We start from the raw sequence: 72,089 nt of genomic DNA on the forward strand, positions 1-72,089 counted from the left end.
AACTAAGCATTTCCCCACAAATTGTGCTGTATCATTTGTATCTGACAAATAAAATTTGATTTGAGCTTGTGCAAACTAGTTACTTATTCAACATTAACAGCAAGACAATTTTTTCTACAACATATATATTAATATGCATCGCTAAAATTGTTCCATTATTAAAACAATTCAGTATTTCACCTTTAGCACCAGCACAGGTTGAAATGAGTTACATAATGTTGGGCCACCTTCATTTTCCAAGTACTTGGACATGACAGTTGCCTTCCTTAAACTGCAGTTACTGTATATTTTGCCTGGGCCAGCAAGGGTACCTGGCTGTAACTGACTGGCAAAGCTGGCACACTCCCATCTAATAAATGAGATTTACTACAATGAGCCGGGCAGAACCCCAGCTGCAATTTACCAAACTGTAAATGTGAAGGTGGCACAGCATGGTGTCATTTCTACCTGTGTTGGTAAGTTGAATAAGTTGAACTGGTTTGCATAAGCTTTGTCAATAAGTAGCCAGCCGGCTAAGACCGAACTTCAGCCTAGATGTTTATAAGGCTCTATGTTTGCCAGTGGTCCGGAGTGGTATACCCGCATTAGGGCAGTTCGACTCCAAACCGGAGAACAGTTCCGAATAATCATGGCGCAATTCAACCATGTCAAAACATTGTAGCTTATCCTGGGCTGTGCTGAAGCTATCGGTTTGCCAAAGCATCCGACTTACGTTCCCTCCCTTGCAATAAAACTCTGGAAAAGTGTTCTTTCCAATTACGTAATACTTTTAAAGACAGCCAATCTAATGAAATACCTTTTTAGACATCATAACTGCTAGTCGTCACCGCAGACTCTTCCACGCACCTCTGCCACTGAGTAAGCAGCTTAGACTAAACGTGCAGTAAGTGATGAGGATTTACATTTGGCAAACTCTGCCAGGATTTGCCCGTAATAATGTGAGCCCAAAAATGACATTTCTTTATATGTGCAAGTAAAAATTTAATTGTACTCTCGACACGTGAATATACTACTACTTTGTGTCATTAATATCGCTTATTTTAATAATAGCATGTGAAGTATTCATACCGCTAAATTACTGGGTAACTTATAGGTATTGCATTAAACCACAATGTACAGATCTGACGGCTATGAAAAAAACTTGTAAGAAGTAATTAAATAAATAAATCAAATGACCGCTATGCAATTTACAAAACAACCCCACGCCTTTGGGTCTGAGCCGCGTGCATCCCATCTTGTGCAGTAGGTGAAACAGCGTCTGACTCGGACTTTAAAAAAAAACACTTTCACAAAATTTTATTGCGTGCCTGATATTTCAAGCACAAAATGCTTATGTTTAGGTGTATTTATCAGAGAGACAAATTGACAGTTCTTGACTTTTGTAAACGATTGAGTTTAGCAGGAAATGCCCACTGTTAACAAATTAATAATAGGCAAGAGAAGCGCTCCCTCCCGTCATATCCGGTTTCATTGCCGTTCAAGATTACAACTTCCGGGGTATCCGCAGCCGCGGCTCTTGATTGGTGCAAGAGTGTCTAGTAGGTGAAGGCTGGGAAAGCAAAGCGTGGTCTGTGTTGATAGTGGATTTGTGTGTAGACGGTTTACTAATTTGATGTACAGTGGACAACTGAATACAATGAGCGACTCTGCTACTCAAAGTGATGTTTTCATGGAAATAAGAAAGAAACTACAGAGCTGTCTTTTAGTTTTAAGGTAACTTGCCTTTAAGTTATTTCTAAATATATTTAATATGTTCTTTGAAAGTTGTATACCCGTAGTGACTTAGCATCATTGTCATGTATTTTAAAAGTATGCACTGTGAGTTTTGGGTTTTCATTGGCGCAGTGGGTAATACTCCTCCGTGACGACGTTGGCGATCCATTCGTCTTTCTCGTGCTTTAGTTTATGTCTGGGAGCTGAACGTTTTGGAGAATCGGCAATTCCGCCCCGGACCTGCATTAATGCGGTCACCCTTTTGGTTTGGGCAGTTTTCAGTGCTTATAGAATACAGTATGTCTCAGCTCCATTCCACCTGTAGTTGGATAAATGAGTTTGAGAATAAATTTATATAAAAGTAAAAATTCAAATTCCCAACTGCATATTATTAATAAACTTTTTAAGTCTGTTAGTCAAGAGTCTGTTTCTTTTTCTCCTCATTACTTACTGTATTTTTTATTTGGTTAATTGAAATGGACCACTGCTGACACTTCAATTTCAAACTTTCAGCTTTAGCAAGACTTTCAGTGGGAATTTAAACAACACACACTCACTAAGCAAATTATTAGCAACACTTGAGCACCTGCATCGTCTAAATAGCCAATCATGTGGCAGCAACATAATGCATAAAATCCTGCCGATGCAAGTAAGAAGCTTCAGTTAATGCTTACATCAAACACCAAAATGGTGATTTCGACTGACTGTGGAATGATTGTTTGTGCCATGCGGGCTGGTTTGAATATTTCTGATATACTGCTGATCGCCTGGGATTTTCACAAACAATAGTCTCTTGAGTTTACTCAGGATATTACAAAAACAAAATACTTCCAGTTCTGTAGACCTAAATGTCTTCCTGATGAGAGAGGACAGAGGAGAATAGCTAGATTGGTTAGAGCCGACAGATAGGTTAAAATAACTCCTATAGTTACTCCATGTAACTGTGGGGAGCAGAAAAGCATCTTTGAAGTCTTGCTGAAATTGGACGTATAATAATATAAATGTTTGGAGTCAACCGTGAGTGAATTTTGTGTAAAACTGGGTTGGAACAATTAGATGACTCCCTGACTCCCTATCACATTTCTAAACCGATCCAACGCCTCATGAAGGTGGCGCTCAAATAAGGGGCGGTGATTTTGAACTGCAAAGATTAGAGTTGCCCTCGCTAACATGGTCTGATACAGAGCAAGCTTCTGATTACGATGAAGTCTCCTAAAAAAACATATTAGACATATAAATGTGTGTCACATGTACAGAGAGCACATTGCACATTTTAAAAATAAATATTAATTGATAAAAGTGAAAAACTTTTCTGTAGATGGAAGATTTATGGATTGTCCCCATTTTAGATTAACATGGGGCTACAGATTACAGATTGCGTAACACGTTGATCCTTGAGGTGGGTTCCATTACTGTAATCTAAGAACAGAAAGCTGAGGTTGCAGTAGGCACAGGTTTACGAAAACTGGACAGTTGAAGCCTGGTCTGAGGAATCTCAATTTGTGTTGTGTTCACATGTGGTAGGGTCAACATTTGGCTCCTTCAGTGTAAATCCATTCCCCCATCCTGCCTTTTATCAACAGTCTGGGCTGGTGGTGGTGGTGGTTGTTGTGTAATGGTATGGGGAATATTTTCTTTTCACACTTTAGGAATGTTGGTACCAAATTAACCTCCCTTGAATGCCATATCCTGTTTGAGTATTGTTGTTGACCAAGTGGATCCCTTCATGGCCACAATTTACTGATCTTCTAAAGGCTACTTCCGACAAGATAATGCACCATATGACAAATCAGAAATCATCTTAAACTGGCTTCATGAAAATGAGTTCAATATTCTTTGCTGGCCTTTCCAGTCACTGGATCTGAATTCAATAGAGCACCTAGTCCATAGGTTCTTAGACTCAGTCCTGGGTACCTCTTGTTGCTGCAGGTTTTTGTTCTAACCAAGTTCTGTTTTTTAATAGGACTCCTAAATTAATGAAGCAAGTTGTTTTCCAGTTTTTATGTTTTGAGGTCAATGCAGAATGTTATGAACTAGACACATCCCAAGCAGGAAACTCCCAGTAATAGTGAGTAATACTCAAAAAGCCCACTAGAGGGGGGAAGACCATCAAACCCCAGCCAGTTAAAGAGGGCAATGGAGAATCTTTATAAGTAGATTTTTTTTTTTTGTGGCATTCCTCATCAGATTCTTACAGTTGAAAAGATGAAAAGAACACCTGTATTCGTGTATGTGCTATTATCTTTGTCTACTTGTTGTTTCATTTGTTATTGTCCAATGCATATTGACATTTCATGTTACACTTTCTATGAAATGAGTTAAGAACCTTTCTAAACAATAGTGTAAAGCACAGCAAACAACCAAATCCACTGGCAGAACAATAACTTTGCATTCCTGAATCACCACAACTGACCAAGAATTTCAAAGTCAGAAATAACTTTAGTATCATGAATTCTGATCTGATGCAAGTAAGACAAGGACGCATGAATCTGAAAGCCTAAAATACCTCTAAAGAGTGGGCAGTGCTGACATCGATGTAGCTTTAAAAGGTGAGCAGAGTGGCATCTAGCTGTCTAGCTATGTCTTCTTCTTCGTGAGGCTGTGACATCTTGTCACTGTGTTTAAACACTATTGTTCTTTATGTCAATGTGGCATTTCACTTTATTAGTATTTTTTTCTATTAAGTCATTACCAGTTTCTGTTTGAATTAGTTTAGCAGCTGTGATGTGCTGTTTTGTACAAATAAAAGCGATCAGACAATGAAGGTGCATTTTAATGGTTGGTATTGTCAGATGCACCTGTTGGATATGCTAGGATGCATTATTAATGATGTTTCAGAGGTCATTGGGGGGTTTGGGGTCTTTCAAAATCAGACCTCCTCACTCCGGTGACCCAGCTGGACTTCCAAAGTGGCTTTCTCTATGGCTTCAGTAATGTAAAGTATGGCCCTCCTCTTTAATGCTTTGGTGATTCCCAAGCCTTTTAGGACTTTTATAGAGTGACTGCCCTGCAGAATCCTGACAGCCCACCTTGATTAGCACACAGTGAGCCTGCCAGTCTTGGCTACTACACTATATCCTGGTATTTAGTATGTTTCCTGTCGTGGGCCTCCTCCATGCATACTTCCAATGGTATAAATATAATCCACCTAAATTATATATGGATACAATCAATATATGAAGCAAATATTAAAAAAGGTGCATTGAGGAAACTATCCCATCATCAATGGCTATATGTAACATATTGAACACAGATCATGAGGGCAGCATTAAGAAAGGTCCACAGGCCTTGACTTTGATATCCCTAGAGCAGAGAAATGTCAATAACAGTTCATAATTATTGAAATACTTAATAATAACAACAATAATAATTGGCCGAATTTTACTAAAAAAAGACTTGATCAGTAATTTTTATATTGGCCAATCACAAAAAACGATAATTTCAGCTTTTTCTAAGCTTTACAGTAATTTAATTGCATTCCTCCTTTACTTGAGGTATTATGGTAATTGAACCAGTGCACATTTTTATTTTTCCGGTGAACTTCCTGTAGTGTAAACAAAGCAAGTCAAAGCTTGTTTTACAAGAGAACAGAGATAATTGGAATATTCACCTTTATGTTAAAGAAAGTGGAGTAGTAAATTGATAAGAAGGAATTGCAGAAGTCATCATGTGCAGTTAAACAAACAGCAAGAAAAGCTACTTTAATGAATTCAGCCATTTTTAATTTGTCTTTTAAGTTAAAACATTTTTAAATCTATTCATTTAAAAGTTTGATTTGATCTATCTAACATAAAGGTCTTTTTCTGTTTGCTGTATTAACCACTGATGATAAGAATAAATATCAAAATAACAGAAAAGTAAATGTGAACAAGTGTAATTATAATATAAACAATAAAGTGCAGCATCAACAAATAGTAAAACTTCTTTGTACCTGTTTATCTTGCTTCAAAAATTCATTAACACATGAAAGTAAAGAAAACAAAATGTGAACTGGGTGTCCAGTGTTGCCCTCTGAATCTTTCCACATTGTATCTTTCACAGGTCCCATAGTTAAATTCAGCAGTTTGGTAATGGACTTTTTATGAAGGCATTGGCAATATTCCAAATTTAGTAGTAGTAGTAGTACCATTCCACATCTAGCGATATTGTTACAATGGGGTTGAAGTATCTTGTTGAAATGAGAGTCAAGTCACATGATACTCCTTTTCATGGCTTTTATTGTGGTCACATTCTTTACCTGATAAAATATGTAGCTTTAATGTTTAGTGACTTAGGGCTCTTTTGTAAATGTTCTGTTATGAACAAGTGACCGAGTTTATGTGAGAGATCCCTTTATCTTGGCAAACTGACATACTGCAACAGTCAGCAGTGTTACAGTGCCATAACACATCTCCCTTAGATTATACTGGTAAAAGTGGCCACTGCCAAGGTTCTAGAGTTAGATTAATGTATGAAAAGTGTTACAAAACTTGGTGTTTGCCCCAGTGTGTTCACTTGAACTGACTATGATATGCCATGAACTTGAGTATAGTTTAATCGCCACACAAACAATTTAATTATTCTACATTCCTCAATTAATATTCATCATCTTATATCATAATTGACATTTTTATTCATTAATTTGTGTAATCTGTAAAAGAGTGAATACTAATTTGCCTTGATTTGTCCAGATTGAGCTATTTTAAATTACTATAAAAAGGTAGTCATCTTTTTCTTTCTCAAACTGTTGCTACTGTGACCCTAACACTAAATGGAAAATGAATGAGATAGAAAGATAATTTATTGTAAATTTTGTTGTTTTGCTAAAATGTTCAGGAAAACTGATAATATGAACTATGTGATCAATGGGCTATAGGTTTTGTGTACAGAACATGAAAACATTTTTTGATAAAATTTAGTATTGTCCACCAATAAAGACAAACAACCAGTCGTTATATGAAAGTTTCAAAATTCAAAGGAATATTGTGATCAACAATGAAAGTTAGGGAAAAAAAAAGATTTTGACACAGAGAGCACAGGGACACAAAAGAATAGCCTGAGACTGTCTCTTCTTTGTGTCCAAGGTGCACATATTTAGAGATTTGATCTGAAAATGAGTACCTTTTCATTTGTAAATCGGCAAGGTTCATTAATGAATTTCAGAGTTTTTGAAATTTACAATGATTATTTAAGCAATTGATGATTCAATATAATATGTTTAGTAATATGCTTCAATTTGCAGCATAAATACATTTCTCCTTATGTTTTGACTCTTCTTTTCATTGAAAATGTATGACTTTGTTGACACATTGCCTTAGAATGAGACATCATTTAATACCATGCAAGAGTCAGGAGTGCAGAATACCTCATGCTTTTGTTTTGTGAGCTGAATCAACTGCAGATCAGCACCAGTAAAACTAAAGAACTGGTAGTTGATTTAAGAAGATCGCAATCTCCAGCCACTCCCCTGTCTATTAAGGGTATGAAGGTGGAGATAGTTGAGGAGTACAAGTATCTAGGGGTGCATATGAGCAATAAGCTAGACTGGTCCAGGAACTCGCTGGCCATATACAAGAAGGGTCAAAGTAGGCAGTATTTCTTACGCAAGCTCAGATCTTTTAGTGTCAGCAGCACTATGTTGCAGATGCTCTATGACAGTGTGGTTGCCAGTGCCTTTTTCTTCGCTGTGGTATGCTGGGGGAGCAGCTTGAAAGTGGCAGACATCAGGAGACTAAATTAACTAATTCAGAAGGCTTCCTCTGTGGTAGGAGAGAAACTGGACAGCTTGGAAACTGTGGTAGAACAGAGAATGTTGTCTAGACTTTGGTCTGTTATTGAAAATGCTAATCGCCCACTTCATAGTGTTGTGGTTGGACTGAGGAGCGTTTTCAGCAGTAGACTGACTAGCATCAAGTGCTCCACTGAACGTCACAGAAACATCCTTCCTCCCCACAGCCATCAGACTCTATAACTCCTTTTCTGGTCACTCACCCATACTTTAAGCTACTGTATTACCCTTTTTCTTTATTGGATATCCTGGTACATTTTTCAAGTACTTGAAATGTGCAACATACTATCTGTTCTTGTGCAATAAATTGTCTTCTCTTCACATGAGAATAACCTTATTTGTTCTTAGAATGTGCAGTATTAACTTAAGGTGCAACACTATGCTCTCTAGTTTGATACGTACATTTATTATACTTTATGCATATTTACATGATTACTTTATACTTGCTCTTAGCGTTAACATGTCCCTTGTCTGTTGTTAAGTTGTAACATAAGTAATTTCCTTCGGGATTAATAAAGTTTTCTGATTCTGATATCTTCTAGTGAGAGAATCTTGTAACAAAAGGCCGACCCCAGTGTCTGGTGGTTCTTCAGTGTCAGGCTGGCTCTAGGGTCCTCATTATAACTTTCTAACAAGGATGAGTCAGCTCCAACAGGGAATTAACTAATCATTGACCTATAACCTTTTAGTGAATCTCCTCTGCTATGTTAATGACCCACATGCTCAGGAAAGTGGCTTGTTTGTTGAATGTTTTTTTTATTTATAGCCTGGTGTTTAATTGGCTGATGTTTCATCATGGGGCAGTTAGCAGCTTATTTCTGTGATATACTGTATTTTGCTACATATGAAGGCATTTATTCCTTATTTAATTTCTAACTTTCTTTTGAGGCAGTCCTGTCTATTGTGTTATCTCTATTAATGATTAAATAGAGATCTAAATTTCTAAATGACATTGGCAAAGGATACTTATAAGCAGCTTCATTCTGTCTTTGAATGGTCACTGTGTATAGCTTATGCTTCAGGCACATATTAGAAATCAAGGGAAAGCCAATGTGGCAGGCTTTTCACTTATTTCAAGGCAATCAAGAATTCAAAAACCAAACCTCTTCACATGACAATAAATTGTATTGCAAAAGAATTAACAATTCAGTGCATGATTTTTCAAATAATGAAGAGACATCACTGGCAAGAAATAATGTAACAAGCCATCACTTATGAAAACTGTAAAGAATTATCCAGTTTTAGATTGAATCATCTACTCAATGCCCCTTGGTAGTACAGAGGCACACAAATGTTGGAACTGCTATTTTTTTTTTTAGTTTTTCTTATTTAGAGTAGGGAATTATTCAAAAAGATTTGTAAAATTGTGGATGTATACTGATGTTCTTTCATTTTGAACAGCAGGATAATTTTTTCCTCCATAATTTTGCAGGGAAAAAATGGTGCCTGGTACTTGGCAATGGATTTGAACTTCCATCCATCCATTTTCCAACCCGCTGAATCCGAACACAGGGTCACGGGGGTCCGGTGGAGCCAATCCCAGCCAACACAGGGCACAAGGCAGGAACCAATCCCGGGCAGGGTGCCAACCCACCGCAGGACACACACAAACACACCCACACACCAAGCACACACTAGGGACAATTTAGAATTGCCAATCCACCTAACCTGCATGTCTTTGGAATTGGTTAATATTTTACTGTTTTTTTTTTTAGTTTGTATTATGTCCATTTGTAAGCTGTTTTAATTGTCCTTTAGCATTACAATTTCCTTCATAGAAGGGTTTGGCAAAATAAGCGAATACCTATATTTAAATTTGTGCTTCTTCAATTTAAGATTGAATTTCAATTCTATTCCATGATCCAAAATTGGATTAAGAAGGTCTGATAATATTATTTATTTAGTTTTGAAAAATCTTTCAAGTTTTGTCTTTAAGTTAATTTAATTCAGCAATTTACAGGTTAAAGTTAAAAGTTTACAGACTGCTTTATCAATGTGGGATAAACAGCTTATAAAAAATGAGTTTTTTTTATTTCACAAGTTTAAAATAAGAATATTCCTTTCAATTTATTCTTATAAACGACACTTGCACTTATGAGACAAGCATGTAAATACATATATAGTGTGGCTGAAAGATAGAGAACATAAAACCAAATCACAATACTGAAATATTTTTAAAAGTGTTACTGTAAATATACTGCCATTTTGCTCAGTTTATAACTTGTTTTGTAATTTACAGTATTAATAAAGAAACTTATGAAGTTATCAATTACTATTTATTTGGAAATACGTCAAACACTTTAGATTTATTATTTGTCAGTTCACCTATTGTTCAAAGTCTAATTTTGGAGTTAGCAGTATTTTCATCTGGTAATCTGGAATTCTTTTCAGGGTGTAGATTGCAGAGAGATGCCTTATAGACTTTAATTGTTTCAGCACATGCGGACCAATAAACGTGCAACTTTGGTGATTACCATTTATGCTCTAATTTGGGGCTTTTATATTTTAAGATGATGTGTATTCTCATTCACCTTGATTATATTTGTTTTGGTAGGGTTAATTTGATCAAAAGCCAGTTATAACTATTATTATTAGTTGTTTGACAACTGACAAGTATGTGTTTTATTGGCTTTCAAGTTTAGGCTTGAAATTAATATACTGCCAATACGTTATGAAATATTCTTGTTATTTAAATGTTTTGCAGTTTTTACTAAAATGTTACTGTGACATTAAGTTGAACTTTTCAGAATATGAAGAAATTACACAGCATAAATCAGGGAGAGAAAACCTTTGCTAAGTTAAGTGTCTGTTTTTTAAATCCGTTTAATTAGTGAAATCACCCAGTTAGACAGTATAATTAAAATTGTTATAAAATTTGAATAAAAATTTCTAAACTTAACCAAGTGCAGCCATATGTTCAAATTATTAAATCCAATAAACTTTAATACTGCATTTTCTGAGAAGTTACATTTAATGGACAAGTCAAACAAAACAAAATATCAAATGTCAAAAATACTGATTGCATCTCTCCTTTTTTTTTAACATGTATCCCCATTTTATGTCTACATTTGTGAAAACATAGATCAGTCTATCATTTCAGAATTCCTGAAAAATATCAGACTTTGTTCTTTTGTTATTATGAACTAGAACTGATTTATTTTCCAAAGAACAGAGGTGTTATAGACCATATTCTAGAATGTTTTGATGTGAGGAGACTGTTTTTATTTTAGCTGGTAATATGTAATAAATTATTTTGAAAGGCTCCTTTACTGGAGGATGCGAGTTAAATCTATGATTGTATAATAGTATCTGTATGTTTGCTGTAATTTTTATGCATAATTGATTTTGAATTAGTAGTGAAATGTGGTATTTGAGATGCCTCAAAGCTGGTTTTGAAATTATATTGCAGTTACTCTGTACCTCTCTCGTCAAGTTCATTAGTTCCTTCTGGCCATCTGGATCACAATTCACCCGGGATACGACAAATGAAAAAACTTCTCATGTATTAGTTTCCCAACATCTAGAATTTTGGAGTAAAATTTAGATCATAAAAGATTTCTAAAATCATTTGTCTCATATAAAAGGATTTCCTTCTTAAAAAAAAAAGTACAACCGTCTTTAATAATAGACTAATTAATTGTTTACTTTTGTTTTATATTGCAATATGGTCCTTCCGTTTTTATCATCTTTATAGTCTAAAATACTATTTTAGTACCTATAGTTATGAGAAATACCTAGTGATGCCTTTGGAATCTGGATTCCTCTATAAATAAAATGTAAGTTGATCTTCTGAAATTCATGAAATAGTTTTATTTAACAGAATTGTGTCATTTACATTGAATAATTTTAAATATTCAAAATGAAGTGTTCAGCTGCAATAAGCTTAACTAGATGCTTCCTATAGACAGATGATTGGGCCCCATGATTATCAAACATCTTGGGAACTGTGCTAAAAGTCACAACTAGGATTTGAATTGTACTACCTCAGAGTAGGAAATGAGAAGTAATTACAAAATATCCTACACCTGGGCCTAGCAATGAGTGGGAGGCCATCTCTAAGAATAAATTACATCATGATATTATGGCAGCCCTCGCCACAAATTAATACTCATGATAACATTTTGTAGTTTTCTGATACTATTGCTGAGGCTTTACCACAAACATAATAATAATAAGGATAATAATTACAACTAGCCAACCCACGCATAATTATGTATTGATGGGTGAAACTTCCTGAAAGACACAGTTGTCCAAATGGGGTGGGTTTGAGGATACGACTGTAGGTGAATGAAAAGATGGAACTCTGGAGAGGGCAACATACAATTGTAAGACCATGGGATACCCCTCGCAAACTGTTTTACACGCTGCATACAGCGATTCACATCCGTGATAAACAAACTGTTTTACACGCTGCATACAGCGATTCACAACTGCAACAAACATACTTCTCCTTAGATGGTCCTGCCGCGTCTACCCTCACTTTCAAAGTATACACACTGCCTGGTCATGTGCCCGCTCGCAAGAGCAGCTCACATAGACCCGCCTACCAACTCTAAGACCATGGTCATCTTTACAACCATACTCCTCATGGAACCAAAAGACGCTGGATTGCCAGTCGGCATTGTTTATGGTCGGAATTATGACAGTATGTGATCGTCTTCGAACCTCCAACTTTCATTCTTGATTAATGAAAACATTCTTGGCAAATGCTTTCGCTCTCGCGCGAATTGTTGGTGGACGGGGCTCTGTCGTGTGTGTGCCATGGAGATGAAAGTGAAATTGCTGTATGCAGCGTGTAAAACAGTTTGCGATGGTGGACGTGGTCGTGCTTTGTAACCGAAAAGAATAATGAAAAGTCATCGTGGCTCAGAGGTGCATGTGGACTGTAGCAGAGACGAACGCGAATGACGGCGTGTTTTGTGAATTGCTGAGTCCGTGTTGGTGGGCGTGGCTCTGTGAGTTGTCGTCGTATCCAATGGTCTTAGAGTTGGTGGGTGTTGCTCTGTCTTGCGTGCTCCATGGGTGTCTTACTTGCGTGCTCCATGGGTGTCTTACTTGCGTGCTCCATGGGTGTCTTGCTTGCGTGCTCTATGGGTGTCTTGCTTGCTCGCGGCTTAGTGAATCCTCTTTAATAAAATCCCTTTGTGCGTCCAGGTGTCCGTGTGTGTGTGTCTTCTTGTGAAGTGCGCATGCGCGGGGGACAGTGCGATGCGCGATATTACTGTCAGAGAAAGTTCCAGGTGTTTTACGGAAATACAAACCAGTATTACTGCGAGAGGAAATTAAAGGTACACAATACAGTGACGCATATTACAGCCACAGAAAATTAAAGACACACAATACACGGCGGCAGCCCACGAAGAACGGTCAGCTCAGCAAGTAAACATCAACAAAAGAAAGGCTGAAAGAAAGAAAAATACGACCAACAAAAAGAATGAGGTCAAAGTTCCTTGCCATTTAATATAGACTGTTCCTACTAATGTTTATGCACTATTGTTGTAGCGCCCGTTATTGTACCGGGCTAAATGACTAGTTATATATATAGATAATAGTCAAAGTAGAAGTAGGAAAACATGTAAGTTTTGATCATTTGCTAAATTGCACATAATTGTTACCACTTTGCAACATCATGAATAATATTGGAACAAAGACTGAAATGGAAACATCAAGACACTCACGGCATGAGAGTTAAGCCCGATAACAGACACTTTATAAAAAATAAATAATACATATTGCTGTTGTTCAGACATTATAAAATGAAAAAGGCAACTTCATATCCTTATTTTTTACTTTAGGGCTATCTGTTACATTGTTGAGCAGTGTGAGAGGTGTGCTGTTCCTGTGAGCTTTGCATTATTTCTTCTTCTAGGGAAAGTAACAATAATACTACATTTCTTCTGTTGTGCACTGATGGAGACCCATGGTTTTCAGAAATGCTTTTTATAGCATTTCTTAGTTTTATGGTCTTCAACAACTATTCTTCTGAGGACCTGTCAAATCTCTTACAGCAATATCATGTTGTGCTTCAACAGATCTCTGTTACAAAGAGCAGGAATCTAAAAGTGTGGGATTATTTTTAATTATTTAGGGTGTATCAGACTCGCACCTGAATGTTATGTCACTGATTGGAACACTTGACTTTGATTATTTGTTTTCTTTAGGTTTCTCTAACTATTTCCATCCATATCCTTTGTCGCAGTAGAGGCGTAGAGCCACCTGTAACACCCTCAGGTACCACTCTGAACACCAGGTGAAAGTACAATAATTATTTATTTTGTTACTGCACAGTGCACCAAGCACCCTCCACTCCACACTCATATAAACCACAATAACTACAAACAATACTTTTTCCTCCTCGCCCAGACACTTCGCCCTCCTACCTCCCAGCTCAGCTCAGTGTCTGGGCTTTCCCACAATCCTTTTATACACCCTGACCCGGTGGTGTTCCTGTCCAATCAGTCCACAGTTCCTTATCCCTTCTGGGTCTGGGTAAACAGTCCTTCTCTTCAACCCGGGAGCACGTTGTTCCTTCCTGTCACGTGACCGTGACATACTCCCGGGTTATAGGGCACATAAGAGTCCGCGAGCCCCCCTACAGCGACTCCCCAGGGCCCCCAAGGTATCCAGCAGGGCTGTGTATAAACGCTACATAGTCCATAAGGCCCTGCTGGAACTCGGGGCACGGTCATGCTGTCGGGAGAGCTCCTCCTGGCGGCCTGGGGGTGAGGGCCGGAGTAAAAAGCCAGCAATCCTCCACACCTTGAATATTTAAATATGTTCTAGAAGGCCTTTTTGTGCTTTTTGTCCATTTGTCAAAACTGTTTTCATCTGGTGGTATTGTCACTTTTTAGGTTCTGTTACTGCAGGAATTAAGAAAGAACCAATAATTGTGGCTCATAATATTCTTCTATGGCAGATGCCTTAAACACTTCAGTTGTTTCTGTTGACTCTCTATTTTATTGTTGTGGCCACAGATTCACTTTTAAGTTCTTAACTCTTCAGAGGATGCTTCTATTTTTATTGGCTGCTCATTGAACATTGTCTTTTAAGAGTCCATTTAGTTCAAAACCTCTGAGAGACTGATTTTTCATGAATAAGCTGTAATATGGCAAGGAAACATACTAGTAATTTAGCAACAAGCATTCAAGATTCTATTTCCAAATCAACACAAAAGACTTGTTCATACTGTTGCTTAGCGAGAATTAGCAGAAAACATCAAACTTTCCTGTCAGTTATCTGTCTGCAAGTCACTTTTACACTGTAAAATGGTTTAGAAATGTTTAGCATTATGGCAGCAGATGAGAAATTCTGCTCTTATGTAGAATAATGTTTAAATGTGTAGTTTGGATTGCCTTGTTTTAAGACTGTTGATTAGTCTTATTTTTATTTTTTTGATTCGTAGAAGTACATTTTACCCATTGAATCAAACTGTGATTGCTGCAGCTCTCCTTTATTGCCTGCAGGTTTGCATGTATGCTTATGACTCTAAACTGCACTGTACTGTGCTGTGAATACTTGAACTTTAACTGTTTGAGCATGTTCCTCACACTCAAAGGAACATACTCATACAGTAAATTGCTTTAACATTTAATGCCTTCTTGTGACTAATCATAATTTTGCCTTGTCAGAATATAACATATTTGAGACATATAAAATATACATTTGAAGGAAAAAATACTCTTTGTGGTAAAGAAATTGCTAAGATTTAACTATTGCAAGTATACAAATGGTTCACTACAGATTGAACTTGATCACACAAAATTGTTTTAGATTTATTAGCTTTTACAGTACCTCCAAAGGGTACAAATGGTCTATGAATGGTTAAAAGAACATGGCAGTGATTTAATCCATTTTCCATGGCCCTACATATAAATTACAAACATAAGAATCTCACATATGAGCTCAATAAGAGTGCCTCCGATGCAGTAGCAACATATAACAAAGTGTGTTTTTTATGTACATGATAAATTATTTTAAATTAAATATATTTGTGCTTTATTTGTGATTTAATGTTTTAGTGGCACTTTGGCAAAAGAGCCATCTGATGTGGAAATTTCAACAAGACCACCATCATGGTTGCAAATCAGAACTTCTGATTTCTGCTGTATCATAGAACTGCCAGCAGAGGTCAGCATTACACTTCCTCTATCTAGAGAGCTGCCGAAGATAGAGGAGGATGGATTGTACATGAGACTTCATGTTCAAAATAATGATAATGCAGGTAAACACTAAATTGCTTTTGTGAATTAAATCTAGCTGATAGTTTTAACAGAATACTTTGATTTTATTTGGTTCTGAACTTGTGCCTGAAGTTATGGGTAGAAAAAAAAAATTTTTTGTCAGTAATTGTATTTTGTGAAACAAATTTTCAGAGACAGCTATTTACAATATTATTTATTGATTTATATAAGTTACACTTCATGCAGTTGTCTTTTGTATGACATTCACAAATAAGAAACATTTTGGTTCAATGGTGGAATTGAAACTTTGATCAGTGAAAGTATAGCTAGCTTCAAGTGAACAGTATATTGAACAAACTTGTTGATTAAATGCCTAATGCAGTACAACAAACTGAAATTTGTTGTAAATGCTGTACATCTTGGATGTTTATAATTATTAACCCTTAAGAAATTGTTCATTAAGTAGTGGTTTTCTGAAACGGCTTTGTGGTCAAAAATAAAAAAAACTGCATATTGCTTTTGTGCAGTAATTTACTAATAACATTACTTTAATCCTAGCCTTAAAGACTGAAGAACAGTCGTAGACTACTAAGCACTGTTGTAAGTCGCTCTGGATAAGAGCGTCTGCTAAATGATGTAAATGTAAATGTAAAATGTAAATTACTTTCTGTTAAATAAAGAATTTACCAAATAAAACTTTTTTCTGCATTTTAGAAGTCCTTCCCAGTCTAATCATAAGTTTGAAAGCGCAGAAAAGTTATGTTCTTGCCTGCCAGTCCTGTGGGAATGTAATTGTATTTGAAAGGTAAGTGAAAAGTGTTTGAATAAATAAACCTCTGCGGTGGGTTGGCACCCTGCCCGGGATTGGTTCCCTGCCTTGTGCCCTGTGTTGGCTGGGATTGGCTCCAGCAGACCCCCGTGACCCTGTGTTCGGATTCAGCGGGTTGGAAAATGGATGGATGGATGGATAAATAAACCTGTCAAAGAGAAAAGGGAAAGTTTATCAGAATTAGAGACTGTTGGTATTATTGGCAAAAGACCACATGTTAAGAAAAACATTTGTACCGTTACAGGGCCCAAATGAAAATTATAATATTTGCCAGGTTTTTTACACTTTTTTATTAAATGTTAAGAATTTATAATTATCTACTTTTACAGTATGTTGCTGTTCTACTAGTCATTTGTAGTCCTTATACAGTATGAACACAGTAGAAAAACATTTTGAATAAAAGTTTGTACAGAATCGGGAAATCAACAGGCCCTGATGGATACCCCGTAGAATTTTATAAGAAATTCTCCACTCAGCTAGCTCCCCTCTTATTGTCAACATTTACAGAAGCTAAAGACAACCAAATACTACCTCAAACATTTCGTCAAGCATTAATCACTGTCTTTCCTAAACAAAATAAGGACTTGTTACAATGTGCATCATACAGACCAATTTCACTCCTGAATAATGATGTTAAGATACTCTCAAAAATTCTAGCTAGAAGGATGGAGAAAGTGCTGCCCTCGGTAATATCACAGGATCAAACTGGATTTATTAAAGGCCGACACCTATCTTCCAATCTCCGACGCTTGTTTAATGTTATATACAGTGGTGTGAAAAACTATTTGCCCCCTTCCTGATTTCTTATTCTTTTGCATGTTTGTCACACAAAATGTTTCTGATCATCAAACATATTTAACCATTAGTCAAATATAACACAAGTAAACACAAAATGCAGTTTTTAAATGATGGTGTTTATTATTTAGGGAGAAAAAAAATCCAAACCTACATGGCCCTGTGTGAAAAAGTAATTGCCCCCTTGTTAAAAAATAACCTAACTGTGGTGTATCACACCTGAGTTCAATTTCCGTAGCCACCCCCAGGCCTGATTACTGCCACACCTGTTTCAATCAAGAAATCACTTAAATAGGAGCTGCCTGACACAGAGAAGTAGACCAAAAGCACCTCAAAAGCTAGACATCATGCCAAGATCCAAAGAAATTCAGGAACAAATGAGAACAGAAGTAATTGAGATCTATCAGTCTGGTAAAGGTTATAAAGCCATTTCTAAAGCTTTGGGACTCCAGCGAACCACAGTGAGAGCCATTATCCACAAATGGCAAAAACATGGAACAGTGGTGAACCTTCCCAGGAGTGGCCGGCCGACCAAAATTACCCCAAGAGCGCAGAGACGACTCATCCGAGAGGTCACAAAAGACCCCAGGACAACGTCTAAAGAACTGCAGGCCTCACTTGCCTCAATTAAGGTCAGTGTTCACGACTCCACCATAAGAAAGAGACTGGGCAAAAACGGCCTGCATGGCAGATTTCCAAGACGCAAACCACTGTTAAGCAAAAAGAACATTAGGGCTCGTCTCAATTTTGCTAAGAAACATCTCAATGATTGCCAAGACTTTTGGGAAAATACCTTGTGGACTGATGAGTCAAAAGTTGAACTTTTTGGAAGGCAAATGTCCCGTTACATCTGGCGTAAAAGGAACACAGCATTTCAGAAAAAGAACATCATACCAACAGTAAAATATGGTGGTGGTAGTGTGATGGTCTGGGGTTGTTTTGCTGCTTCAGGACCTGGAAGGCTTGCTGTGATAGATGGAACCATGAATTCTACTGTCTACCAAAAAATCCTGATGGAGAATGTCCGGCCATCTGTTCGTCAACTCAAGCTGAAGCGATCTTGGGTGCTGCAACAGGACAATGACCCAAAACACACCAGCAAATCCACCTCTGAATGGCTGAAGAAAAACAAAATGAAGATTTTGGAGTGGCCTAGTCAAAGTCCTGACCTGAATCCAATTGAGATGCTATGCCATGAACTTAAAAAGGCGGTTCATGCTAGAAAACCCTCAAATAAAGCTAAATTACAACAATTTTGCAAAGATGAGTGAGCCAAAATTCCTCCAGAGCGCTGTAATAGACTCATTGCAAGTTATCGCAAACGCTTGATTGCAGTTATTGCTGCTAAGGGTGGCCCAACCAGTTATTAGGTTCAGGGGGCAATTACTTTTTCACACAGGGCCATGTAGGTTTGGATTTTTTTTTCTCCCTAAATAATAAAAACCACCATTTACAAACTGCATTTTGTGTTTACTTGTGTTATATTTGACTAATGGTTAAATGTGTTTGATGATCAGAAACATTTTGTGTGACAAACATGCAAAAGAATAAGAAATCAGGAAGGGGGCAAATAGTTTTTCACACCACTGTATTCACCAGCAAAATCAAACACCCCAGAGATATTACTATCATTAGACGCAGAAAAAGCATTTGATATAATTGAATGGAACTACCTTTTCACTGCATTGGAGAAATTTGGGTTTGGCCCGAATATTTGTGCATGGATCAAACTACTGTATACTAATCCAGAAGCTTCAGTTTGTATTAACAACATTTGCTCAGACTACTTTAAGCTAAAACATGGTACCAGACAAGGATGTCTCTTGTCACCACTGCTGTTTGCAATCGCCATTGAACCACTGGCGGTTCACTGTCGAAATTCTTATCAGATAAAGGGGATTATCAGAGAAGGACTGGAACAGAAAATTTCTCTATATGCAGATGATATGGTTTTATATATATCAGACCCAGAAAACACTGTGCCTGCAGTTCTAACAGCACTAACAGAATTTCAAAAGATATCCGGTCTTAGAATTAATCTGAATAAAAGTGTACTCTTTCCAGTGAATTCACAAGCATATAATATTAGATTGGACACCCTACCTTTTACCATAGCAGATCAGTTTAAATACCTAGGGGTAAATATCACAAGTAAACATAAAGCTCTTTATCAACAAAATTTTGCCGTCTGTATGGAAAAAATTAAGCAAGACTTGCATAGATGGTCAACCCTTCATCTCACTCTAGCCGGAAGAATTAACGTTGTTAAGATGAATATCCTTCCTAAACTTCTTTTTTTATTTCAAAACATTCCAATATATATCAATAAATCATTTTTTAAGCAATTAGATTCAACAATAACCTCATTCATTTGGAGCTCAAAACACCCATGTATCCAAAGAGCGACCCTACAAAGACCTCAGGCAGAAGGAGGCATGGCTTTACCTAATTTTCACTTTTATTACTGGGCAGCAAACATACAAGCCATAAAAACCTGAACACAAAAAAATGAATATACACAGGCTTGGCTCGCAATAGAAGTAAAATCCTGTAGTACTTCTTTATACTCCCTGCTCTGCGCTCCAATAAATGCAAGTTATCGCAAATATACTAATAACCCAATTGTGCTTTACTCACTCAGAATATGGAACCAACTTAGAAAGCATTTTAAGATGGAAAATCTTTTATCCGCGGCACCTCTGCAAGAGAACCACCTCTTTCAACCCTCACAAGCATATCCAGTTTTTAATACCTGGAAAAGTTTTGGGATTAAAATGCTCAGAGATCTTTATATAGACAACATTTTTGCATTTTTTGAACAATTATGTTCCAAATTCAACCTCCCAGCTACACAGTTCTTTCACTATCTTCAAATTAGAAATTTTGTTAAACAGAAACTTCCCGATTTTCCTCACCTCGTACCCTCCACCATGCTGGAAAAAATACTGCTCAGTTTCGAGGAATTAAACACCATTTCCGCATTATATAAAATCTTATTAGAGTCCCTACCTTTCAAAGACCCAAGAGGACATTGGGAAGAAGATCTCTTAATCAATATATCAGAAAAGGAGTGGAAGGTAGCAAAGTAGAGAATTCACTCGAGCTCCATATGCGCAAAGAATACAAGTATTCAACTAAAAATTATATATCGAGCTCATCTGTCTCGCTTAAAACTGTCCAAAATGTTTCCAGGGCAAGATCCAACCTGCGAACGCTGCAAACAAGCTCCTGCCTCACTGGGTCACATGTTTTGGGCCTGCACCAAACTAACATCATTTTGGACCAAAATTTTTAAGTGCCTTTCAGACAGCCTTGGTCACAATCCCTCCTAACCCACTAACAGCTGTGTTCGGTGTTCTTCCAGACGGACTTGAAGTGGAGAAGGACAAGCAAACGGTGATTGCATTCACTACACTTTTGGCACGCAGACTTATTTTGTTAAATTGGAAGAATCCTAACTCTCCTCTGATAAGTCAGTGGGAAACCGATGTTTTATATTATTTGAAATTGGAAAAAATCTAATTCTCAGTTAGAGGATCTGTACAGAATTTTTTCAAAACCTGGCAGGATCTAATCAATATTATTTTAGAATAAGAGAAATAACTATTACCGCATTTATTTTCCTTCTCCATTTTTTATTTACCTATATATATTTCTTCCTTTCTTTTGTTTATTGTTGCCTTATTAAAAAGCCCTAAGCAATTCTCCTTTGGCTAAGCTCTCCTTCTCAGGGGTGGGGTTTGATTTGTCTTCAATTTTTTTTTTTTGTTATAAATTGATCTATTTGTATGGAATGATTACAATAAAATTAATAAATAAAATTTAAAAAAAAAAAAGTTTGTACAGAATATGCAGTAGTATGAATATATGTTGTTGTTTTAACTTTTTATTTTTTTCCCCTAAAAGTAATCATGTACCACCAATAAATTCATTTTAAATTATTTTTGTCAAATGGAATAAAAAAATAAACCTTCTTCGCCAGCAGTTGCCCTTAAGATGTAAAGGCTTTCAGCTACTGGTTGAAATTTAGAGTTCCAAGCCTTTATGCAAATGATGAGATAAACTCTGCTAGATAAGTATGCAGTAAACCCCTTGCTCTTTTCAACAGTATTTAAGAAAAACTACTTATGGGGAGGTTCGCATCATGTAATTCCAATAATTATCTACACGTACATTACAACATAAAATTCAGAAAAGAAGCATTTTACTTGTACAGTAATCCCTCGCTACTTCGCGGTTCACTTTTCGCGGATTCACGAATTCGCGGGTTTTTAAATACAAGTGATTGCCCGCCTATCGCGGAAGTTACGTTCCAGACCCATCAGCAACAGGAGAAAATCCGCGATATAGAAAGACCATATAAATAAACATTTTTATAGTTTAAGCCTTAAAATACCTATCCCACATGCTTTAAACACATGTAAACTTATAAAACACACTTTGTTAACACATATGATATGTGGATGTCGGGCTAAGGATATGAGTAACATCTCACTATTATAAAACATTTTAACTTCATGCAAGACAAGACAGTGAGACAGGAAAATAGGTGATGTACAGGCTTTTAAATTATTGACACGCAGAGCGACAAGCAGCACAAAGCCAGCACAAAGTCCACTTCTCCTTAGCGTTCATTCAGCTCCCCACCCCCTTGACAATGCGAAGTGGCAGGAGCTACTGCGCCTCCGGGGAGGGGGGTTTGAGCGAACGTGCGTTCAGCCCTCACACACCCCCACTCCTCCTCCTCCTTCCGAACGCGCAGAGCGACAAGCAGGCATTTTGGCAGAAGCAGCACAAAGTCCATTTCTACTCAGCGTGAGTTCAGCTGCCCCCCTTCACAAAGCGAGTGCAGACACATGATGTCTGATCGCTGTGTGCAGTGTTGGTCTGGGGTGTTTAAGAATGTAGAAAGTGTTTAAGAGCATAGGAAGTGTTTATAAGAGTGTGAGAAAGGTTAACAAGAGAGTGAGAAAGGTTTATAAGAGTGTGGGAAGGGTTTATAAAGCCTTAAAATATGTATAAATAATAAAATAAATATAGGTCGCTACTTTGCGGATTTTCACCTATCGTGGGGGGCTCTGCAACGTAACCCTTGCGATAGGTGAGGGATGACTGTAACACATTTATGCAGTAGTCCAGTATATTACTAGAAGAGGTGTAAATGCACATTCACCCTATCAGAAATTGCCCCTTAAAAGTATGCTTGCTTCAATTGACTTCAATGAAAGATCTTACTTTACTTTAAGTGCTTTAACCTTAAAATAATTGTTTAATGAAGTACCAATATTTGTGAGCTATGTTGCTATCAAACCAACATTTATTTTATTTGTATTTATTTAGTCTATTAAAAGAAATGATTGACATTAAAGTTGCCATTTATTTTTGTAATACTACATTAGTTCTAATAAATTTAGATTTGTTTGCATTATCTTGAGGAAAAAATAGTTCATTTTCTTCCATCAGGCTGTTCTCTATGGAGAGAACTGGAACCTATCCAGAATGCATTAGGCACAAAGCAGAAACTAGATTTGAACATTATGCAAAACACAAATGAAATAATGTGCTTTGTCTTAAATATTTAGTGTCTGTATATGTGTATATATTATTGTATAATTTTTTTTGTATTATTTGTCTTTTTCTTCTTACAGCTAAAGCTATAAAGCTTTAAAAAAAAAAAAAGCAATAATACTGTTGTGATCTGGCCGGAGACTCCGCTACTGACAGGAATTTAGGATATCCTACTTACAGCAAAATCATTAATTTTGGGCCTGAACAGAATTCATACTTTAACAAATATACAGTAATTTACTTTAATGTAAAAATGTAATGTTTTACATGCAGGAAAAAAAGTATTTTAGATGTAATTGCACAATCGGAGAGGAGGCTGAAAGTGCACAACTCATATTTAATTCATGACTGTCCACTACCAGACAGCATACAGAAGCAATAAGGAAGATGAAAAGGATTTGTATGCACTTGGAAGGCCTTGTAATATTTTCTACTGATTTGGTGTCTGTGTTACAAAAATGTTATAATAATGGTATAGAAAGTCTAGAAAGCAGTGAATAGACTTATTCCAGATTTGTGGGCTATGAAGAAAAAGTGTAATAGCTGAATCTTTAAGTTTAAGCAAATTAAGAGGTGGTAAGAAGTGTTTAAAATTATAAAAGACTTTTAAAAAAAATATCAACAACTAGAACATGGGAGCACAGGTGGAAGGTAGTTAATGGTGAAATTTGCACAAACTTTAAAAACCTTTTCTTCACATAAACAATGAAAGAACTATAGTTATATGGTCAAGTCTCAAATTGAATGTGTTGTATGTAGTAATATTTCAGGAACTTTCAAATCTCAAAGGTTTTGTTATATTTATTGCTGAAAGCACTTGTCACTGATGCCAAACATCATGGTTTGGGGACCCTTCGTGTATTACAGAAGATTCCAATTAATCATCATTCAGGGAAACATCTCTAGTCCACAATATGCCTATAGGGCAATGAATCCTGCAGTCACTTTTTTTACAGAAACCACTGAAAACTAAGTTTTCCAGCATGTAAATGTGTGGCCACGTACTACTTCCATTACTAGGAAAGTTCTTCAAAACATCACAACTACCAGGTGGTTTGTTGGTTCCCCTGACATGAATCCTGGGTACTCCTGTGGGAAATCCCTGGAGGATGTCACTCAGCCAGAGATATTAATCAATCAGGAGTATCAAACGTGTTATTTACATCTCTCAGTACTTTATCCAGACTGTTAATGGTTCAGTGCCATGATGCATTCAAGCTTAACATTCATTCACTTGTGGACATACTTCTTACTGATTTTTTTGTAATGAAAAGTTGAAAACCTTTCCCAGAGACTTGTACTTAGTCATTTGTTTTATAAAAAAAAATTAATAATTGGTGCCAAATTGTGTGAAAATTTGTGTTCCAATTTAGATAAATAGATAAAACGTTATTTGTCCCCAGGGGAAATTTGGCTTTTTTCAGAAGTTCAATAAAAAATTATATACACCAGAATGATTAAAAAGAAAGAAAACTGAAAAGAAAGAACACTTCTGACTTACGAGTCAAAGTCCTAGTGTGGATATATGAAGGTTTATTTGTGTTGGTATGAAGGAACTCCAGTAACATTTCTTGACAAACATAATTTATTGGGTGAAAGCACACAGTGTGTTTGAGAGAGGATATGCAGCATTATTCATAATGGCACTGCCTTCTTTTATTTGTCTGACATCAAGGGAGTTAAGAGTGTGTGCCATAACTGAGCCTGCCCTTTTATTAACGTGTTAATTTAGTGGGCCTCTGTTGAAGTGATACTATTGGCCTAGCTCACCACAGTGTAGAAAATCTCACTGGTCATCAGAGTTGTAGAATATGTGAAGGATTGTCATCCCCCACATTAAATGGGGACAAATAAAGTCCTATCTAGTCTAAGAAAAAAGAGACTGCTCTGCCTTTTCTTACACAATTTCTCTGTGTTATGAGACCAGTCCAGCCTGTTACTGATATGGACCTCCAAGAACTTCTAGCAACACACCTCATCTATAGTACATCCATTCACTGAATAGTAACAGGGCGCAGAGGCTTCTTTGGTAGGTGAACAACAACCAGATCCTTTGTGTTGCTGGTGTTAAGTTGCAGACAATTCTTTCTGCACCAAGAAACAAAGTTTTCCATCTAATACCTATACTGTCTTATTCTCCTCATCAGTAAATCCTATATGTGCAGAATTATCAGAAAATATCTGCATCTTAATTTTAGTGTATATAAATTTGACTTCTTTTTAATCTTTTTGAGTGTTTTGAACAACTCGGCCACGTGTATTCCTCACATTGTAAGATCAAAACAAAATACATGGCCCTTTTTTCAGTTATGTGTGAGCAAAACCAGCCAATGTAAAGAATTGCCCTGACCCCTTGTAAAGGAGTATTGTATAAAAACACTTAGAAAGTACTGTTTTATTATAGGTCAGCTCGATGAGTTGTGTGATTATATGTATTTATTATGTATAAACATGGTAGTAGATATAATTACATTTTGTTGCTGTTGTATGTTAATGAATTGCATTCTGCTATGTAATGAATGGCACAGAGAAAGCAGAAATAAGAAAGCTTCATTTGCAGCAATATTGGTGATTGGGTTTATAAATATTATTTGTTTAGGAAAATTACTATTCTGTTTCAGCAAAAATGTTTTATATTTTTTATTTTTTGTTTTAATTGTAATTGTGCCATCAATATTGTATGTGTTTAAGTGTTTACCTAAAGCTACATAATGCTTAAACTTTTAGCTTGTTTTCAGTGGTACTGTTTTGTATACAGAAGCAAAAAATACAAAATAATTGAAAAACGGCAGTACAGCAAGATGTTTTATTATAATTGGTTTTAAATTTAATATATATATATTAATTACATTAGCCAGTAAGGTAGATGACTTGGTGGTGCAGTGGTTAGCCGTGCTGTCTCAAATCTACAACATCCTAGGATGTGATTAAGCATGATCACATTGTGCTTGTGTCTGTTTGTGTCTTAATCTTGATGCTTTGGCTTTCTTCCCACAACCTAAAGCCATACAGATTGACTGGTGACTCAAAAATAGTCTTATATATTTGACTTATGGGTGTGTGTGCATGTATAACCTACAGGAGGTGATTAATGGCTTCTGTCAGAAACTGTGGAGATAGGCTTATTCCACTGCTTTCCAAGCTTGAATTGATTGTATTTTAAAATTAATAGATGGATGATTTAAATTAATGTTAACAAGTTATTTTTATAGTAATGATGTTATAATACTTGGTAGGATTATTATCTAACAACAAATGAAATAAGTCAAAAATATATATCTATATATGTAATTCATTAAGTCCATGGCAAGCAAGACGCACACAAGACAGAGCCAAGTCCACCAACTCACAGAGCCCTGCCCACCAACAATTCACTAAGCAGCCGACCATGGCACACAAGACAGAGACCATGGGATACGCACGACAGTGCCACATCCGCCAACTCACAGAGCCCTGCCCACCAACAATTCACTAAGCAGCCGATCATGGCACGCAAGACAGAGACCATGGGATATGCACGACAGAGCCCCACCCGCCAACTCTAACCGTCCTCCCGAGTCCACCCTCACTCTCGAGGCACGCAGCACCTCACCAAACACTGCCTCAGTCGCTTTCGTCTCTGCTACAGTCCACATGCACCTCTGAGCCACATTGACTTTTCATTGTTCTTTTCGGTTCCGGCTGCTTTTCTATATATAATCCACCAAGTCGCCCGACCATGGGATACATACGCAAGTCTGAGCCACGCCCGCCAACTCTAACCCTCCTCCTGCGTCATGGGGTACGCACGACAGAGCCTTATGTGCCAGCACGCAACACCTCACCGAACACCACCTCAGTCGCTTTCGTCTCTGCCACAGTTCACGTGCACCTCTGAGCCACGTTGACTTTTCATTGTTCTTTTCGGTTCCGGCTGCTTTTCTATATGTAATCCACCAAGTCGCCTGACCATGGGATATGCACGCACGACAGAGCCCCGCCCGCCAACTCTAGCACTTACTGTCGCCGGGTTGCATTAACAAGCAACCTTTTTGGCGTTACATGCATGTACTTACACTGACGACAAATATGACAGCTCTTCCTCACGAGCAAGATTTCTCAAGACGGGAAAAACGGAACACCTGCAACATTACTTTCACATAGTTGTTGAACGGGATCAGAAATAAAAGGAAAACAATGTGGCGACATCGACTTCTCAACTGTGACTCCGGAACAGCTCAGTATGCAAGCTATATTAAGCTTCACCAACAAAGACTTGCTACACCTTAATGAAAAGGTACTGAAACTTATCCCTACCGACGAAGTAACTTTCACCAGCGTGGACTCCATCATCACAGACAATCCTGCACATCAACTTTCATTCCCCAAAGAATTTCTTAGCAGTCTTACTCCCACTGGCATGCCTCCGCATAAACTCAAACTTAAAATTGGTTCAGTTGTCATGCTTCTCAGAAACCTTATGCCAGCAAGAAGTCTCTGTAAAGGCACTAGACTGACTGTTACCAGCATTCACCGCAATGTACTAGAGTGTAAAACAATTGCAGCTGCTTCCTCACAAACTGTCCATATTCCCTGGATTTCCCTGACGCCATCAGATTCAGATTTGCCTTTTACTTTTACACGCAGACAATTTCCTATTAGATTGGCCTTTGCAATGACAATAAGGTGCAGGGACAAACTTTCAAAAAGATATACCTGTATCTGCCAAAACCAGTTTTTAGTCACGGACAATTGTATGTTGCTCTCTCCAGAGTTCCATCTTTTCATTCACTCAGTCTTATCCTCAAACCCACCCCATTTGGACAACTGTGTCTTTCAGGAAGTGTTCACCCATCAATAAATAATTATGCGGCGTACGCTATGCCGTGGGTTGGCTAGTACTAAATATTATTTTATTGAACCAAGACACAAGAGAGTGGAAAGTAAGAGCATAATGTGTTAAAGAAACCCAAGCCAAAATAAACCCTAGTTAGTGCCGTGGATCTTTCTTACATCATTCACTTAAGTACTGTACATAAAATCTATAATATTTAAAGAGTATCCTAATCACAAACTTGTTGTTCTTCTTTCTTCCCAGCACTGCTCTCACTGTGCCACTGGCAGAGATTGGCCTTTAAACATAACTTAGAGTTCACTCCTAGGCTAATCCCCAGAATGGCCTCCAAAACCATGAATCTTTGTTGAAAATCTTGGAACCATATGGACAATACTGCTCTTGCTGCTCCATGTTTTCCTGCATTCTTTATTCTTTGAGTTTCTTTGAAGGATGAGACATCCAAGGGGATTTTCATTGTATGCTGCTTTCATAAAAGCAGTGACAACATTAATACTACCATTACTACTACTAACTTTTGATGTCATCTGCCAGTATGGGAACATTCTTCTGATTTCCTCCCCCCCCCCCATAAGTTTCTCATTGTCTCAAATTAAATTCTGATGATGTACACTTTTATAACATAAGTGATACTGTCACTAGATGACTTCCTCTATACCCACAGTAGTATTTGAAATAGATTTGCAGTCTTCTGATGTATAGTCCCAATCGGGACTTCATCTGCCACTTGCCATACTCATGCCCATTTTTGCTGGCAGTGAGGCAGTCTGATACACATAACTCACACAAACATAAAGATGCTCTTTGCCTTTAATAAATTATTGATTAATGTATTCTGAAGCTAAATACACCTGAACATAGTGGCTGTAGGTTCTTTTTTTTTGGTTAGTGTTTTAAATAAGAAATATAATAATAAGTTACTTTTAATGCTTTTGGAAATTGGTAACTTATTACTAATATGTTTTGATGTGTCTTTTTACAGGACATTTCACCGGGTCCTCCCTTTGCCAAGTGGGAACTGGAATGCACTTGTTGAGGATTGGTGCTGCCATCCTGATCCCTTTGCCAACAAGAAATTGCTTCCAAAGGAAGAAGACTGTTTGTTAGGAGATACCTTTATTCTGCTAAGTTGGCACAGTGTTGTAAATGAGGCACTGGTAAAGAACTCAGAAAAAGCAGACAGCCAACAAAAGTTTCATGAAAACAAATTCCAGGTAAATTAATTTATTGCTATATTCATTTTGGCAGTTTACTATCTTCACATATTATAATGAAATTTTATTACTGTTGGAACAGGACGGTTATTTGCACCAAACAGTTTGTGGGGAGCCTTATTACATTAACCATAATTACTATACCTTCTCATTTACTATACCTTCTCATTATTAGTTTTAAAATGTATATATTTCTTTAGGTAAGGACATGTCCCCAACACTTCTAAAAAACATATTCTTCCATTTGAACTAAATTATAGTTTTTATTTCAGTAGTTAAAAGGATCAAGATCAGATATCCTGGCACCACTGGAGAAAAGATGAGACTCAACCCAGGACACTGTGGCTGTTAATCACAAAACACACACTCCCACAATTGTAAATGGTCAGTTTAAAGTCACCAGTTAACGTTCATCTTTGCAAAGTGGTAAGAAATCCAAAGCTACATAACTCCAACCAGGCCCCATTTAAAAAAAAAAAACACATGAAAATAGGTAAACTCCATACAGACAGTGTCCAGGACTCTGAGGCACCCAGGGGTGTAGCACAGAACTCTGGGCCCTATACATAAGCAGTCTCTGTGGGCCCCTTCTTCTTGAAAACTTTTCATTCCAGGATTCGAGGCCCCTAAAGGGGGCCCTGGTTAATCAGTGCCCCTTTTCTCACCAAAACAATACTATGTTTTCACCCCAATCACATGAATCTCTTTTAACTATAACTGTTGGCACTTAAAGCTTTTTTTTTTTTTTGATTGTAGTAGGGACAGGTGGATGTATTGCCAACATCAGATGCATACCTAATGTTTTTAAAAATCCAAGGCTGAAATTTTACAGATGGTTTTAAGGTTTCAGTAAAAGCCATGGCATGTTTTAGAATGACTGTGTTTCCATTAAATTGCTAGCGACAAATTTAACAAATTTTAAAATCCTTCTGTTTCAATTATGCATGCAAAGTCTGTCATATTCTAAAAGCTAATAATAATATATGTAATATCTAAAATAGTACTGTAAGTAGTTGTGTTAATTGTGACAGTCTGCAATAATTGAGTTCTTATGACAGAATAATGTGATTTGCAGTGTTTAAAATACAGTATCTACTGAATGTTATAATATTCCAATGTTAATTTCTTTGCAGAATTATTTGTCTATATCAAATTAGTCCTCATCCCAACAGACCATATAGTAATGCTTTAATGTAGAAACAAGCTAGGCCCTTTTTATTACTAACCTTTTTGGAGTACCTTTTCTCCGCTTATGTATAGAATCCTGCTGGAAATGCCACTATGCAAGGTTCCTCCTGATAGCCTTATCAAAATTATTGTAATCCTTCAAGATGCTTCCATTAAATATTGGGTAACATAATGCCAGCTGCTTCTACCCAAAATGGAAATGAATTAAATGTCACAATATTTAATACTTATAGGATAAGGCTGGTTCACCCATATCGTGTAAATCAATACTAATGTACCATGCCCCCATGCAAGTAGGCCCAGGCTCCAGTACCTTAACATACAGTACTTCTTAAAAGAAGATGGCCTATATACTGTAGAAAATATAGCAGTGTTAATAGGTTGAGAGCTGAGAGTTAAGAGGTTTGTGTGGTTGTTATTTTCTCCAAAGTATATATATATATAATATAAATTTTATTTACATTTGATTAAAAGTGGTTTATTATTATTTCATTTTACAGATATCTTTAACTAATTCTTTTGTTTCTACAGAAATCAAAAGAAGTTGTTCATGTGACTTGTCAGCGTTGTCGAAGAGTGCTGGGTGAAAGTGTTTCTTCAGGTATCACCTTAACTAATTTAAATGCTGTTTTGTTAGTGCTCAAAGCCTTCATTGTTTTTTACTAATTTTATTAAGCAGTTATGTTTTCTTGTGTTGCACTGATTTAAAAGAGAAAATTTTGCCTAACTATCTCATTGTTTGTAAATATTCTGAAAATAATTTCAGATTCCTTTTTTTATATAAAAATAAGAGCGTATTATTTGGTTGTTAGGACTTGAATATCAATGCCAGAATGTAGCGTTTTTACATTTTTGTTTCAAAATCTTGAAAGGCGTATTTGCTAAAACACTGCTGCTTTTTCCAGTCAAAAGAGACTTTTGTTGTTGCTAAGTTTATCCAAATTCTGTATTAGTTGGTGAAAACACCTCACAAGTGACTATTTTAATAGGAAATTGGAAATAATGAATTGATCTTCTTAGTTTCAAAGGCAGTTCTAAAGATTATGTACTTATGAAGTCAGTTATTTTTTCCACAATTGTGGCATGCATTCGTTTTTCATGGAAGCTTACATTGCCAAATGAAGCATCATTTATACATTAAACAAAAAAGCATCTCCCCGGTGTCTTAGTATGACAGTGAAATGAGCTCTTAAAGAAACATAAAATGTAAACCTTAAAACTTTCCAAAAATGTCTCATACCGTAAGTTTCTTGGAGGAAATAGGTTTATGCCCCAAGTGTGAAAAAATAGCTTTCACTGTAAAATACCAAACTTATTATTTAAAACAGGGACAGATGTAATAAAGAAGTATATTTGAAAAATTAAAGCATCATTGGTTTGAATCATTTGAAATTTTAATTAATTTGACTTAAATAAGTGTTATTAACAGTTGTTGTGACAGTGCAAACATAATTCTAAGTAGCAAAAATGTCAGAAATGCGATGTTACAACCACAGGATTAAGAAGTTTGTATAAATGAATGTTGAAAGTACTGAGTAATCTTGATATTTCATGTGACACTAACATTGGTTTGAATTTGTGTGATTTTGATAGTGTGTTTATATTATTATTTATTTTTCAGTTACCTAAAAAGGTAGTACATCATATTATTATTCATCTCTCTATATTACTCTTTATTACACCCTTGCTGAAATCCATTCCCGTATTAATAAAATTTACCCATTTGTAGTTGCTTGATGCACAACTCATCCAATATTGGCAAGCACTGCATTACAACCCTATTATCTATACACTTTTTTTTGTTGTTGATTTGGCACCTTTATTACAAAGTTTTTAATCTGTGCTGATATTTCCTGTTTAGATGTTATATCATTGAACTGGGGCAATATACCTGTGATACTACAAGTGCATATTATGGCAAAGTATGAATAGGAATATGGTACAGATTTAAAATCCAAGAGCACACCCTTATACCAGACTTTCAATACACTATATATCAGAAGTTTTACTTCTCAAAACCTATAGTGCTGTTCGTTCTGTCTGCAAACACAAAAACACTTCCTTAGCAAGTACAGTTTATTAGTAACAACATCATTAGTCTATATGTGTAGTCACTTGTTTTTTGTCATCTATTACCTTTAGTAACTTGTATGTAGTTTTAGCATTTTTTTTTATTTCAGTATGCAAAAAACTTTACAATACAAGCAACTTGTATCCTGTATTTAACATGGTTGGTACATACTTCCTCTTTTTAAAATTATTGTGCATTGACTGAGGAGTGATACATCATAACTAAATAAAGGAGCATATCTGTTTGTCTTTATTTCTAATTTATTAAAATCTTTTACTGTCCTTGCTATAATGTGAATGTGAATTGTATTTTTTTCTACAGGCATGCCTAGAGAAGTCACTCTGGTAAAGCGCTACTGTTGCATATAAAATGAGTTGAGCTAAACTTCCCTTTCATACCCCTCTGTCTGTCTGATCTGAATGACTATCATACTCTCAAATGGCCCTGTATCAGGAAGGCGTTGTCCTTTGTCTACTAGGGTTCCCTTTTGGGGCTTATTTTTGCATGTCTACTTTTGATTTCCTCCTGAAATTGAGAGCAGAGCAGGCTGTGAGGCATCTTGTGTTCTCATTCTCCCTCTCCTAGGTTTCCCAGCATGTGTCCCCCAAGGAATACAGCTGAACTGTGACACTATATAGAAATCTTTTATGTTTCGTATACTTGCATAAATTTTAATTAGGCTTGCTAAAGAAAAGTTATATTTTATACGATTTAGGCTGCATTTTGAACTTATAAGCTGATGTAGCATTAAGCAGTACATTTTTGATGAGTTGTTAGATTGTGCTTTATAGGATGTTCTGACCAGAATAATTATAATTTTCTTCTAGATACCGTAAAGCTCTATATAACTGAACTGATAGTAAAATCTCCCACAAACCTAACCAACCACTTTGACATGGAAAACAGGTAATTATTGCTTTTTTTGTGCAAGCACAGCATAATTTCTGTGATCTTTCAACTGAAATATATTTTCCACCATTTTTGCAAAATTATTCTATCATTAATTTTAATATTTCATTATGTAGTTAATCTCTTAGTCCACATTTGAATGAATATGAGTGACCTTTATCTAAAATCATTAAATGTTCAATCAACTTTGAGACATTTAAGATTTCATAGATGCTTTTCACTAGGATTGTCATAAAAATCAGATATTTTCAGTGAGTGTGTCAATCAATTTTTATTTAATGCAGCACAATAATGACTATTAATACACTTTAAAAGGCAAGCAAGGTTAAAGTAGATTTATCTATTAAAACACACAGTATTAAAAAAACACACTCACAAATGTGGCAGTTACAAGAAATGGACTACTGGTAGATACCCGGACAGTCTTAGAAGTATAAATCTATTTCACACAGCAAGTGTCAAGAGTGGGTGTACACATCCAGCACAACCAACATGTACGACAGTTTGAATTCATTCAGAGCTTAACACACTAGGAGGTAACGTATATTGGTACACAGATACATTTTTTACTTATTATTGCCACAGATAAAAACATTAATCTCCTGCTTAAATCAGTAACATTTAAATTTTATTTTACTTTGCAAGTAACTTTTACAAGTTAATAGCAAAAGAAAAATTGTATAATTGTGAATAGAGCTTACAAGGTCTTCAGACCAATGTTTTATTGTTCAGTGGGGTACAATTGCATTGAATAGGAGGCCCCATGGAACTTAAGATAAAGGGACAGATTAAATAGTCAGGGAGTCTTCAGCCCAGATCTTAATGTTGACATAGATGGAGACTCATGAATAGACTTTAAAAGATAGTTCCAGAAAATAGGAGCCACATTCCACTTGCTAATGGTTGTGATTCGTGGTTTTGGATAACTAAAAAGGTCAGCCATTGAATATCTCACTTGCCTAAAAGAGCTAGAAGGGAGTAAGTGAGTAAATAATGTTTATGTATAATGTATTTGTACTTTTATTTATATTTTGTTTTTGTTTTTTTGTTAAATAGTTATAGAAGACTGATGGATGCATGGATATGTTATATCTTGTTATTTATAAAATAAATCTGTGCATTTATGAACTTTATTTCTGGTTGCAGATATCAGTTTGTTGAAAATGCTGTAGCTTGCCGTCTACTGGAAATATCCTCTGTTTATAGCACTTTCCGCTTTTCAATTCAAGGTCATGATGGAAAAATATTACTCTTGGTAAGAAAATACTGAAGATTTTAAACTATTTTAGGATGTATTTGTTCAACTGTAGGCAGATACATATAACTAAATAAATATAAAAATAATTTATAAAGATCAATATGCACTTACATAGCAAAGTAAAAAAAAGCAAAGTAAAAATAATTTTTTTTTTTAAACTAATGTTAGCAGGAGATTAATGTTTTTATCTGTGGCAATGGTAAAGCTCTGGATGAATTTCGAATTCAGTCTTGTGTAATAAGAACTAGTCATTGAAAGTACAGTGTGTGTTTTATTTTATTTTTTTCAAAACCCAATTGAAGGTACAAGTGAATCAAATGAGAAAGAATTGCTTAAGTTCATGAGTAAACACAGAGCATAGTCACTTTTCTTATTTTTTTCCTTATAATTATATAGGTAACAGGAGCAGCAAATTGTCAGATTTCCTAAAAGGAAAATTAGTTGCAGTTTTGAAAGAAAGACTCCATGCCTCTGAGGTTGTAATTTAATAGACAATTTCAGTAACGTTGTGGCATTTGATTTTAAAAATGTTGTAAACCCCACTAATATTGTCCACTTTGTATTTGATGTGCATTGTTTGCCCACCAAAGTATGTGCATTAAATGCCAGTAAAGCTTCCATCTTCCTGCTTTGTTCCTTATTCTGTGTAGGTCATCTGATGTGCTGTTTTAGGCACACCTACAGCCAGGTATCTGTTGCAGATATGACCGTTATCCTTCCCTATTCACAGTCCACATGTGGGGCACTATTTAATCTACTGCTTGTTTTAATACCTCAAACAAACCAACCTGAGCCATATTTAATTGCATTTTTGTTAATTACAAATTTCCTCTTGACTCTATATATGTGATGTGCCTTATGCACCACTATATTGAATATTGACATTAAACTGGCACAGTCCTATATTTTGGAAAAAGTACTTGTATCATGCATAAAAGACAGGGGGCACCACTGATCTCCAAAACCTCAGACACAACATACCAAACAGTCCCAGGTGCAAAATAAAGTTTTATTTCACACAAATTCCATTTTACAGACTAATCCACAACCTTCTAGTTCATATTCCTCCTCTTCCTCCTTTAGGTGAGCTTTGCCTTCTGCATCCTGATGCTGACACCTTTGAAGGAGGCTGGGCAGCTTGGTTTTATGTTACACCAGGGAATATTTCCAGTATTGGGGCATAGCCCGATGAAAGCAGTTCTGAGTCAGACAGAAGCCTCTTGAAACAGGGAGTACATCTCGCTGCAGTGCACTCTGTTGGTATCCAAGGACCCTGGAAGGGTTGTTCCTGAGAACTAAGATTCTCATGAATTCCTGCAGGTGTCCATAGTGGGTCCACGCCGGCAGAGCACTGCCATCTACCATACTGGGGGAGGAATTGCTCTTGAAGCACCACCTCGCCATACTATTCACTAATTTTTCCCTTTGCATAGGGTATTGATTCAGTCCCATCCTGGCCGGGTTATGCCTCCTTCCATACTGTCCTTCCATTATGGCTACCTGGCCAGGATAGGATCCAGCACAGCACTTTACACATGTTTACAGGTTGGTAACTTTGTGTTTGGAGAGTTTGTAATAAAGTTATATAAAATTGACCAAATTGTGTACTAGCTTAAAACTGTTTGTGTTATCTGTCATAGATACTGTCAACCTCAAAACTTTTTAGTTAATGTCATTTTCACAGAAGAAAATAAGACGTGTTAGCCTCCACCGTAACTCTAAATATTATGCATGCTATTGGTAAATTTTCCTTTCCTTTCCAATACCATGTCATTTCCAAACAGGTTTGTATTTCTCAATGATGATGTATATATATATATATTTTTTTTTTTCTTTTTGCAGTTGTGGCTTCTAAATACTGATACACTTCTTGTTTCATCTTCAAAGACAGCAGCTGATACTGCTGAATCAGATTTATTTACAGATAATTCCATCACAAAGCATCATTCACACAAAGCAAGAAATGTGATTAAAATTCTATACCTTCATTGCCTAACATCTACGCATCACGAGTAAGTTTCATATCAAATTTTATTGGTACAGCATAAATGCATTAACAGTGTCATATACACATCTTTTATCCTTTTTCTTTATTCTACTTTAAATTCATTCATGCATTCATGTCTGCATTTTAATAAGGGTTCATTTGGGGTCATGGCTGAAAAATTAGTAATTAATGCTTATTCTTTTTTGTTTACAGCATAATGATACAAAGTTAGTGGTTGAAGTGTATATACTGTATGTTCATATTTTTATAATGGCCTCTTACCAAGTGCATATACGCATGACATTGTTGAAGGGAATTAGTTTCTGCAAGTCTAATAATAATGTAGACTGCTAAAAGTGATATTGGGAAGGGAGAATTAATGAGTTCCTTAAGATTTGCAGTTGAAAACATAATATGTCATGAATTTATCCAGCAATACATGCAGATGTTTTTAGTTATGTTACTAACTCAAATAAAAATTAAAATCCCATGATAGTGTAGCTACATTGTACAACTACTACTTAAGTCACATACTATTAAATTTAGCTCTAGATCATTAAAGTCTTACAATCAAAATACAATAAATACCTTGTATTGGTAATAATCATTTGCAGGGTCACATCTCTTGTCTATAACACCTTTAAATATATTTAAATACCACACTACAATTTTTTAACAGTTTCTGAAGATGTTTTCTGTTCATCTTTCATACATTGCTAATATTGTTGCAGATTAAAAATTTTACAAATAAGCCGAGAATGTTTTGAAAAACTGCTCAGGTATTATTCGGTTACCAAAATGGCTGTTACTCTGTTAGTGCAGTTTCATTTTATTGCAATGCAAGTTTCTTTGTGTGGGCACTTGCCATAACAACATAATATTCTGTAAAGTCAAGTTAAATGCCTCACTCAAATCAGCGTTTCAAGTAAACTTATGGTATGGCAATGTGAAAGTACCAGTGTTTTGGGATGTTATGTGGCACTCAGTTAATTCAGTAATCACTGAAAATATTATAGTACAACCAAGTATCCACTTACAGAATACCTTTCTGCCTGCTTAATTTAAACTTTTCTATTTTTGTAACATTAGTGTCATTTTATTTTATTTTTAGTAGTTAGTAAATAAATTTTGTATTTCTTGAAGTGTTATTGAAGCTTGGGAAAAAGACATTGGCGTGCAGCCTTTAACCTTGCCTGTAGAGACCTGTCATGAGTTGATTCACATTTTGTCTACAAGCAATGCAACTCTGCCTTCCTCAATGCGCACATTCCAGACATTCCAGGTGAGCTGAAGAACCTTTCAACTTTTTATTCTTCATTGCAGTCCATTTAGTTAAGTGAATGAACACAAATATATATATTGCAAACTAGGTGCATCAAAATTAGTATTCAATTGATCTTTGATTGGAAATTTTACATAAATATACATGTTACGCAGTATGAAAGCAAAGCCACAGCTGATACCGTAAATGGCCTGGTTAAGAGTGTGATTGTTTCCCTTTGAAGTGCTGTTTAGGATGGGGTTTTGAAGGACAGCTGTGTTTCTTTGCTACTGGTTTACTGTTTTAACAGAGAGTCAGCTCACAACTAAGAGAGTATCAGTGCACAGCAGCTGAAGTTTAAATGTAAGAATACTGAGCAAACGAACCTCCAAGCTGTCTTTGAGCAACCGCCACTGCTGTCAAGGATGGCAAATTGGCTGAGACACCAGTCATTGTTTATATCACACACACACACACACACACACACACACACACACACACACACACACACACACAACAAGTCAACTGGGACATAGCACAAGTGAAATTTAAGGCAAATATCACGGCCATAGTTGCTCTGTAGGACCATTCAGACAAGATTGGCTACTTTGGAACCCAAAAAGTTGACCCTGGAGGTCACAGTGGGTTTTTTCTCCCCTGTGTGCTACAGTTTGCACAGTAGTGCCACTTGCTGGCTATATATATATATATATATATATATATATATATATATATATATATATATATATATATATATATATATATATATATATATATATATATATATATTTTTTTTTTTATATATTATAGATATTTTTTCTTACACAAAAAAAAATAAAAAAATATAATATTTATAATTTATATAATTTATTTTATACTTACAGAGGCAGATTTCACTTTTCATTAATCCCACAAACAGCTGTATGGTTTATTGAAAGGCTTTTTCCTACTTGTACAGTATCTGCATTCATTGTTTGCCTGTAAGTAAAGACCAGGGTCAGAACTCTTAAGAGTCCCAGTCATTTTCATCATACATATATATATAATCTATATATATATATATATATATATATATATATATGTATATATATATATATATATATATATATATATAATTCACTAAGCCGCCGACAAGTAGCCACCCATGGAAAGCACGCGCCGCCGACAAGTAGCCACCCATGGAAAGCACGCAAGACGGCCACGCCCACTAACTCTAACACCATTGGATACGACGACAACTCGCAGAGCCACGCCCACCAACTCGGATGCGACGCCTCGGAAAACACGCCATCATTTATGTTCGTTTGAGCTACAGTCCACATGCACCTCTGAGCCACGTTGATTTTTCTGTTACGACGCACGACTGCGTGCACCATCGCAAACTGTTTTACACGCAACATACAGCAATTTGCATCCGCGACAAACATGCGTCTTCTTAGATGGTCCTGCAGGAGCACGGAAAACATTTCCCCACCTACCAACACTCCTTATTCCCCGGCCCGCGTCCACCGCATCCGCGACAAACATGCGTCTTCTTAGATGGTCCTGCGGGAACACGGAAAACGTTTCCCCGCCCACCAACACTCCTTAATCCCCGGCCTGCGTCCACCCTCGCTCTCTAGGCATTCACACTGCCTGCTCATACATATATATATATATAATATTGGTACTTTGTTTTGAAGCACAGAAAGTAATCATTTTGCAAAGATACCTTTTGGTTTGTATCTGACGTAGAAATTCTTTGTTTTAAACCTTTGTCTAAGTAGTCTACGTTCATCCATTCTGTCTCATGTATTTGTATTGTAACCGGCATGGTACAGCTGTTTTAAAGTATCAGTAGCATGACTGTCTACCTCAAGGAAACTACCAGTCTCATAAATAAAACTGTAAATCCATATATTTTTTTAAACATACTTATAGTACCTAAAGTGGGGGAGGCATGTAAAATCCACAGCTGACAGATGTAAATGAAAAACACTAGACAAAAAATGAATAGATCAAATTTGGGATACATGAGAAATTGCAGTGCTAAACAACTAGTGTACACCAAAAAATGCCAAAATAATGACATAGCCTGTTATTTAAGCAGTTTCCAAGCAAAGTGGGGCAGCAAAGGAAAAGAGCTGGAAACTAACCTTGCACTCTTGTGTGAAGAGAATCTGCCATAAAAACTGTTTAAAGCAGAAGGCATAACCAGAGAGTAATGAATATTTATCAAATTACCTTTTTGTCCAATAAAAAAATATATCTGCCTTTTTACATATGCAAGTGTTTATAATGTATTTACCAATAGAAGATAATATATTAAATCTGCTAAGTTGAAAAGTGTAGAAAATGGTTTAAATGTTTTAACTTTAGACATTCATATTTTCCTTTATTTTCCCATATATTTCCTGATAAATCTTGGCTGTCTTACCTTTTTAGTTTATAAAGGCTACAGTAGTTCTTAAACTATGCAAGGCCCTATGTTGTATCTTTGAAATTTTGGTGGGTAATAAAACGGCTTTATGTCCCCAAAAAGGCAATTTCAATGTGTGTGCATTCATCTTATTGAAGTTGTTACAACCTGCATTTATAAATCTACTTGGAAATGAACATTTTCCCTTTGGCGAACTAAAATTAGTTGGCATCATTTTTGCTATCTTAGTTCATGGGAACCCTGATCACCAATGGCAACCTCAAATACACATTTTCTCAGTAGAATATCTTCTGTTGTAAAGGGTCATTGCTGTGTTTTGAACATGTTCAGACCAGGTAAAATTTGCAAGTACATATGCCATTTTTATATTAATGTAAAAATTAGATTTCTTGGTACCCTTGATTCTCTCCCCTGTGTCTGTATTAGGATTAAAAGAGAACCATGTTCTATGGCCATGGGATTTCTGTAATTATGAATAATATGCTGCCCCTTTTTTGCAAATATTTAACCATTTTTCTTTTTTGATGTGAGCATAATATGTTTCTGTGTATAGTGAAATATTCATGTGTTTGTTCTAATAAATGTGTGCCACTGTTATTTTTTTATTTCCAAGAATGTGCTTTGGCAAGACAGACTTTGCCCTTGGTAAGGCTCTGTGCAGAGCATCTGTGACTATTTTGTCAAGGTCATTTAAGTAATGCGTTTTGGTTTAGTACTTATATGTGCCAATTGCATAGTTCACAAGGGTTTAACCCATCTAAGCCTGTAATTGTTAATTAGCTATATTATTTATTTAAAAAAAAGTAAAACAAAATACAAGCATGAAAGTTGCAGGCAGTTTTGACCTATTTAGGAACTGTTTGAGCTAAAGAAAAAATTTATTTTTATAACTCTGCATTGCAGATGTATATGATGTACAGTATGTAACATACAGTAAACGACTGGCTGTTCATATTAATATAGAATCATAACTTAAACTAGTCCATTTCTGAATGTAAAAACAACATTATGTTTAAATTCAATTCAGTAAAGCAGTCTTTTTTGTGAATATGTGTTTAGAGCATATTATAATAACACACTCAGTGTTGGCTACAATTCCAGTCATATAGAATGTATGTACACTTTGTATAGTGATAAAAAGAAAATCAGTTTCTAATATCACAAAAACCTTAGAATACAGTATTAAGAATTGTAGTTGGAAATAAATACCCATGTGTAGATTATAGTGTAGTACTTTCTTACTTTGTATATTTTTGAATATGTGAATAAAATTAAGACATTAGTAATAGCATGCAGAATATCTTTATAGAATTTCAATATATATTAAACTTATTGTTTTTGTAATTTATATGTTCATTATTTTTATAGTAGTATTAGTTGTCAAGCTTGATAAATTATTTGAAATAATTGATAATTGATCTGTTTCATAATCTGAGTTAAGAAATCAAAAGTACTAGTGGGAGGAGCTAAAAATAGGGCTTTATATTGTACTTTGTAAGTGGCATGTCTGTGTCAGCTGTATACCCCAGTGGCAACTGCTGTGCTGTCAAGGTTTCTGCCTCCTACACATAATTTACCTCACATGTCATGTTTCAGAACCACTGATGCCAAATCAGTTAAATGGTGCATGCCACCACCAGAAGGCCAGACATTTTTGTGGGTGGGGGGAGGGACACAGAAAAGTTATTTACTTATTGGTAGTAATAGTTTCCTTAAACTGTGAATAAATTATTCTCTATTATAAAATAAGGAGTATGTTTTGGAAAATGGGGTGTGCTCATAGCATCCTCACAGTTCAGAACAACGGCAAATAATTCAGAATATTCAAAATAGTATTTTTGTTTTAGTAACTAAACACAGAGACAGATAATTCAGCAGAGTAATGCAAATAGAAAGTAGTAACAGTGAAAAGAACAAATCAGTGTGGCCAGAAAGAGCCAATCTAAGGCAAAATTGTCCACTCTATCTTAACTGAGTGGCTGCTCATCAACCTGTCTTCATCCAAGTACTAAGCTCTAACCACCTCCTTTTATGACTTATTCTCATGACTCATGACTATTTCCTCAACTTATAGTTCATAGTTCAATAGAGTTATAGAAGTAATTATGCCAAACTAAAGCAACAGAAGATAAAATGTAGTAACAGAAACATAACTAAACATAGTCCAAAAAGTTTGCATTTGATTTAACACCTTCTGTTGTCCTTTACAAAGTAGTGTATAGATATTGATGTGCAAAGCAGCATGGCTAATGTGTTGTACCCAATCTGAATGATTATTTCTCTTCTTTGTCACAGTATTTGTGCATAAAAAGGAATTGTAAGTAACTTAATAGTGATTTGCTTTATTTGTATTAGGTTGTGCTTTCACATAGATGCCATCCATCCATTTTCCCACCCGCTGAATCCGAACACAGGGTCACAGGGGTCTGCTGGAGCCAATCCCAGCCAACACAGGGCACAAGGCAGGAACCAATCCCAGGCAGGGTGCCAACCCACCACAGGATGCTTTCACATTGATGTTCACTTCGAAAGCACATCCTATGTTACCACATGACATACTGACACTGTAGACTGGTACCATTTGGACCAGATATGGTGTTAGTCAGCAGTATGTCTGTGTCAGTTGTTTTTAGAGTTATGGGCTCTGAATGTTTTTTATATGTTCTTTGCAGGATCTTAGGCAGTGATAGTGCAGTACAGAAATTTTTAGGTTACAGTCATGAGGTGGAGAAAAGCTGCATGACTTTGATAGTGCAGTACAGAAATTTTTAGGTTACAGTCATGAGGTGGAGAAAAGCTGCATGACTTTGAACATGTCCATATTATTGAGCCACTGATTAATTTTCATATGAAAAATAAAAATGTTGAAACTGCCTTACTTGCAATAATTAGTTTGTAATCACTAGAATGCTTGATGGTTTTTCTTCCTCGTTCTCTGCTATATTTGTACTTAGACATGCAAGCATTTTGATAAGCACAGTCTTCAGGCTATAAGAAATATTCAATTAAGTTATTGATCTTTTTAGTTATTACATTTTCAGCTTTAAATAATACATTTTTAAATGTTAGTTAGAGTTTTGAAATAGTGATGTTTCACCTTACTAATGTATTTATAAACCAGTAACATCTCCTTTCTCAGTAATTGTGATCTCAAATATTTTCCTAAAGTCAATGAAACTGGTAATTTGAAAATATATTTACATTAAGACATTTTAACTTATGCTTAAGCAAAATTTGTACCTGAAACTCATCTGCAGTTCACAATCATGACATTAAACAGACTAAAAGATACAATCCGAATTACCCAAAAAGCACATATGTATGTTTAGTTGGGTTAAAATCAATGTGTAGTTTGCCCTGCTGCGAATACATGTATGACTGTTAGAAAGGAACGGTTTATTGTTATATTGTTGTCAGTAATTAAATGTAAAACAATCTGAGAGCATCTCCAGGAGAAATAGAACTTTTCTACAAGAGGCATCAGTAGACATCAGCTGTTCTGTAGCACTTATGTCTTCTGGATATAAAACTGATGTAAAAAAAAAAAAAAAAAAATAACAAGTGCAGAGTCAAGTTAAAAAACTTCTAAGCATGGTGTCCTTCAGAAATCATTTGGTCTGTTGAATTGTGTTTTCTTACTATATTTAGCTATCATTATTGGTTTGTGTTAAGAATAATTATAATGTTTTTGAAGATTAACTTATACCTGAGTCACTTTAACATCTCTGTTCTTAGAACTCTTAGAGAATTTCATATAAACTTAGCAAATGATTAACTTTTGTCATTCTCTCCAACACCAACTTGTTTAATACACAAATACAATTAATTTGATTAATTTTGTTTTAAAATTTCTCACACTGTGATGCATCCATTAATGGACTTCATGGAGAGCTTGCATCGTCATTATATGCATGGGGTGTAAACATATGCTAGTGAACAGGTGAACCAGCAAGGGCAAATTATGACGGAAATTTGGTGTTTAAATGTGTTTATAACATAGATCAGGGTAGTTTATTTACCACTTAAAGATGCATTTTTATACATAAATAATACATTATAAAATTAAACATGTCTAATAAAGCCTTTTTTCAGCAAAATAATCCAGATATTTAGGGAAGTAAGGGGAAGCATAATAATTCAAAATATAAAATAAAGAGTTGAGAACAGGGTACAGTGGTAGTGCTGCTGCCTCGCAGTTAGGAGACCCGGGTTCACTTCCCGGGGCCTCCCTGCATAGAGTTTGCATGTTCTCACCGTGTCTGAGTGGATTTTCTCCGGGTACTCTGGTTTCCTCCCACAGTCCAAAGACATGCAGGTTAGGTGCATTGGCGATCCTGTGTACTTGGTGTGTGTGTGTGTGTGTGTGTGTGTGTGTGTGCGCGCACGCCCTGCCCAGGGTTTGTTTCCTGCCTTGCACCCTGTGCTGGCTGGGATTGGCTCCAGCAGACCCCTGTGACCCTGTAGTTAGGATATAGCAGGTTGGATAATGGATGGATGGAGTTGGGAACAGTAAATAGATTAGCAGACAGAAAAAGAGAATTGAAAAAGGGAACAGAGGGGGATTGGCAGACAATTGATATTTTAAAATGACGACAAGACTTTAGAACAGAGTTAATTTTAAGTTAAAAGGGGGGAGCTAAGAATGTTAAAGTCCAGCTCATCAATAATCTTTCCAGAGTTTTTGATACTTTGCAAGGAGTAAAAAGGTCAAGAGCATAAGTGCTCACCCATAATCGAGTGGCTCATGAAGATGAAGGATGGCTTGTTCAGTTTTGGAATGGAGCTCCTTATTTTTTGACATTAGCTACTTAATTTCATATAGGTACAACAGAATTTGATCCAGGATACATTTGGTTGGCTTTATTTTGACATTTTCGAAGGGGATCTTTTTACCGATTTATAAGGAGCAGGCATAGTGCTCACAATGGGTATCCCAGGCCAGAAGTTAAGATATCATCTGGTGTGTTTAATAATGGAATCTCAAAGATACACTTGTAAGTCCAGATGAGAAATTCCAAGATTGTCTCATGATAGAATTGGTGTGGTTTTAATTTTACCTTTTCCTGTTCTAGATTAATGACCGAAACCAGGGCCCAGTTGTTCAAAAGTAATCCAATGGGATTTGGGAAAACAGATTGGATTGAATCTTGAAAATGGGTTGTTCAAAGGGAAAAGAGGGATTCTGGAATCAGATCAGATCACCTAATCCAATCTCAGTTTTAATCCGGATCAAACAGTCTTTTGTGTTGTTCAAAAGTTTGTGTATGAATTGGGACACATTTGATCCCAAAAATCAGGATAATCCTGATCATAACACCGAGGTGGATTCAGTGTGGATTTCTGGCACACAATAAAATAAAACTTGAAAATTGGTCAAAAAAGCTATGTTTGCAGGTGATGTATACATCTATTTATATTTTGTACAATTGTTGAACTAGGACAGTGACAATGTAAATAAAGTAGGGAATAAGACATGAAGCCTTTTGGTGTAATCAAAGGAAAAAAATCCCTGTGAAATATCAATACTCAAACAAAATCTCAAAGCTCAAAAAGCTCTACTGTCCATTGTATTTTAATGAAAATGACAATTACTATTACTCAAGTCATAAGTCAGAAGTAATGTCTTACAATTGCATCCCTGATCACACGTCCAGTCTGGCCCTCATTTGGAGCGAACATTGTAGGTTGCTCTGGTTGCACTTCATCAGGCTCAGGTCCATCATATATGTCATCAAGAGGAACATTACGCCTGGTGGCAATGTTATGCAAGACAATACAGGCTAGTATTATATTGCATGCCACCTTGGGTTCCACCCGCAAGTAGTTAAGGCATGCAAAGCGCCTCTTCAGGACTCCATTTAAGCGCTCATTTGCACATCTTGTTTTGCAATGAGCAGAGTTGAAGCCTGCCTGCTCAGGTGTGTTTGCAACTGGAAAAGGGGTCATCAGCCATGGTAGGAGTGGATAAGCACGGCCTCCCAATATTATGCCATTTGGTTGGTTGGACTGGAGCTTTCTGTATAGTGCACTCTCCCTCAGGATACGTGCATCATGGACAGACCCTGGCCACTTGACAACACAGTTTGTGATGATGAGGTCAGCGTTGGCCACAAGTTGAACATTGATGCTGTGCCTCCCTTTTCGGTTCACATACTGGCACTCCCTTTCATGAGGCACTTGAATGTGCACATGAGTAAAATCAATAACACCAATAGTATTAGGCATGTTCCCCAAAAGAAAGAAACTTTGCTTAGTTTGCACCATCTGGTCATCCTTGGGAAATGAAACAAATTCATTGACCAGACTGGCCAATTCAACTGAGACAGCTTTCACCACATTACTAACAGTTGATTTGTCCACTCCCATATTGTCACCAACAACCTGGTAGAAAGTCCCAGAGGCATAAAAGCGCAGTGCAATTAGGCACTGTTCCTCCACAGACAGAGCATGACTCCTTTTGGTTTTGTGCTGTAACTTTGGCCTGACAAGGTCTGCAATGTACTTGATATCATCCCTCCCAAAGCGAAAACGGTCATACAGTTCCTCTGTAGTGTATTGCGCAAGTGGTTTGGCACACTCAGCATACATTCTTTCACGGTATTTTCTCCTTCCCAACCTGTGGTAGCGAACAACACCTGCCATGCCAATGCCTCTGTAAACCTATGACTGAGGTGTGTAAGAAATTGGTGATTTTTATTTGGTCACACACCAATTAAGCAACAACGAGCTGACTGGTTTGTCATGTGTTGAATTACCCCAATCAAGCACAGGGCCTATAAAATCAGTGTTAGCTACACAAAAGAGATGGAACCATGGACTCAAAAGGGCCTAATTTCACAGTGGCAAAAAACCATGCACTGTTGGGGGGTGTTAGGTGCCATTATTCCTCCATAGTAGGACACTTCAGTTCATTAAAGGGGAGAGAAGTGACCAAGAAATGCAAACAGAACATTTGGGAGGACATCACCAAGAATGTGAATGCTATAGGGGCTGGTCATAAAAGGACCACAAAACAAGTCATATTAAGATGGAAGAACCTTAAAGCCAAGGCAACAAAGGACCTTGCTGAGGCCAAAAACCCCACAATGGGTAACAAACCTTTCAAGACGGGTGAGTATACTAACAATGTCCTTGACATTATTGTTGATTTCAAATCAGAAGCTCTGCATGGAATTGATGGTGTTGAAGTCGATGGTGAGCCCACAGTTACAGAGGAGGCTGGGCCTGGTCCTCCTAATAAAGAGGAAATATTTGTCCTCAATCTCAGTCAAGTGGTTGAGGAAGAAGGTGGATCCTCACAGATAGAGCCAGCTGTTGTCACAGAACCTTTAAAAAGAAAGCGTACACATTCTCCAAATCTGGATGGTGACGCATATGAGGTGCTTCTTACAAGAGAAACTGAAAGAGCAGAAGTGCAGATTCTTCTGGCAAAGGAACAACTCCTCCTTACCCAACTACAACAAACTAAAGTCAGAATGGAAATCCAACTCCTAAAAGCAGAAATTGAAAGAGCTGGTCTCTGTACCAATAAGGAACTGTAAATGTTCCTTATTTTGTTGACTATTGGACTTTTTTGTTTTACAATTATATAAAAATAACCACAGTGCATATGTGGGGAAATATTTTATTCTTTCAGTCATTCATTCATTTATTCTTGTGAGATTGAATTGGAATCTGGCTATTTATAAATTAAATGGAAAAATATTTGTTTATTGTGGTGTTTTCTGTTTCTTCCAAGTAACACACATGATGGCTATTTGGCTACTAGTATTTTTTGGTCCGCCTGTTGTTCTTTACATAGCCAGTAGGCTACACTGTGGGTTCCATTTAAAGCACTAGTAAACTGGATTTGGTAATCCTGAATATTCTGTATCTGGATAACAGTGATCCAATCTAGTGTTGCTTTGAAAAACCAGCATGAAAGTAAAATGAATTACCAGATCCTGGATAGCAAAACAAGAGATTTCAAAATCCAGATCATTTTTATCCCGATTAAATAGTTTGAACAACTGGGCCCAGGACACTGGTAAAATCAAAGCAAGGAACAATGTTAATTTTTATAGTAGCAAGATTGGGAGGATAAACCCAAATGTTACAGTGAGGGGAGTTATTTCTGTGCCTTTTTAAATGTGAAGTGATCATTTAAATTAACCATCAAAATTAAAAGACAGGAAGATTTTGAGGCTACTTGAATTGTTTATAAACTACAATATTTGGAGGAAAGATTATAATTTTTGATAAAGAGAGGAAGAATAGTTTGTACCATGTTATAACAAGGTAGTGGTATGAATTAAGAGAATAAATTCAGAATTATTTGGGGGTTCTGTTGGGGCACTGCCAAGTAAAAAGAAGAATGTCATCAGTGTAAAGTGATACATGTATTTAGTGACGGGAATTGTTTAAATGTATGGGACAAAAGTAGCCAGATCTGTAAGTGTCAGCTACAATCAATGAGAAACTGAACCAAAAGTTGAGACACTGGGCAATGCTTTCTAAGACCACACTTAATTTGAAAGGTTTAAGAAATGGATGGAATATAAAATTTTAACCAGATCAATGAATTCTGATCTAATGCCCATTTGATAATGTACTGGCCAAGGGCAGTACCGGTTTAGGTGGTCAAATACCTTTTCCACATTTGAGGGTAATAGACAAGAAGGGGTGGAAAAGGTGACTGACATTATTGAAGGGCGAATGAGATTTAAACAAACAGGTCTGTATAGTGGCAATGAAAAATATTGGACTTTACCACAAGTTACAGCATAGGGTTTTTGTAAACTATTTAAAAATTAAAATAATAATAATTGACAGAACAACTGCTAAAACGCTCTCTCCTGAATTAATATTTGGTAGCTATTAAAAAACTTTGGGTTAAGTCTCCATCTTCATTGTACATCTTGAAACTGAATATCTGTCTGTCTTTCTTTGCAACATTGCTCATGTTCCAGCAAGTTGAATGGGTAATTTGGTATTTGGTACGCTGTAAATATTGGTGAACAGCAATTTTTAAGTCATTCCACAGAAGCTCAGTTGGATTGATGTCTGTGCTTTGCAGCAGGTCTTTCTCCAGAATGTTTCTGTTTTAGCAGCATTCATTTTTCATTATATAATGCATTGCAGATAGAGCATCTCCAAAGCATTATGTTCACACCATCATGCATCACTATAGTTTGATCTACTGAGACAGGATTACAGTACAATAAACGTAGCACTTAGCACAAAGACCTAAAGTTTCACTTTTGATTAGATTAAATAAACTTTATTAATCTTGAGAAATTTAAATGCATACTGCAACAGAAGCATAAAAAACAGAAATAAATGATACAATCAGCAATATATAGCTAAATAAATAAATGTATATTGTGAAGAAATTGCAAAAGCAACATAAAGAGTATAATCATTTAGTTTGGTGTGACAGGAGGAAGCACTGAATTACCTGGTAGCAGTGGGCAGAAAAGACCCCCAGAGGTGCTTCTTAGCACACTGTGGTGGAATGAGCCTGTGGCTAAAAGTGCTCCAAGAGAGTGCCTGATGGAGGGGATTTTTGATGGTGGCATCTAATTTTGCCACCATTCTCTTTTCCACAACAGCTTCCAGTGTGTCAAGGGTTAGCCCAGTGATGGAGCAGGCTTTCTTGATAGGTTTGTTCCAACATTGTGTCCCTTTTATTCAAGGAGACATTAGCATAGAATAATGCAATGAATACTGCTGGCTGGTAGAACATTCATAGTAGCTTGGAGCATATACAAAAAGTCCTGAGTCTCCTCAGCAAGTATAGTCTGCCCTGGCCCTCCTTGTACACCACTGTGTTGTTAAACCAGTCCAGTTTGCAGTTTATATGAACTCCCAGGTATTTGTTGCTCTGCACCACTTCCATTACCTCCCTCTGTATGGTGAATAGTCTCTGAGGCTCCTTGGCATGCTGGTTGTCCAAAACCAACTGTTTGTCTTGCTGATGCTGAGTTGCAGGTGGTTCTCTGCACCCCACGATGATTTCCTCCACAAGCCTTCCGACTTGACCATATTATTAATCTGAGAATTTCTGTAGATGCCAAGCACTGGTACTATACTGAAGGTCTGTTGTGTAGTGAGTAAACAAAAAGGGATCTCTTCAGACTATAGACTTCCTCTAAATTGTAGAGTCACCCATCTGCTTTTGGGTAGAGTCCAGCTGGCGTGTGAGAGTTTTTTTTTTTCCACAACAGACTTTCTTCTTTCCACTATCTCATGTTTTTGATGTGTGCATGCCATTGCTGTCTCCTGCAGCTTCTCGTATCTTTGTCAAAGAGGACTGTAACTACTTCCGAAAAGCCCTTTGGTGGTGTCTGTTACCAGTCCCTCTTCTTGACCATGCACTCAGTTTTGGAAAAGAGCCAGTTCTAGGCAGGTTCATGCTTATACCATAACTTCTCACATTTTAAATGAAAGACTTCATTGTTCTTTGAGGTATATTCAGTGACTTGGAAATTGTGCCTTTGCCCTGAATGTTGGACCTTGTGTTGGATTTTGTTGGAATGTTTCAGATAGTAGCTTCCTTAGAAATGCATTAACTAACTGTAGAAGCTCTGAGTCACAGGTGTATTTATTTTGAATTGAATTGTTTTGATTAAATTAGTGAAATTGAGTGGACATATCAATTTAGGTTCCTTTCATGCATTAGAGGCTTAAGTAGATTTTAAGGGGCACACCTGTGTAATCTTTCTTTTCAGCCCTGCCCTGTGACCCCAAAGGCACACTGACATTATCTGTTAGCAGCACAGCCCACTTGATTTTACTCATAGTTCTCCTTTGAAAAAGTCTTCAATGAAAACAAGCAGACTTTGCTACAGTTGGTTTTTCCAGCTATAAATGTTTTATCTGTTATCCTTAACCAGAATAACAGACATTTGCTATAGAAAGTGTTTATAATGGGCATTTGCTTTGGATAGTGTCTCACCTCTAGAAAAGACTGGACATAGGAAAATCCACATACATAACATGTACGACTATACATTTTATTATGACAATCCCTAGCATATTTCAAAACTAGTTCCATGACATTTTGTGTAGCTACAGACCTCTAGCAGAATTCATTTACATTTTAGTAATAAGATTTCTAAGGTGAAATGAACTTTCTGAAAACCAATTCTTGTTAATATACTTTACTAAAGTGCAGTGCCTTTATCTAAAGCCAAGAAATATTCTTCTAAGTAAGAAAAATATTGCTTAATTTAACTAATAATAAAGTAATACCCTTTGTAGTCTATTTAGTCAAGAGTCTTTATTTTTTATGCCTTTTATGAAATATCTGTTGTCAATTTACAGACTGAATAGCTTTTGAATTTTTCCTAGTCGTGCTGTTTCTCCACTTTGCTGTCAGTGGTTTCTTATGAATGGAACAGTGCACTGTATTTTCCCTTATCAGTTTGCATTATAATTTTGCTGGCATTTGTTTTATTTCTTAATTAGCCTAAACCCTTGTACTTCTTATTTAAGGCAGAAATAAAGGACTCTGAAAACTGCTGAAAAAAATGCTAAAAGCTGCTGATTTTGTAAGAAAAAATGCTTTAGCTTTACAGTTTATTTTAAAACTTATTTAAGTGGGTTTGTTCACAATTCATATGAGCAGCATTGAATACATAGTATGCTTGGACTGCAATTTATATGATAAACAAAAATAATGAAAGCTAGTAGCAGGTTAATGATCTGTTAAGACTTTTTCCCTGCCACTCTCCACCCTGTACTCCATGTGTTTGCAATAAGGAAACGTCAACATCTTATTTCACTGCGTCAGTCCCTAGGTTCACAATTAGATTTAATACTGATAAAGATAAGATGAGACAGTATTGCTTCAATAAGTGCTGTTTACAGTAAAACCAGAAAGTATTCAGAATGCTTCACTTTTTTTACACATTTTATGTTGCAGCCTTATCCTAAAATCTTTTTAAATATTTTTTTCCCCTCAGTAAACAACACTCAGCATGCCAGAATGATAACACAAAACCGAAATGTTAGAAATTTTTGCATATTTATTAAAAAAATTGACATTGACACAAATATTCAGACCCTTCACTCAATACTTCGTTAAAGCACCTTTGACAGCGATTATTGCCTGGAGTCTTCTTGGGTTTCACGTAACTTTACTTTGCACACATGCATTTGGGTATTTTCTGCCTTTCTTCTATGCAGATTATCTTAAGCTCTGTCATGTTGGATAGAGACCATTAGTAGACAGCTATTTTCTGGTCTCTCCAAGGATGTTCGATTGGATCGAAGTCTGGGCTCTGGGAAGGCAAATTAAGGACATTCCCAGACTTGACCCTAATTAACACCTGTGTTGTTTTTGCTTTGTGCTTTGAAGTATTACACTTTTGGAAGGTGAACCTTCGTCCCAGTCTGAGGTCCAGAGTGCTCTAGAGCAAGTTTTCGTTAAGAATATCTTTGTACTTTGCTCCATTCAGCTTTCTGTCAACCTTGGCTAGTCTCCCAGTCTCTGCAACTAAAAAACTGACCCACAGCCTAATGCTGCCACTACCATGCTTCACTGCTGGAATGGTATTGCACTGGTGTTGAACGGTGCCTGGTTTTCTCCAGATGTGATGCTTTGAATCTAATTTCTCACAGTCTGAGGCTCCTTTAGGTGCTGATTTGCAGAACTCTTAAGCATTTTTTCATATATTATCTGGCCACTCTACCATAAAGCCTAGATTCTCCTATTTCCATATAGTTTCCAAAAATTCCTAAAATACTGATTTTGCTTTGTCATTCAGGGGTATTGAGTGTTATTTCATGAGGGAAAAAATAAATGTAAATGAATTTTGCTTAAGGCTGTAATTAGAAAGGAGTGAAGGGGTCTGAATACTTTCTGATGGCACTGTATAGCACTGAGACACAGTACTGTGTATATTTGTATATATGTAATATATATCATCTCATTTTCTGAAACTGCTTTCCCTGGTAAGGGTCGCAGTTACATGCACACGTTTTATTTATTTATATACAGTGCATCCGGAAAGTATTCGCAGCGCATCACTTTTTCCACATTGTGTTATGTTACAGCCTTATTCCAAAATGGATTAAATTCATTTTTTTCCTCAGAATTCTACACACAACACCGCATAATGACAACGTGAAAAAAAGTTTACTTGAGGTTTTTGCAAATTTATTAAAAATTTAAAAACTGAGAAATCACATGTACATAAGTATTCACAGCCTTTGCTCAATACTTTGTCGATGCACCTTTGGCAGCAATTACAGCCTCAAGTCTTTTTGAATATGATGCCACAAGCTTGGCACACCTATCCTTGGCCAGTTTTGCCTATTCCTCTTTGCAGCACCTCTCAAGCTCCATCAGGTTGGATGGGAAGCGTCGGTGCACAACCATTTTAAGATCTCTCCAGAGATGTTCAATCGGATTCAAGTCTGGGCTCTGGCGGGGCCACTCAAGGACATTCACAGAGTTGTCCTGAAGCCACTCCTTTGATATCTTGGCTGTGTGCTTAGGGTCATTGTCCTGCTGAAAGATGAACCGTCGCCCCAGTCTGAGGTCAAGAGCGCTCTGGAGCAGGTTTTCATCCAGGATGTCTCTGTACATTGCTGCAGTCATCTTTCCCATTATCCTGACTAGTCTCCCAGTCCCTGCCACTGAAAAACATTCCCACAGTATGATGCTGCCACCACCATGCTTCACTGTAGGGATGGTATTGGCCTGGTGAAGAGCGGTGCCTGGTTTCCTCCAAACGTGACGCCTGGCATTCACACCAAAGAGTTCAATCTTTGTCTCATCAGACCAGAGAATTTTCTTTCTCATGGTCTGAGAGTCCTTCAGGTGCCTTTTGGCAAACTCCAGGCGGGCTTCCATGTGCCTTTTACTAAGGAGTGGCTTCCGTCTGGCCACTCTACCATACAGACCTGATTGGTGGATTGCTGCAGAGATGGTTGTCCTTCTGGAAGGTTCTCCTCTCTCCACAGAGGACCTCTGGAGTTCTGACAGAGTGACCATCGGGTTCTTGGTTACCTCCCTGCTCTAGGAAGAGTCCTGGTGGTTTCGAACTTCTTCCACTTACAGGTGATGGAGGCCACAATGCTCATTGGGACCTACAAAGCAGCAGAAATTTTTCTGTAACCTTCCCCAGATTTGTTCCTCGAGACAATCCTGTCTCGGAGGTCTACAGACAATTCCTTTGACTTCATGCTTGGTTTGTGCTCTGACATGAACTGTCAACTGTGGGACCTTATATAGACAGGTGTGTGCCTTTCCAAATCATGTCCAATCAACTGAATTTACCACAGGTGGACTCCAATTAAGCTGCAGAAACATCTCAAGGATGATCAGGGGAAACAGGATGCACCTGAGCTCAATTTTGAGCTTCATGGCAAAGGCTGTGAATTCTTACGTACATGTGCTTTCTCAGTTTTGTTTTTTTTTTTAATTTTTAATAAATTTGCAAAAATCTCAAGTAAACCTTTTTCAGATTGTCATTATGGGGTGTTGTGTGTAGAATTCTGAAGAAAAAAATGAGTTTAATCCATTTTGGAATAAGGCTGTAACATAACAAAATGTGGAAAAAGTGATGCGCTGTGAATACTTTCCGGATGCACTGTATTATATATAGTGTGTGTGTGTGTATATATGTATATACGGTATTATATATATACCACTAGAGGGCACTCCTGCCTCCCAAACCCTGACACAGACAGACACCGGAAACAAGTTCAGCACACAAGTTTTTATTTTTCTCTTTTTTTTTTCCCCATGGGAAACACCTTCCCCGTTTCCTTCCTGTACAGCATAATTTAAGCACACATCACCTCTACACAAATACAGTTCTTCTTATTTTCCTTCCCCTCTGTTTCTTTCTATCTTTGCCTCCACTCCTCTTCCAGCAAGCTTTGTCCACCTCCTCCCGACTCTGGCTCCCGGAGAAGTGGCAGTAGGCTCCTTTTATAGGACACCTGGAAGCACTTCATCTGTCCAATGACCTTTTATAAATAAATAAAAATAAAATTTGTAATGAAAACAAAAGATACGTAAAGGTTTGGGCCACCAAAATCAGAATAAGAATCAACTTATAATAGGTAGATAAATGCATTGCATATGTTTCTGTTGTAATTCATAATGAAGTGCAGAAAAACCCTTTAGGAACCATGTATACATTCTAAATAGAAAACTAAAAGCATATTCAAATGTTGTAATTGTGAAAGCACAAAAGAAAACAAAAAAACACTCTTGATATATGCACATTCACCAAAGGGCACTTTTTCATGTCTAACTGCCGTTTACTTTCAAAACATTTTCACATACACTACTGTGCAAAATTCTGAAGTTCCCCAGACTGTTTTTTTTTTTTTTTTTAATAAGTTTTTATCTTACATGTTTTTGACTTCTGCAGTAGTGTGTCAGTAGAAAAGAACACATTTTAGATTTTCAAAAGTATTACTCTGAGTAATGTGCAGATCTCCCTGATTTGATGCTGGCTTCAGTCCCCCATGACTCTGTATTTGATAAATCATATGACAATGTACATACAGTATGTATGTTTAAAATTTGAAACAGGGAGAGGAGATGGAAAAAGCCACATTTTGTCCCATGGTTATTAGGTGTGAGTGAGGAAAGATGTTTCTCTTTATAATCAGGTAAATCTCTGCTGTTGAATCCATTTGAGTAGCAGAGCAGAAACAAGTGCTTCAAATGATATAAGAGGAACACCTGTGTGCATAATTAATCATTAAGATATTTTTTATATGTTAAAATACAATTCAGTCTAAAAGTAGTATACAAATATATCCTGCTGGTGTCTACCAAAATCATGGCGTTTCTAATTATACAATGATGTGGTTTTGTGACAACGCAGCCCACTACTAGTGTTGTCCTTATTTATAAATGTGTTAAGTTTTCATGTTTGGTGGTCTAGTTTACATAAATTTTGCAAACATGGTAAGTAAAATGCTTTCCAGACTTGCTTTGCTAATTTACTATTTCAGGTAAGTTGTAATCATTTGTGAAAATATGGCATGCCTGTTTCTAAGGTCTCAATTTCCTTCAGGATATAAAAAAGAGCACAAGATTATAGGCCAGACATGAAGTACTGTTCCTTGCATATTTTAAAAACCAAATTCACACATACTTTTTTTTTTTTTTTTTTTAACTAAATACAGTTTACTCTTTCCTATTTATTTTTTTCTACAGGTGGCATTTTTGAAATTGCGATGTAAACAAAAGTGATATTTCAACCTGTCCTGGAAATCGACAGAAAAGCTAAATTTGCCTTCAGCTGCATACATCAAATAAAAACTAAAAGAAAAAATGAAAATGCCTGAATTTGCTGAGCCTTATTATTAAGTAAAACAAGGTGACCACCAGTTGCATTTACCAAGATTATTATTTATGTAAAATATTTTGAAAAGTAAATGTATTTGGAAATTGTTTTTACTGTATAGAATAATGTACCTTATAAAGTGCATATATACTTTAGTCTGGTCTAGTTTTACATTGTGTGTTTAACTTTTCTTTTTATAGTACTGCTTAAACATATGTTTCCAAAAAATAAATGTATATATGTTGTATGTGGCATTAAAGCAACAATACAATAGTTTTCAAAAAAGCATACGTGTTATCTCGGTATGTTAACAACAGTCAGACTTAAAAAGTACATCTAAAAAGGTAAAACACTGCTACTTTCATTATACATATTCTGGTTTTGGGGGCAGAGCCCATCCCAGCAGCCCTGGGTGAAAAGCAGGAACCATCCCCTCCTACACACACGGAATGAGCCACTTTGGAACTACCAGTTGCCCTGACAAGCATGGCTTCTAGGATGTAAGAGGAAAACAGAGTTCCTGGAGGGGAACCCATGCAAGTTCAAGCAGAACATGCAGACTCCACATGGACCACAACTTTTTACCTTTTGAAACTAGGAGGAACTGGTATGGTACCAGGTATCAAACAAAACCTTAAAAGACTTTATGGTTCATTCCTCAAAAGAAGAATGGATCTGCAGTGGGGAGATGGCAGGCATTGTTATAGTGTTTTGTATTGCATTTACATCTTCATTGGAAAAATACAACACGCACTTTTTGAATAAAGGTTTTAAATAATCATCAGTTGCATTTTAGTAACTATAAAACTTAATGTGTTTGGAGTATTTAATAGAATTGTATGATGTTTCATGGCTATTTTATAATGAATTTCTTATTAATGTTTACAGGCATACAGCATGTAGTTTTAGTTTAATTATTAAAGGTGTATGTCCATGTGTTTGATATATACCCAGATGGAGTTAATGGTACTCAATGTTTGTTACATCTTTAATGATAAATATCATCCAGAATTGCATCCCTACAACCTTTAAACCCAAATTTAATAGGTGAGGGTGCTAAAAAGTAGCCTGATGATTCACTCTGACAGTGATGAATGACTAGAACCTTGTATGTTTTCAGTCAACATAGTAAACATATTAGTCTAATTAAAATTGAAGAGTCAGAGTCAAAGGTTTTGTATACTGACTGCATAGTATGTGGTTTTATTTTTCTCATGTTTTACACTACGGCTAGTGTTTAGTGCTGTGATTTATTGTTTTTTTTATTACAGCATATGGTTTGTTTAAATATATATATATATATATATATATATATATATATATATATATATATATATATATAATTCACTAAGCAGCCGACAGGGCATGCAAGACAACCATGGGATACACGACATAGCCACGCCCGCCAACTCTAAGACCATGGTATATGATGACAACTCACAGAGCCACGCCCACCAACTCTAAGACTATGGGACAAGAACGCCTGCTGACCCGCCTGCCCGCCTGACTATTACCAGCATTCACCGCAATGTACTGGAGTGTAAAACTATCACAGCTGCTAAGCTTTCAGCCATGTGAGATTGAGCAATAACAGGTCTGTGATGCCCTTAGATGTCCGGGGCTGCACGCGCGTTACAATGAATGGATCAACGTGTGTCTACCCAGTGCCGAGAGGCGTGGGTAAGCCGTTGAACCCCATTCGTGATGGGGACCGGGGCTTGCAATTGTTCCCCATGAACAAGGAATTCCCAGTAAGTGTGGGTCATAAGCTCGCACTGAATAAGTCCCTGCCGTTTTGTACACACCGCCCGTCGCTACTACCGATTGGATGGTTTAGTGAGGTCATCGGATCGGCCCTGCTGCGGTCGCTCACGTCCTCTGTCCAACTGCCGAGAAGACGATCGAACTTGACTATCTAGAGGAAGTAAAAGTCGTAATTCCATAGGTGAACCTGCGGATGGATCATTACCGGTTGTGCCGAGCCGTCATTGGACGGTTAGGACCCGAAACCTCTCGGGCCCGCTTCCCCGCCCTCTCTCCGGAGAGGCGGAGGGGGCGGAAAGGGCGTCCTCCCTGGGTGTCCTTCCCCTCTCCTCCTCTTCTGCCCTCAGTGCCCATCCCCTGTCCAGCCCCGTCCCTCGCTCTGGGAGGTGGGGGCACGGTGGCGGTCCTCCAGTTTTCAGTCACGGACAATTGTATGTTGCTCTCTCCAGAGTTCCATCTTTTCATTCACTTACAGTCGTATCCTCAAACCCACCCCATTTGGAAAACTGCGTCTTTCAGGAAGTGTTCACCCATCACTACATAATTATGCGGCATAGGTTGGCTATACATAATAATCTCTTGTAACTCTTCCATTTATCCTCCAAATGCAATGTTCTGTCATGGGTTAATATCTTGTAATGCCACCACCAGCTTGTGGTTTGTCATTTACTGAGTCTCAATTGAATTGTCATGTAACGGGAACCTAGGCAGGAGGACATGCAAATTCCATGTGGACAACAACGAGACAAGGGATGTGAATCCTGGACACTGGAGACCAGACCCACTGCTTTTTAGTAATTCATATCTGGCTTATTTTCTTTTAAATATAGGTTGCCCAATATGTTTTTTTTTTCTGAATGATACTCTCTGTAAAGGGTTTAATTTGAAAATGACCTTTGTTTACATACACATGCATACTTAAAAAAAAAAAAAAAAAACCCTTACTGTTTAACAGACTGTGCAGGCAAAAGTCGCAGAAGCCAAGATCATGAACTGTTTTTTACATTCAGCGCTGTGCATTGTGACACACGAAAGAGTACTCACAACTCTTAAATTTAGTTGTCAATCACTTGAGCTTTATGGAGGAAACCATGGAATATCAAAGCGGCAGAGGTAACATTGGAGGAAGGACATTTGAACAGGAGTTGTCATTTGAATATGTCTTTTTTTCCGATCTTGCCTGTACTAAGAAGTCTGTCTGTATCATCCACCATAACGCACAGTACAGGCAAGTTCGAAAAAAAAAAGTTGAAATGGCATAGCGTTTTCAAACAGTGATGTTTTCATGTATGAACGTGTGTGTGCGTGTGCGAGAGAGGCAGAGACTTATTTGATCTCATTCAAGTGGTTACTGGAATAAAAAATAAACACTTTCTCAAAGGTTTAACGAAGCAAGTCTGCTTTTATTCAAGAATAAAACTGAAAAACAAAAAATGCAAGTGACAACAAGATACCAAGAAAACAAGATTCACAAGTGTTTGTGTGTCTGCTTATACCTCTACCGCAATATCTTTTACAGGTAGCAAAACTTTACACTGGCTTTTACAGACTGAAATCAGATGCTTCTTCTTTGTGGGCATATACACCATCAGCATGGCAATGCCTGATCTAAACACTAGGGTGGCAAATTGCTTGCATACTAAAGTGACTTTAGCTGCAGGTGCAAGTTCCCGTCACACTTTATGGTGCCAAGCAGAGTTGCATTGCAGTGCAACAGTCTATTAGCAAGCGAAAGCACGGTGAGGAAGCTGTCTATTCTTACAGTTCTGCCTTTGTCCAGCTTTATGACCACAGACTCGGAATGCTGCATGGCAGTCTGATAGCTGTCATGGGACATTGTATCTTTGATTGCCGGTACAACAAATAGTCCTGTGCGGGCGTCACAGCACCAACTGTGGTAATCGCTGCTCTTGTGAAAAGAATGGAGATAAACACCATCAACTCGGAGAGGGAGAGACAATTTTGTTGTACCACTTGAACGACACTGACAGAACAAAACTGAATAATGTAAACGTGATTGGTCATTTTTTTAAGTAGCCAAAATTTACACCAGGCGTTAGATTCAAATCAAATGTATGTTTTTATTATATTATAGTAATAATAATAGCAGTAGCTTAATACTCGGAGCACCGAGACTCAAACCCGGTACTCTTTGGGTTATAAGGCAACAGTTCTTACCTCTGCGCCATTCAAGAATACACATCAACTTCCTGTCCTGATTTTTTTTCTTTGGTTATATTCTTGAATAAAAGCTCACGTTTATTTGATATTTGGAGTAAAGTCATCACACATTAAACACTTCACGTCATTAGTATAACATGGAAAACGTTTCTGCTTTAGGTATGTGTTCAGCATTTCTTGCCTCGCATTTATTTCCTTTCATCATACACTTACCCAGATCTTTGTAGACACGGAACACACATGAAATGCATGTATTCCAAATAACGATGTATAGGGTAAATAATACAGCATAACTCCAGGCACCTCACATGCAGATTTGCAAATAAATATTCATAACTTTCCCATTTTTGTTCAATTGACAAAGTGCTAAATGTATTGTACATACTTAAACAAAGTGATTCATGATAATGATGACAACTAGTCCAAAAGCCATGAGATGTACAAGTTTGTGCACCCTTTAGATTACATCAGAAAAAAAAAAATCAATTAATTAGTAACCTAAAACAGCTGTACTCAAGGTCAAACTGACAAGTTCTGATTGCACATGCGCACACACGAGCAAAGGTATGGTGAGAACACCGCAGGGTCAAACAGCACACTCAAGCAAACTGGAAACAAGCAGAAAGAAAAATTCATATACTTCAGCAGTTTTCTACTTAAGAAAATGCATTGACTTTGCTATAAACATTTTAAAATACATTAAATGAGTGTTTCTTAAACTTTTTTTTTTCCACATGACCCAGTCTTGCCGTCTAGGTCTCTACGAAACCCAGTCTGTGCTAACGGTTCTATTCAATAAGGGCGCATACAAAAAGGCGAGCTTCAAAAGGGCGACCTCAATTGGGCGAGGCGAATAAAGGCAAACGCAACAACATTATTATAGAAAATTTATTAGATAAAGGCAATGACTGAACGTATAAAAAGGCGAAAGCAAGAATATTAAAACATTCGCTCAATTAAAATGTTTATAGCAAAGTCAATACATTTTCTTAAGTAGAAAACTGCTGAAGTATATGAATTTTTCTTTCTGCTTGTTTCCAGTTTGCTTGAGTGTGCTCTTTGACCCTGCGGTGTTCTCACCATACCTTTGCTCGTGTGTGCGCATGTGCAATCAGAACTTGTCTCTTCACCCTCAAGAGAATAGCCACTGTCAGTCATCCTGGGTGGTAGGAGTGTTGTTCCCCTTGGAGAATCGCCGCCGATAGTCATTGACACTTCACAAATCTTATGCAACCCATTTCCTTTGAATGCAACGCTTATTCACAACTATACGTGACCCAAAAGCTGGCAACCTGCAACCCAAAATGGTTTTAAGAAACTGTACGGTAAATTATTGAGGCATGTTTGCTACTTTGGCACAACAACACCATCTTCTGGAGAATGGGGGCAGTGCAGAGTTGCCACTGCTTTTTTTGGCATCGGATTAAATCTGTAGCTGTTAGTTCAGGAGTGTGGGATGTCTGCTCATTGTGACATAGTCCTTTTGTAATGGCTTGTCCCTTCATTATCAGTTTGTCAGCATCATACCATTCAGGTAATTTCATTTCTTGTAGTGTAACATTAAGCAATGGTATGGTTATGAAGTCCCGGTGGCTGAGCTACAGCTTGGTTGCCAGTGATTGTCTGTAGCTCAGCAGTACACAGTAGGTGCTGATTTGAAATGCAGAGTTCAGGCTCATTGTTTGAAGAGCACTGGTCTACCCAGTGTACCATTTCCCAGTGACCAGGTACAGAGTGATCAGTTTAGGAAGCATAAATGTTTTCCCAGACCCCATCCTATGGGAGTTTCAGTGTCATGTGCTTATCCTGATGTGTCCTGTGAGCACACTGTTTAGAAGACTTCCTTTTTTTCTTGGTGTTCCCTTTATATCTTGAAGTTCAAATCCCAGTTTTATCAACTTTGAAAAATTAAGTTTTCTGCTTCCTGAAATTTGGATATGGAACATATCAGTTTCTGAATGCAAATAGCTGTAAATCTTACGTTACTTTTTCACAGTGTGTAACTAAATGAGATATTGTTCTTTTGCTTGTTGCTAATGCACTGATATTACATAAGCCTGTATCATCTTAGCACTTAGCGGCAGACACAAAAGTCGGCGCCGTCCACGGTGTCACATGAGCTGGGTTTTAATACAGACAACAGGATTGGTAATGATAATCAGGGTAAGGTTCAATAGCATTTTCCACATGTATTTGACTTGCAACAGAGAGGGGTGTGGAAAAAAAGACGAGATTAAAAATAGACGGATTTAGATGACCCCATGGGCTGACTGGATAGCGTTTACATTCAGCGGTAAGCTGAGAGGCCACAAAGAAATTAGCAGTTATGAAGAAGTAATTGGAGATGGTCATCTTCTTAAGTAAGAGTGTACAGAACTTCAATGTGGGGAGTCTGGGAACCTGAGTGATGAATGGTCTCAGGAAAAAGGCTTCCCTAGAAAAAGAGAAATCAGACACAAACTGCACAGGTTAGGAAGGCACCAATTAAATGGCTAAAAATAGCTTCACATTAGTATGGGGAGAAGAGAAGATCAAGAAATCCTCTGTCATGTCAAGGTGCATTATGGGTCAGCATAGCAGTACTGATTACCTACCATCAATGCAGCCTTTGAGAAATTCAAGAAATGGGGCAGCAGTGAGTCGGATCTTGCAAATTAAAAAAAATATATTTGTACTCTAAATGTCATCATATAGGGGATATTAAAAAGTACAGCATTAACGTAACACCTGTTTGTAATGATATTTTTAGTGAAATGTTTCAAAACCTAGCAGGAGTGCCTAAAATTACTTGGGTGAAAATAATGAGCTCTGTGTGAAAGTGGTGTGAACAGCAGAGATGGGCAGCACATGGCAGTGTGTCGATATACAGGCAGAATTGTATATGTCACTGATTGACTACCAGCTCCACAACTTCAAGAAGAAAAAGAGGGCTTACAACTTGGAGTGGATCAAAGTCGCCTGAAACCTCCACGGATGAGGATCAGCAAATGGTAAACCTCATTTCAATACTAGTAAATAAATTGAGTAATAATCATGGAGTTGAGTGGTGATGTGTTGCATGTTCATTGGACATGCAAGTAAGAGGTTCAGTGTACTTTGTACGTGTATCAATACTACAATAACTATTACACGTTGGAAACTTGTTAAGGGTAAATTTCGCACAAACATTAGGAAGTTTTTCTTTACACAAAGAACGATAGACACTTGGAATAAACTACCAAGTAGTGTGGTAGACAGTAAGATGTTGGGGACTTTCAAAACTCGACTTGATGTTTTTTTGGAAGAAATAACTGGATAGGACTGGCGAGCTTTGTTGGGCTGAATGGCCTGTTCTCATCTAGAGTGTTCTAATGTTCTAATGTAAGGGACATAAGAGCAAACATTCAAATGAGTACTCCAAACTTGAGAACAGATTGGCCAGGAGCTTCTCCATGAGGTTGTGGCTTCCCGGTGCTCAGACACTGTGGTTTTTCATTCAGTGGTCCGGGTGCTGCCCTGCTCTGCTTTAGCTTTGCAGATAAGGCAACAGAAGGGGTCTCATTCAAAGAAGTGTCACTTTAAAATTTTGTTCCGATTATATTTTTTGTGACTGGATAAATGGAACATGTTTAACTTTTGCAGTGGTCGGTCTCCTTCATAATTTAAGGAGAAACCATGACCAATAAACATTTAATACACACATCTTTGTGTAAAACTAACTGAGCCAATGCTGTAAAAGAACTGAAGACACTGTTTATGTGTGCTGGTGAATTTGAGCCGTGATGAGCAGCAGAGTTTCGCTTCTTGTACAGTTTTGTAAAATTGATGCAAAAATTTCTTATGCATGCAATTTTGCAATCATGAGATGTGAAACGCCCTTCTTGGATCGAGGCCTTGCTGTGGCAGAAGGGCTTGCTACATGCTCCTGGTAGGGCTTCCCAAGGCAAACAGGTCTGAGGTGAAGATTCAGACTAACTCAATCCTGAGATCCCATATCGCTTTAAACCAAGGATTGACGTTCCCCTTGCCTGGGAAAGGGTACTTGGGGCCCCACCCTGGTGCCAGGCCCGGGGGAGGAGCTCACTGGCGAGTGCCTGGTGGCTGGACCTTCTACCACGGCTCAGCCCGAAGGAGCAACATGGTTCCGCTCTCTTGTGGCCCCACCACCTGCAAGAGAGGCCATAGGGGTCGGGTGCAATGCGATATGGGTGATGGCCGAAGGTGGGAACTCTGGCGTTCCGACCCTCGGTTGCCGAAACTGGCTCTTGGGACATGGAATGTTACCTCTCTGGCGGGGAAGGAGCCCGAACTGGTGCATGAGGTTGAGGGGTACCAGCTAGATATAGTCAGGCTCACCTCTAAGCACGGCCTGGGCTCTGGAACCATTCCTCTTCAGAGAGGCTGGACTTTGTTCCACTCTGGAATTGCTGTGGGTGAAAGGCGGTGGGCCGGGGTGGGCTTGCTTATGGCCCCCCGGCTCAAGGCCTGTACATTGGGGTTCTCCCCGTTGGACGAGAGGGTTGCTTCCCTGCAGCAATCTACGAACCTGGTGGTGGACACCTAAGGTTCATAAGTCCGTCAAGTTGAAGAAAGAGTCCTACCGGGTCTGGTTGACCAGTGGGACTCCAAAGGCAGCTAAGGGGTACCGGCGGGCCAAGCGTGTGGCGGCATCGGCTGTTCCTGAGGCAAACACCCGGGCATGGGAAGAGTTTGGGGAAGCCATGGAAAACGACTTTCGGTCGGCACCAAGAAGGTTCTGGCAAACTGTCAGATGCCTCAGGAGGGGAAAGCGGTGCTCTACCAACACTGTATACAGTGGAGATGGGGCCCTGCTGACTTCAACTGCAGACGTTATTGACCGGTGGAAGGAAAACTTTGAGGATCTTCTCAATCCCACTAGCACGTCTTCCTTAGAGGGGGGCCCGTCCATATCAGGGGCTGAGGTCGCCAAGGTAGTTAAAAAGCTCAGAGGTGGTGGGGCCCCTGGGGTGGACGAGGTTCACTCTGGGTTCCTCAAGGCTCTGGATGTTGTGGGGCTGTCCTGGTTGACACGCCTCTGCAACATCGCATGGACATCGGGGGCAGTGCCTCTGGATTGGCAAACTGGGGTGGTGGTCCCCCTTTTTAAGAAGGGTGACCGGAGGATGTGCTCCAACTATAGTAGGATCACACTCCTCAGCCTGCCCGGTAAGGTCTATTCAGGGGTGCTGGAGAAGAGAGTTCGGTCGATGGTCAAATCTCGGATTCAAGAGGAACAATGCAGATTCCATCCCAGCTGTGGAACACTGGACTAGCTCTACACCCTGGCCAGGATCCTGGAGGAGGCATGGGAGTTTGCCCAACCAGTCCACATGTGTTTTGTGGATTTGGAGAAGGCATTCAACCGTGTCCCTTGAAGCATCCTGTGGTGTGTGCTCCAAGAGTATGGGATACAAGGCTCGTTGTTATGAGCCATTCAGTCACTGTACAGGAGGAACAGGAGCTTGGTCCGCATTGCTGGTAATAAGTCGGATTTGTTTCCTGTTGAGGTTGGACTCCACCAGGGCTGCCCTTCGTCACCAATTTTGTTCATAAATTTTATGGACAGAATTTCTAGGCACAGCCAAGGAGCGGAGGGGGTCTTGTTCGGTGACCTCAGAATCTCGTCTCTGCTATTTGTGGATGACGTGGTTCTGTTGGCTTCATCGGACAGTGACCTCCAGCTCTCACTGGAGCGGTTCACAGCCAAGTGTGAAGCAGCGGGGATGAGAGTCAACATCTCTAAATCCAAGGCCATGGTTCTCAGCCGGAAAAGAGTGGAATGCTCTCTCCAGGTTGGGAACACATTACTGCCTCAGGTGGAGGAGTTCAAGTATCTCGGGGTTTTGTTCACGAGTGAGGGAAGAATTGAACGGGAGGTTGACAGACAGGATCGGTGCGGCATCCGCAGTAATGCGGGCTCTGCAACGGTCCATCGTGGTGAAGAGAGAGTTGAGCCAAATGGCGAGGCTGTCGATTTACCAGTCGATCTACGTTCCTACCCTCACCTATGGCCATGAGCTTTGGGTAGTGACCGAAAGAGCGGATACAAGCAGCCGAAATTAGTTCTCTGCAGGGTGGCTGGACTTTCCCTTAGAGATAGGGTGAGGAGTTCAGTTATCCGGGAGAGACTCGGAGTAGAGCCTTCCTGGGGGGGTGTTCCAGGCATGTCCCACTGGGAGAAGGCCACGGGGCAGACCCAGGACACGCTGGAGGGATTATATCTCCCGGCTGGCCTGGGAACGCCTCGGGGTCCTCCAAGAGGAGCTGGAGGAGGTGGCCGGGGAGAGGGAGGTCTGGACTTCCCTGCTTAGGCTGCTGCCCCCGCGACCCAACCTCGGACAAGCAGTGGATAATGGATGGATGGATGGATGGAGATGTGAAACGGAATAAAAAGAGTTATCTGGGGCACAGTGTTTTTTTAATATGCCAAGCTGAATATTTTTCCACATGAAGATGTAGCAAAACAAGTGCTCATGCACATTACTTCAATTTCTGCATAGGAACGCACACTGCAAGTGAACCCAACCCCTTAACACCCTTTCATGTTTTTTGTTTCCTACAATTAAGTCTGAGGAGATGTGTACTCCAGGCACTGCCATGGACAGATGTACCCAAGTGTTATTTCTGTCTCCAACACATCTTTAGAATTACAGTTGCCAAAGTTGTCATTATAACGGGGAAAGTGGGCATCATACTACTGGAATAACAACAATACACATCATACAGGTCATCAAAATGTCTACACATGAAAGGAGATGAGTCCAGTGCTTAGTTTTATGTTTGTTTTTTTCCACTAGAGACCTTTATTTAAACAATGACCGATATATACAGAATTAGCACATGAAAACACTTCCAGACTGCACCTGAGTGAACACCTTCCTGTTATGTTCTGGTTTATGTTTTTATTCCTTTTCCTTGTCTTTTTATTTATTTTTTCAGTTTGGATTATTTATTATGATGATTTCTGCTATGTTCTGTTCATTTACAATTTCAACAATATGTTTAATATATTACCATTTTTGTTATGTTTAACGATGTTTATGTACTGTTTTTTTTAAATGTTGATTGAACCTCAGCAGGCAGGACCACTCCTTGCATCACTGCTGAGGGGACCACCCCTACCCCCATAAAATGAAGGCTGGAAAGTGTTGTCCTCACAATGTACTAAACACATTTTGGTGGAGTGTGCATTTTTCAGTGAGTATTGTTTTATTTGAATTTACTGGTTTCTTTAACTTTAACTTCTTTTATGCCTCTCTTTAAGGATTTTGTATTGTGTCTTGTAGGCAACTCCTTTTACCTCTTTTTGCTCCTTTGAGCATGTTATTACATTTTCTTATTTTTGTTAATAAATCTCTTTTTCATAAAGATTTTTTTGCTGGTCTGTCTCTGTACAAACCAGAAGGTTATGGTAATTGTTCTCCTTTTGATTACATTTTGGGACATTTGAAGTCAAAGCCCATTTGGCACAGTGCATGCCAAAGTCAGCCGTCGGAGTAGGGAGTCAGTCTTATCTGGGAAGGCTAATAGGGAGTTGGGCCTTGCACTTCTTTGGCCATTTTGTGTGCTGCAGTCATAACACGTTCTTGCTGTGTAAATGGGATGAATTTTTCTGGTTGAGAAACACCTTTTATTTCATAGCGTTTTTGTAGTAGTAGGGTGTTGTGCCGTGTTAGCCATTATGGATGCAATGAGAAGTCAAGCAAGATGACACCTTTTATTGGCTGAGTGAACCGATCACAATATGCAAGCTTTCAAGGCAGCTGAGGCCCCTTCTTCAGGCAGGTTGTAATGAAGTTTTTGCAAAGTGAAACACCAAGTTTTTCTGCAAATTCAATTTCTCTGCAATTTGCTCGCTCTTCACTACTTGAAAGCTGATTTAAAAGCTAGGCAGATTGCTATGATCAGGGCCATCTTAACGAATGGACATTGGCCAAGGGCCCCTGTAGCATAGGGGCTCACGATGTTTCTGATGGCTATGTATGTTTCTGTTTTGCTGTCAAAACAGGGGCTCCAGCTCACTACTTTCCTCCGATGGCCTTATGACACTGATAAGACGACCCTGGCTTTGAATAAAGAAAGTGAGCACACCTTGTCAAACTTGCTCAGTCCAGTAAAGTGTTAGGGGACCAGAGCCTATCTTACATTACCATTATAAACAGTAACTGTGTTCCTTAGCGGGTAGTGATATTCTACAACTCTGTGATTGCCACTGTGATTTTCTACACTGTAGTGTGCTGGTGATAACATAACTTCAGGAGAGGCCCACTGAATCAACAAGCTAATTAAAATGGCAGGCTCAGTTATGGGATGCAGTCTGGACACCCTGGAGATAGTAGTCAAGGAGAGAACTAAAACAAAACTGACTACCATTATGAACAAAGCTGTACATCCACTCACTGGCACACCAGCACTGAGCATTTTCAGACAACGAAATATTCAGCAGAAGTGTGTCAGGAAACGCTACTTGGGCTCCTTTATATGCCTGCATAATGCCTAATCGGAACTGTACTTTTTATCTTTGAAACTTAAGGGAGGATGTTGTTTGTTCATAATAGTTTTATATTTCTAGAACTTATTTAAAAACTAAATTTACCCTTTGGAACAAATAAAGCTCTATCTATCTATCTATCTATCTATCTATCTATCTATCTATCTATCTATCTATCTATCTATCTATCTATCTATCTATCTATCTATCTATCTATCTATCTATCTATCCATTTTCCAACCTGCTGAATCCGAACACAGGGTCACGGGGGTCTGCCGGAGCCAATCCCAGCCAACACAGGGCACAAGGCAGGAACCAATCCCGGGCAGGGTGCCAACCCACCGCAGGACACACACAGACACACCCACACACCAAGCACACTCTAGGGCTAATTTAGAATCGCCAATCCACCTAACCTGCATGTCTTTGGACTGTGGGAGGAAACCGGAGCGCCCGGAGGAAACCCACGCAGACACGGGGAGAACATGCAAACTCCACACAGGGAGGACCTGGGAAGCGAGCCCAGGTCTCCCAACTTTGAGGCAGCAGCGCTACCCACTGCGCCACTGTGCCGCCCCTATCTATCTATCTATCTATCTATCTATCTATCTATCTATCTATCTATCTATCTATCTATCTATCTATCTATCTATCTATCCTACAGATTTGTTGGTTATTTTAAATTAAAAATAGATAGGCTGAATAAGAAAACTGAGTGGATGTTACCATAGAGCTGTCTCTAAATGTTTTTTTTGGATTTTAAGACAGTCACCATTCTGTGATTGCACATTCCAGCTTACTAAACGAATGTAAAATAATATCCAGGAACAGAAAGTGGATAGATGGTTGATCTTTTTTTTTTTTGCCACCAAGTCAATTTAAAGAAAAACAATTGGATGGAATTTATTGGAATAAAAGCCAGTACCTCTCAGGAAGAGAGTAAGGTCAGAACAAAAATAAATAAATAAATAAAAAACTATACACAAAGAGTTGCTGCTCAGTTCTTAGAGGAGAGCCGCCACGATACCCAAGCGTGTAAGAATGCCGTATTGTTGGTCCCCGTGCATGTTTGCCCACGTCTTATCTGTATTTTCTTTTCTGAACACAATTTGGCAGCCCAGTAGAAACCACTGAGTGACAGAAGTGTTGTTGTGCAGCCTTTGCTTTGTCAGGAACTCTTATTAATCATCCTGTACAAATATTAGCTCCATGTGGAAGATAAAAAAGATCTACAGGGTTTATGTAAGCCGCACTTTTATTATTCTGTTTAGAGGCTTTTTTGTCAGTTTCGCACTTGTCTATATAAATTCAACAAAGGAAGTGCTGCCTGGAAAAACGGTGATTTATTATGGTGGCGTACGGGAAGGACCACAAGTAAGAAATGTTCAGGGTATGTGATGGGGCCTCCCCACTCTTTTATATTACGTGCATGCAATTAATCATGATGATAATTAACTTTTGTGAATATGAAAATTAATTAAAAGTTAATTCAGTGTCTACAGAAAGAGCCCATTTTTTCTCCAGTGAAGAATTGTGAATGGCTGCATTTTGGACTTGCTTCTCCGTGTGTTTGGTAATATGTGATATAGGGGGTGTGCGTTTGTCAGTACATCACAGCATGTGTGCTTGTGGGCACTATATTAATGGGGGGGTGTCCTGTCAACACAGTGTTACATCTGTAACCTGACATCAAATCCCAGCCCAATGGCTATCTGTGCGCAGTCTGACCACACTTTGCATTTCTGGGAGGTGTGTCTGACTGACAGTAGATCTCCGAGGGCTCCATCAGGATTGTGTTGGGAAGCAAGGCAGGAGAGAAAGAGACAAAGAGAACTCCACAAAGTTAACGGGCGAGGACCTGAACATATTAGGTAGCAAGCCAAAGGGTAGCACGTCCTTATCATGCACTGGCTGACATAGTGGGGCAGCTCAAGGTTGGGCTCAGACAGAAACAAGTAATGGTCCCCCCAATGGTGTCTATCTCTCAAAATAAAGCAGTAAAGCCACCGAGGGTCTGCAGGAGGTTGAAATGCCTTTTGATCGATAAGGGGCAGCATATTGTCCCAGGTATTGCCATTTTAAAGGTGTTTAGGATGGTAGGAGGCCAAGTAGAAAAATCCATCTGACTAGATGGCAGCACAGGACCCTATTTTGGAAAGTGAGCTTCTTTCAATCACCCAGCACTCTCAATCTGCACAACAGCTTCCATTACAAGTTTCTGGTTTTTACATGAAAATTCAACGACATGTTTTTCTGAAATTGAAACCTTAACTACTTGAAAGTGGGCATACTGGGTAACTTTTGACTCTGGTTTTACATTTCCCATTTGACTCTCATTATAAGATGAAGGTAGAGGCATGGGTCTTTAAGATATGTAGGCAAGGCTTCACATGTTACTGTGGCATATAAATGTATATCAAAAATGTGAACAAATAATCTTAAGTTTAAAACTATTGTGGCACCCGGATGGGGCTCATGCCCAACCGGGACACCCAGGAGGACTGGAGGAGGGCTTGTACCTCATCCAGAACACGAGGGGGCGACCGCCCTGGTTCTTTTGGGGGCCACGGGTACACAGCTTGGAAGCTCAACCCTGTAGGGGCTCGTGGTCACCGCCAGGGGGCACCCCGATGCCTTGTGAGCCCTGGACCTCAGCACTTCCACTACACCCGGAAGTGCTGGGGGGGAAGAGGATTGGAGACACCCGGAAAACTTCTGGATACACCGCCAGAGCTTCCGCCACACAGGGGTGTGTCAACGGAGGCTCCTCAGGAAGCACCTGGAGTCCATCCGGGGGTGTATAAAAGGGGCCGCCTCCCTCCATTCAATGGCAAGAGTTGGGTGGAAGTGGACGAAGCTCGGTGGAGAGGAGTGGAGGCGGACCAGAGACTGTGAAGGCATTGTGTTGTGTGGCCAGGACTGAAGGGGTGATTGGTGCTGCGGCACTGGGTATTGTGCACTTTAATTACTGTAAATATTGCATAATAAACGTGTCTGTGGTGAAACCATCATGTCTACCTGTCTGTGTCCGGGCTGTTCCCCACACTATCAAACTTTTCCTTTAAGACTGCAGACTGAGCAGTCAGTCCCCTAACACGAGTCTGTTTCTGTCACTGATGGAAGTCAATCTTGGCACCATCAGTTTCTAGAAATGGAGCTCTAGTGCATTGTCTGGTCTGTCTTTTGTTTGTCAGGAGCTTTAAATATTGAATCGCCTTCTTTTCAGTTAGTCTGCATTCTATTTATTCAACTGAATTGTCTACTCTCCAATGTGTCCTTCCTGCTTTTTTGTTTGTGAATAATTGTGGTATGGAACTGTGATGACGGTCTTAGTGTAATATTAAAACTGGATTTGCCTTTAG

At 38.0% G+C, this 72,089-nt stretch overlaps 1 protein-coding gene across 3 annotated transcripts; it reads left to right on the top strand.

The window, feature by feature from the left end:
• The first annotated feature begins 1,524 nt into the window (after positions 1 to 1,524).
• ube3d (ubiquitin protein ligase E3D) lies at positions 1,525 to 57,056 on the top strand. Of its 3 annotated transcripts, none has more exons than XR_007934449.1 (11): positions 1,525 to 1,713; positions 15,594 to 15,701; positions 16,375 to 16,465; positions 28,669 to 28,900; positions 30,620 to 30,689; positions 32,987 to 33,065; positions 34,215 to 34,323; positions 36,169 to 36,338; positions 37,457 to 37,595; positions 40,222 to 40,328; positions 56,162 to 57,056. XR_007934449.1 is itself a non-coding variant. In XM_028797657.2 (10 exons), the coding sequence occupies exons 1-10, from the start codon at positions 1,613 to 1,615 to the stop codon at positions 56,195 to 56,197; spliced, it is 1,230 nt and encodes a 409-aa protein (XP_028653490.1). In that variant the 5' UTR covers positions 1,525 to 1,612; the 3' UTR covers positions 56,198 to 57,050. The 3 variants fall into 3 exon arrangements, 1 of the variants encoding a protein (XP_028653490.1); XR_007934447.1 differs by having other exon boundaries at positions 15,499 to 15,701; positions 56,162 to 57,054; XM_028797657.2 differs by lacking the exon at positions 40,222 to 40,328 and having other exon boundaries at positions 15,499 to 15,701; positions 56,162 to 57,050.
• The last annotated feature ends 15,033 nt before the right edge of the window (positions 57,057 to 72,089 follow it).

This window comes from Erpetoichthys calabaricus, chromosome 3 (assembly GCF_900747795.2).
Source record: "Erpetoichthys calabaricus chromosome 3, fErpCal1.3, whole genome shotgun sequence".
Classification (NCBI taxonomy): domain Eukaryota; kingdom Metazoa; phylum Chordata; class Cladistia; order Polypteriformes; family Polypteridae; genus Erpetoichthys; species Erpetoichthys calabaricus.

Coding starts and splice junctions, on each gene's coding strand:
- ube3d (XM_028797657.2), top strand. CDS start 1,613: ATGTACAGTGGACAACTGAATACAATGAGCGACTCTGCTACTCAAAGT. Junction 34,324..36,168: donor ATGGAAAAATATTACTCTTG/GTAAGAAAATAC, acceptor TTCTTTTTGCAG/TTGTGGCTTCTAAATACTGA. Junction 37,596..56,161: donor GCACATTCCAGACATTCCAG/GTGAGCTGAAGA, acceptor TTTTTTCTACAG/GTGGCATTTTTGAAATTGCG.